Source organism: Schistocerca gregaria, chromosome 1 (assembly GCF_023897955.1).
Source record: "Schistocerca gregaria isolate iqSchGreg1 chromosome 1, iqSchGreg1.2, whole genome shotgun sequence".
In the NCBI taxonomy this organism is placed as follows: Eukaryota; Metazoa; Arthropoda; class Insecta; order Orthoptera; family Acrididae; genus Schistocerca; species Schistocerca gregaria.
The window spans coordinates 911,991,731-912,063,819 of NC_064920.1; positions in this window are offsets into that span (position 1 = coordinate 911,991,731).

Below are 72,089 nucleotides of genomic sequence, written 5' to 3' on the forward strand. Positions count from 1 at the left end.
AATAATGATCAGTATCATCAAAGTATCCCCTGAATACACGTGTGTCCCTCACAAGCTCCCTGAATTCCTGATCTGTTATTATATAGTCGATGACAGATCTGGTTCCCCTGCCTTCCCAATATACTGGTGAATATTCTTATGTTTAAAAAAGGAGTTTGTGATTACTAAACCCATACTGGCACAGAAATCAAAGAGTTGTTTCCCTTCATGTTGGCCTCCATATCCTCTCCCAATTTACCCATAACCTTTTCATACCTTCTCATCGATTTCAAATCCTGGCGTTAAAATCACCCATAAGCAGAACACTGTCATTGTTCTTTACTCAAACAACTACATCACTGAGTACCTAATAAAAACTATACATCTTATTATGATCTGTCCGTTCACAATGCGAATATACTGACACAATTCTAATTTTCTTGCTAGACACTGTCAAATCTATCCACATCAGTCGTTCGTTTACATACCTTATTCCAACTACGCTGGGTTCCATTTCTTTCCTGATGTAAAGCCCGACACCCCATTGTGCTATTCCTGCTTTGACTCCTGACAGGTAGATCTTGTATTCTCACACTTCCTCTTCTTTCTCACCCCTCAGCCGAATGTCACTAACAGCTAAAACGTTCAGCCCCATCTTACTTGCAGCCTCTGGCAGCTCTACCTTCTTCCCAGAATAGCCCCTCATTGATATTAATAGCTCCCCGTCTCATTACCATTTGTTTGCCAAGTCGCATCTTAGGAGTCACTGGTTTGTCAGTTAGAGGTGGGACTCCGTCACCTCCAAATGTCCGAGACATTTTGCTCTTATTGTTGCCAGCATCATATTTAAGGTACCAGGTAAGCAGGTTGCTAGCCTTACTTGCCCCGAGTCCCATTGGGTTTTACCCCTAACGGTTGAGGGACTAACCGGTGGATTTGGTAGTCTTTGCCGTATGAGCACAAAGGTGACCATGACTCAGAATATGTCTGAGATGCCCAGCCTTATTCCAAAGTAACTGGTATCCTGACTGTTGGGACCACTTACTTGGCCACTCATACGTTGCCCGTGGTTCATGAACTAGGACATGACTACAGGAACCCACACCATGAACCAATAACATCCAAAATAAAAAAATCCTTTTCATAAATTTTAGCTTGAAATATAACGTACTATGTATAAAAGAATATAAAGTTTTCAGGATAGCAGCTGAGATAATGCTGACCTCTTCAAAATTCGAAAAATAATACTATTATCGACAACTACTGCTGAAGAAAAGTCATATCATAGTAGGATGTCCATTACAAGTTCGTGGTGGTCAAGTGGTTAGCGTTTGAGCTACCTAAAACAAACTTTATAAGGCGACTGTTGGACTCTGGCTCACACCTTTATTTTTATATTGTACAAGTGGAAATGCTGTGATATTCAAAAAAATTTCACCTGCTGTGATGTGCGTACTGTAAGACCTTCGGTACACACACCATCAGATTATTTGACTTGTCACTCTAACGAAGTAGGTGCGTCAGCAATATGTCTCGTGGTCTTGCCGTGGCGTTTTTATCTTCTGCCATTAGGTCAGACGATAGAAATGCCACTTGAACGCTTAGAGTACCAGATTGACGGTGACCAACTTTAAATAGAACCTGATTAATTTTCAAACACATTTATTAAAATAATAACAAGCTTAAAAATAACTTAACTTGGTTCTGGATGCTATTTACAATTGACAATCTGAAGTTCCTCTGGTCTTGGTACGTCAATTTTATTCTCACATATCTCTGATACTTGACAAAGTGTCTATTCATTTATCTTCATGGCTATCTACAGGAATATGGTAATCTTATTAGGCGCAGACTGAAACTTGACTGTAGACTTGCAAAGACTAATGTAGACTGGTGCACACAGGTACAGATAAATGCAGACTCTTACAAACTAATGCAGTCTGACTAATCGGAGATCTGTACACTCGTTATAATACCTCGCACGTTCAGGCATCACTGCGCGAGTGTGAACCATGAAGAGAAAATGCTTAGCGCGGCGCGCTCTAGTGGGTAAGTTGTGTATGCACTGACTACTCGAACTATGTACACAACACCTGCACTACTATTTCTACCTACATTAGCAACGTCGCACGGCCATGCAGGTCATGTGCCAAATGAGGCCTGCCTTTGTGTCAAAAGCTCGAAGCTTTGGTGTACAAAGTAACTCCCAGTACTTTACCAAACTGCATGTGTAAGAGATTTTGCAAATCACGACAGGCATACATTTTCAGGGAAACTTTTTGCCTATCTTCATTTACTTGTCAGTAGTTCTGAATATGGTTGTTCTAATAATAAAACTTAACTAAAAATAGTAAGTGGCCAAATAAAATGAAATTCACTAAAACGTAATGCAAATACACGTGGTTTTTAAAATTATATTACGTTTAAAATGTCATATAAGTTAAATAATAGTATGAGTAATGAAAAAATAGAAATCAATAATTAAGACTCAGAGTGAGTCGAATCTTCGCTTCATGCCTTTTTTTACAAATAATAGGAGAATTGTAGCATAATTTTAAATGTAATTAATCCTTGCCATATGTGAAAGGATTCTTGTTACCACAAAGTCAAATTTTCGTTGTATATATAACATTAACGTTGGCGTTTTCATTAACTGTTAGGTCGCTGAGAAAAATGCTTAAAATTATTCTTCATATACCTATTGGATGTTATTATTTGGTAAAAAACAATTAATACAGTAATTCATACTGCACTAATCACGTGCCACAGTCTATTTGTAACTCATAAGTATTTTCACAAGTCCAACGTCGATTGTTCTGTGAACTCAGAAAAAAGAGCATCACAGGATCAACCTCTACATCATTTTCAGACTGCAATAGGCAGTTACGATGGTGTCGTCGCCCAGCAGTGTCTGTATAGGTAACTACCACTACTCTGTAAGATTTTAGTTTCAGTCTGTACACAAACCTGTGACCAGATGCTAATGAAACGTCAGTTTGAAATGCTAAACGGCGCAATGATATTTTCGAGCATCTTTACAAGGCCGTTCCTTACTCGCCTAGTTTACAATCGTTCAGCAGAACAATCGACGTTTTGTCAGTGGAGAGATCATCATGACACTTTTTCAATTACAGGCCGCATGTCCTGTGGATAAACGTTATTCGTCTTCAATGCAGCGTTTGCCATTGCTTTCTGCATGATGAGGCCATTGATCATTGCTGATTCTTCCACGGTTTTTATTGCCTTGTGCATCTTCAGGCCATTGATCATTGTTGATTATTCCATCTTTAGGGGCAGTTTCCCACCTTAAGGACAAAAGAGTGCCCTGAACCTCTGTCCACTCCTAAGCCCTCTTCGACAAGGCCGTTGGGAGAATGGGTTTGGCTTCTTATACCGGGAGTCTTCAGCGGCCAATTCTGCATATTAATCAAAGTTTAAGCAATGTTGGATTTCGAACCCAGTACAGAAGGCTTGTTGATTACTTATCAGAGGTGCTACCCTCTTTTCTTTTTAACTTCAAAAATGGTTCAAATGGCTCTAAGCACTATGGGACTTAAGATCTGAGGTCATCAGACTCCTATAAAATGGTTAAGTTGGCTCTGAGCACTGTGGGACTTAATATCTGAGGTCATCAGTCCCTTAGAACTTAGAACTACTTAAACCTAACTAACCTAAGGACATCACACACAACCATGCCCGAGGCATTATTCGAACCTGCGAGCGTAGCGGTCAAGCGGTTCCAGACTGAAGCGCCTAGAAGCGCTCGACCATAGCGGCCGATTTTTTGTAAGTAGCCCGAGAAAAGGGTCAGGGGCAAAGAGGGCAGAGATCGTCTTCCAAGGCCTGGCCTCAATATGCTATTCCCGGTCTCCCAGAGCCAAGGAAGGAAAGGGGTCTTACAGGATCAATGGAGCTTTATTTGAACAAACTTATATATAGTTCTTTTACTTATTTATATATTGTTTATTCTTTTATTATTTTTAACCGAGTCCCACTACCGCCAGTCACCACAAGCTTCCGAGTCGACTTTGCGTAAATTAATGCGGGGGTGGGGTGGCGGGGGGGACTCCCTCTCAACCGTTTCCTCGGAGCATCAGTCATATGTCTTGAATAATCTTCAAGTGTGCCTTCTAGTACTCGGAACACTCCAATGGGCAGGGGGATCCTCGAATAATGCGGTAAACAATTCAGTTGTCGTGTTCGGTAGAATGCACGGTGGCGGAACGACCCATTAGTCATCGTCGGACGGAATAACAAGTTGAGGGCGCTATCTGGCGCGGCTTGCAAAAGGTAATACAGCACCATGCAATCCAGCCATTTGACGGAGTTCGTTGTGGTAGTGCGAAAGTAAACAGTATCTGGGCGTAGGATTTAGTTCGGCGTAACAGACTCTGGCTGCCGTCGGAACAGGAGCGCCAGCATACGTTCTGTAAGATCGCTACTACACCACCATGAACTCAAATACTCAGCAGCTACGCACAAATACATCCGTTAAATAACAGACGAGTAAAACTTCTAATACGATTTTCTCGTAATTGCAGAGTAGTGCACCTCACTACTTGCACATTCTGTTTTAATCGCATTGTTGAGTTGTAGAAAGTCTGATGTAAATCTGTGATCATAACGTCGTGGCCTCCCCTTGTAAGACGAAATGGCTTCAAGAAAAATGTGAAGAAATCGAGAAAGAAATGATTCCGGAAGGGCTGTCTCGGCATATGGCAAATTCTGTCTAAACTGCGGCGAAATTAAAAGCAAGAGTAGCAAAATTAGGAGTGTAACGGGATTCCGCTGTTACATTCAGAGGAGAGAGAGCGGATAGGCGAAAAAAGTACATTGAAGGCCTCTATGAAGAAGAGCATTTGTCTGAGGCGATTGAAGAAGAAATAGGAGTCGAGTTAGAAGAGATAGGGGATGCAGAGTTAGAATAAAAATGTAACATAGATTTCGAGAACTTAAGATCAAATAAGTCAGTAGAGATAGATAACATTCCATCAGAATTTCTTATATCATTGGCGGGTGGAGGGGGGAGTGGCCACAAAACGACTGACTGTCGGAAAAATTCCATCCACACAATCCCGAAGGCTGCAAGAGCTGACAAGTGCGAACATTATCGCACAAACTGCCTAACAGCTCATGTATCAAAATTGCTTACAGGAATAATATACAGAACATTTGAAAAGAAAACTCAGGATGTGTTAAATGACGATTAGTTTAGATTTAGGAAGGGTAAAGGCATCAGAGACGCAATTCTGAAATTGCCGTAAATTGAAAATGGAAGAAGGCCTAAAGAAAAATCAAGATGCGTTCATATGATTTGTCGACCAAGAAAAAGCGTTAGGTGATGTTAAATGGTACAAGATGTTCGAAATTCTGTGAAACACAGGGGTAAGCTACAGGGAGAGTCGGGTAATATACAACATGTACACGAGACAAGAGAGAATAATAATATAGGACGACCAAGAACGAAGAGCGAAGGGCTCGGATTATAAAGGGTGGAAGACTCGGATGTAGTCTTTCGGGCCTACTGTACAATCTGTACATCGAAGAAGCAATGGCGGAAATAAAACAAAGATTCAGGAGCGGAATTAAAATTAAAGGTGAAAGGATGTCAATGATAAGATTCGCTGATTACTATCCTGAGTGAAAGTGAACAAGAATTACATGATAGGCTGAATGGAATGCACAATATAATGAGTTCAGAATATCGGTTGAGAGTAAATCGAAGAAAGACGAAAGTAATGAGAAGTAGTGAAACGAGAACAGCGAGATACTTAATATCAGGATTGATGGTCATGAAGTAGATGAAGTTAAGGTATTCTGTTATCTAGGCAGAAAAGTAACCAATGACAGATAGAGTAAGGAGGAAATCAAAAGCAGACCAGCACTGGTAAAAAAAAAGCATTTCTGCCCAAGAGAAGTCTAATATTATCAAACATTGGCTTTGATTTGAGGAACAAAGGTTTGAGCGTGTACTTTTGGAGCGCAGCGTTGCATGATACTGAGACAAGGACTATGGGAAAACCTGAAAAGGAGAGAATCGAAGCACTTGAGATATGGTGCTACAGACGAATGTTGCAAATTACGTGGACTGATAAGGTAAGGAATGAGGAAGTTCTGCACAGGATCGGAGAGGAAAGGTATATGTGGAAAACTCTGACAAGAATAAGGGACAGGAAGAGAGAATATCTATTAAGACATCAGGAAATGACTTCCACCGTAGTAGAAGGAACTGTAGAGATCAAAAACTATAGAGGAACACAGAGATTGGAATACATGCAGCAAATAACTGAAGACGTAGATCCTAAGTGCTACTGTGAGATGAAGAGGTAGTCACAGAAGAGGAATTCGTAACAGGCCTCATCATACCGTTGAGAAGTCTCTTGATTAAAAGAAGTCTATTGAGTCATCGTTGCTCACATTACTTTCCTGTATTTTGATTTAAAGGACTCTCTTTGTTTTTCTTCAGTTTTCTCAGGCTTCCAAAAGACTTCAAATCAGTTCCGTGCTTTCTAACATCCCCAGTGACGAAATTTGTTGTTGTAGATGTAAATTCGTCTCTGAATTACAAAAATAAAATCAAGCATTTTCCTAATTCTTCCCTCTGAGTCAAGTTTGTTAGCTTAATGAAATATGTTTATCATCTGTCTTCTATAGCATCCCCTTGTGTAAACTTAGTTTATTATTTCCACCAATCGCAACATGTATCTCTGAGTACTACACCGAGCGCTAGACGCCTCTTGAGAGTCGCAATACCTTAGGGGAGGGCGCTGGTTGATGGGGCGCCCAGTAAAATATGCAGGCCGCCGGCGGTTTGTGGCGGGAACATGCTAAAACCCGAACACCACGGCTTCAGCGGCCGGAAGGAGCGCCGCTAAGGACTAGAAAGCGCTGTGCGCTGAAACGCCAGAAGGGCCGTACCCACTTCATTTCAGACAGAGCTTCAGAAACCTGGATTTTTGTTTCTTTTTTACTTTGTATTGTAAGTATTAACATGCCATTACAATAATATTTCAGATTAGCGAAATTCAATAAACAGAGAAGAGGCATGAAAACAGCACGGTTCATGACATGAAACGATACCACTAAAATACCGTGGAAGATGTCGACACTGATTTCAGCGGGGTTCAGACTAGATTCACCTTTCGCTAGCAGTAGTTTTAAGAAATTGCATCCTTCTAGCTCCAATAGTTCAGAGTTCGAATCAGGTCCTTGGATCACCGTTCATTTGTCACAAGCATATTCGTTACGCTGTATTTTTAATGTGTGAAAGTTGATTTCGTTGACGTTTTATGTCATTTAACATAAATCAGCTTACAGGATTACTGGACAAAACAGTGGTCTCTGTACCTTAGAACAACACACTGGTTGGTTTGGAACGCTACCATTGGTGTCAGGTAGTCTAGTGATCATTTACCACAGAAGTAAGCCATGAAAGTGAAGAGTAAGATGGGTCAACATGGAGACGTGACAGAATGGCAGAAAGGAGTCATCGTGTTTGACCACACAATCAATGAAGTTCTCATATTATTTGGTATAGCAATGAGGATTACCCAAAGTGATTACAAGGAATAGTACACCACTCACAGCATGAAACGTAGCATGAGAAGAATGCTAGTAAACGATCCTAACCGACGAGAGATGAGTGTCAAGCATCTTAAATAACAATTGTCGAGGTCATCGGGTTGCATTCCCGAAACATCATGGAATAATCTTAAATGACAGTTTGTTTCAAATCCGACACGATATGCATTCTTGCTAAAGGTTATTTCTCACTGGGACACATTTGAATGAGCATATATATATAAAGGTACGGCCAAACTTTCAGGAAACATTCCTCACACACAAATAAAGAAAATATGTTATGTGGACTTGTTTCTGGAAACGCTTAATTTCCATTCGTCAGTATTTACTGTACTTCCTCGATTCACCGCAAGTTGGCCCAATTGAAGGAAGGTAATGTTGACTTTGGTGCTTGTGTTGACATGCGACTCATTGCTCTACAGTACTAGCATCAAGCACATCAGTACGTAGCATCAACAGGTTAGCGTTCATCACGAACGTGGTTTTGCAGTCAGTACAATGTTTACAAATGCGGAGTTGGCAGATGCCCATTTGATGTATGGATTAGCTCGGGGCAATAGCCGTGGCGCGGTACGTTTGTATCTAGACAGATTTCCAGAACGAAGGTGTCCCGACAGGAAGACGTTCGAAGCAATTGATCGGCGTCTTAGGGAACACGGAACATTCCAGCCGACTCGCGACTGGGAAAGACCTACAGTAGAGCGACGAGGACACCTGCAATGGACGAGGCAATTCTTCGTGCAGTTGACGATAACCCTAATGTCAGCGTCAGAAAAGTTGCTGCTGTACAAGGTAACGTTGACTACGTCACTGTATGGAGAGTGCTTCGGGAGAACCAGTTGCTTCCGTACCATGTACAGCGTGTGCAGGCACTATCAGCAGCTGATTGGCCTCCACGGGTACACTTCTGCGAATGGTTCATCCAACAATGTGTCAATCCAAATTTCAGTGCAAATGAGGCTTCATTCCAACTTGATCAAATTGTAAATTTTCACAATCAAGATGTGTGGGCTGAAGAGAATCCGCACGCAGTTGTGCAATCACGTCATCAACACAGATTTTCTGTGAACGTTTGGGCAGGCATTGTTGGTGATGTCTTGATTGGGCCCGTGTTCTTCCACCTACGCTCAATGGAACACGTTATCATGATTTCATACGGGATACTCTACCTGTGCTTTACAAGTACGACACAACATGTGGTTCATGCACGATGGAGCTCCTGCACATTTCAGTCGAAGTGTTCGTACGCTTCTCAACAACAGATCCGGTGACCGATAGATTGGTAGAGGCGGACCAATTCCATGGCCACCAAGCTCTCCTGACTTCAACCCTCTTGACTTTCATTTATGGGGGCATTTGAAAGGTCTTGTCTACGCAACCCCAGTACCAAATGTAGAGACTCTTCGTGCCCGTATTGTGGACGGCTGTGATACAATACGCCATTCTCCAGGGCTGCATCAGCGCATCAGGGATTCCATGCGACGGAGGGTGGATGCATGTATCCTCACTAACGGAGGACATTTTGAACATTTTCTGTAACAAAGTGTTTGAAGTCACGCTGGTACGTCCTGTTGCTGTGTCTTCCCATTCCATGATTAATGTGATTTGAAGAGAAGTAATAAAATGAGCTCTAACATGGAAAGTAAGCGTTTCCGGACACATGTCCACATAACATATGTCCTTAGGTTAGTTAGGTTTAAGTAATTCTAATTTCTAGGGGACTGATGACCTCAGATGTTGAGGCCCACAGTGCTCAGAGCCAAACTTTCAGGAAACATTCCTCACACACAAATAAAGAGATGTTATGTGGACATGTGTCCGGAAACGCATAATTTCCATGTTTGAGGAATGTTTCCTGAAAGTTTGGCCATACCTTTTTGTAACACCATATATATATATGGTGTTACAAAAAGGTACGGCCAAACTTTCAGGAAACATTCCTCTAACATGGAAATTATGCGTTTCCGGACACATGTCCATATATATATATATATATATATATATATATATATATATATATATATATATATATATATATATATATATATCGCTGGAGAGTAGTTGACAAGTGACAAGTAGAGTGTGCACAAGATGGGGGTGCAGTGTGTGGAGGATGTAGTCCAGGGAGGAGGTGCTCCTGTGTTGTATTGAGTATATTTCTTATATTAGGATCCGGTTACCCTTGATTAGAACCAGAAACTTTTTCCACTTCATTCTAGGGTTGGTACGGCATCCAGTGTGTGTGATATGAGCGAACAAACGCTTTTGGTTGCAATGTTAAAATGCTTTGTTACTTCCCAATAACGCATTTCGCCTTTATTTGAGCACTTCTTATTACTTTCCAATGACGGGTTTCACCTTTACTTAGGCATCTTCGGATTGGCTGATATTTGATAACGATGGATACATGAAATAACAAATAAAAGTCCAGTGAAAACCAAATGGGATCAGGATACAGAAGGTCTTTACATGTATAACATGACGGAGGTGCAGTGCATCGCTTAACTATCGCTACCAAATACCAGCCATTCCGAAAACGCCTAAATAAAGGTGAAACCCGTCACTGGAAAGTAATAACGTATTTTAACACTGCAAGAAACACTGTTTGTTTGTTCATAATGTACCAGAAAGTTTAATTCAACATTCTCGGTTTCTAGGTAATCAAGTATAGCCCTTTCCTCTTCAAGGTAATTAGTAAATCTTCCCCGCTTCGATTACAACAGCCGTGTTCGCAACACTGCGCAGATACACTGTTTTACTCACTAACACTCAGGCACCCTATAGCAGTTCTACTGATCCAGTCTTAATCCAATACCAGGTATAGGACTATCTGGAACAGCGGATAAAAAGTAGAAATGAAATCGCTGCAGTTTTTAAGTTGGATTGGATTGAACAATCACTGACTGTTTCAGCAGTATATGCAATACCGAACAATGTTGTGGACTCTAAGCTGCCGAATTGAGGCCGTTATCAAGGTAAGAGCCCATGTCACCCAATACTACCTTCTAGGCTCGCAGTCCGGAGCCGCGCGACTGCTACGGTCGCAGGTTCGAATCCTGCCTCGGGCATGGATGTGTGTGATGTCCTTACGTTAGTTAGGTTTAAATAGTTCTAAGTTCTAGGAGTCTGATGACCACAGCTGTTAAGTCCCATAGTGCTCAGAGCGAGCCCAATACTACCCTTGCCGTTATGTTATCAATAGTGACTAATTTTGTGTCCCGCTCTAACACAAATACTAATTTCTCACAAAAATATTCATTACATTTCTTTTATCAATAAGCTGACGTGACAAGCGTCGTGGGATACCTCCCAATATCGTGTCGGATCTTCTTTCTCTCGGCGTAGTGCAGCAGCTTGACTTGGCATGGGCTCAAAATGTCGGAAGTTTCCAGCACAAATATTGAGCCAATTTGCTTCTAAGCCGTCCCTAATTGGGAAAGGTTTCCGGTGCAGTAATTTATTCATGAACTGACCCATAAATGTTCGATGGAATTCCTATCGGACATTCACTCGTCTGGTTCACAATGTTCTTCAAACAAATAGCGAACAGTTGTGGCCCAATGATATAACGAATTGCCATTAAGTCCATGAATGGCTGCAAATGGTGTCCAAGTTGTCGAACATAATCATTTCCAGTCAATAATCGGTTCAGTTGGACCTGAGAACCCAGTCCATTCCATGAAAACGTGGCCCTCACCAGCTTGCGCAGTGCCTTGTCGACAACCTGTGTCCATGGCTTCGTGGGGGCATGCGCCACACTCGAACTGTGTGACTGTAAAACTGTTGCGTACATTTGTTAACTTAACTGACAAACTATTACGTTTTCATCATTTCCTTGGGAATGATCACATTCACATTCATACGAAAACCTATACCGCGCAAGGCGTCTTATTTCACTCACTGGCCAATCGTCAAATTAGCTACGTCGATAAGAGGTTCGTAACGTGTCACTAATGCCGTGTATGACATATAAGACGTGTTTACCGGTGGAGGATTCCCTGACCTGTTATCAAACGTTTGCGGTTCCAAACCGAAAGCCACTTCCTTTCGACTTTTAAAAGAGCATTTGTTTGCAGAACAAACTGTCATTACAGGCCCCTACCTTACGTTTCGCTGTTGCAAACGGACGTTTCACCGCGACAGAAGCAATTTTGAATAAAGAGAACAGCACTAGGGAAGTTTTGAACAGGACTTGCCTGCCTGGTATTCCAACACAATAACCACTTAACCATGACGCCATTTCTTATAAATGTTGCTCTATGTTGCACTTCTTTGTCTTGGACCGTTGATTGTATTTATTTTTCTTTTCTCACAGTCCAGTACACCTTCTTTCTGTTTTCATGTTTAATCTGTGTTCCATTTCTGACGGGCTGTGCACTGGGTCCTCTTACCAAAATATTTGAAGAGGCTGCGATGCGGAGTTTCCCTTGTCAATAGATTCCATCATAAAAGCACAGTTCTGGAAGTTGTGCAAAACGTCAACCTACGACCTACATGTAAGAAGAATTGTAAGATGCTCTGTCTTCAAATTTATGTGCATGCCAAGATGTTCACACGATTTAGGCTACAAGATATTTACAGCAATCTCAGTTGCTACTGAAATTCTTGTTTAAATCAGCAGTTAGCTGTGACCTTGTATTAGATGGACCAAGTGCGTATTAGAAAGTTGCAGACGATCTACTATGATAGCGTACTCCGAAGTTCAACTTGGTTTTATCGTCATGCTTTTAAGAACAACAGCGAGACTCTGGTAAGCGAGAAGGCAAACCCCTCTACATCCTCGTTCACCATGTCTGCTTATTTACACATTTCACACAAGTCACTGTAAGGCTGCTTACTGTTTACTGCGAGGTGGCTGATAATCCGAGATATCTTCGGCGGTCAGAGCACAACAAGCAGAGTTGTGGACTAATGCCAGCATGGCACTTTATTTTTCCTGCTCATCAAAAATTAGGAGATTCTCCTAAAAAGTCACATAACGATATGATGTAATTGAAAGAAATGTACCGGCAGACAGTGAAACACGATCGCAAGTCGTACAAAAAGAAAATTTCAACGTCAGTTTTAGTGATTATGACAGTGTTCGTATCATATGAAAAAGCTGTGTGATGTGAACAGCTAAAATTTGTTGCAGTAAGTTTTCAGATCTTCCAGTATCCCCCATTGCTGATGCATCTTTGTTGGCAGATGCGTTACTCTAATGGTTCGTTGTTGGACGAAAGAAAGACAGCAGTTTTCGCGGTTATGCAAGAACCAGGTGACCATATAAATGGCTGACATTTTTGCTTTCTCCCTACTTAAAGCACCTGAAAAAAAGAAATAAAACGTAATAACTCTCCTTATCCGAATTCTTTTGTAATACGGCCCATCCCCGACTCCGAGGAACTTCTTTCCTATTTTTAATTGGTTTTGGATGAAGGGAATGTACATAGTGATGAAAACGGCCTAGTAAACTGTTTGAGGACAATTCTAAAACTCTTTATTACAACTCATTTACATAGTTGTCACTAATTGAGGCAACCGCAGCTGAACGAATTAGGACCAGATTTTAGGCTTTTAAAGAAGCATAGTTTATAGTCTTGTCGCTGCAATAAAGATATTTAATTAATATTTTTAGAATAACACTTTATTTCTGTTGTGATATTCAAAGTACTCTCACTAAAATACTTATAGACTCTTACAATGCAAACGAACGTTTCTTGATAACTCCAAGAGCAGTCTCGAGCGTAGTTAACAGAAATTCTCGAAGACTCGTTCCCACTGATCAATCGTGAAACTCTGCAACTTCCTGCTTAGAAAAAAATGAAGCTTCTTTTAGAATACATGATATCTGTGCATGTGCAGAGCTCGAAGACCGCGATGGATACGCGACAACTGACCGTGGATGCAGGAACGTCAGACGTTATTAACGAAACAATCGTTAGCTGAGAGAGGATTTTTTCCTCTCTTAATAGGAGCATTAAGTCAGCTGGCAAGTATTTTTAACACACTGTTTGTCTATTTTGCTGTTCGAGTAGATTATGAAGCAAGGGCTGAGTGCACCCTCACATTCGTGTCCTTGATCGTGACAGAGAGGTCTTCAGGAAGATTAATAACAAGAGAAGGCAAACAGCTCTCCTTTAGGACAGTTACGGAAAACATCCGGCGTAACATAAAGATGGACATGTACGAAGACATGATTAGTTTTCACTATCATGGGCTCAAAATAGGTTTGTAAGAAACACGCATCAAATAATGTTTTGCATCACCCAGGTTCCCAGAATTCCTGGTGATAGACGCTTACTGTGGATATTGTATCACATACACAGTCCTTTTAACTGTTCAGAGCTCTCTGTAAACCCATCCAAAGATGTAAACAACCATGCATCTGCAAGGCCTGTTAGACGGAGGGAGGCCGACAGCCGATCAGTTCCAGTCATTCTATCAGGAAGGAGGTACGCTGCTAGTGTTCAACCATGCCATACCGCAGTTCGATCGCGTCCGCATTGTTACTTTGTGCCAGGAAGGGCTCTCAACAAGGGAAGTGTCCAGGCCTCTTGGAGTGAACCAAAGTGATGTTATTCGGACACGGAGGAGATACGGAGAGACAGGAACTGTCGATAACATGCCTCGCTAGGCCGCCCAAGAGCTACTACTGCGGTGGATGACCGCTGCCTACAGATTATGGCTCGGAGGAACCGTGACAGTAACGCCACCATATTGAATAATACCTTTCGTGCAGCCACAGGGCGTCGTGTTACGACGCAAAATGTGCGCAACTTCACTCTCGACGTCCATGGCGACGTCCATCTTTTCAACTACGACAACAATGCAGCGCGGTACAGATGGGTCCACCAACATGCCGAATGAACCGCTCAGTTTGGCATCACGTTCTCTTCACCAATTAGTGTCGCATTTGCCTTCAACCAGACAATCGTCGGAGACGTGTTTGGAGGCAACCCGGTCAGGTTGAACGCCTTAGACACGCTGTCCGGCGAGTGCAGCTAGGTGGAGATTCCCTGCTGTTTTGGGGTGGCATTATGTGGGGCCGACGTATGCCGCTGGAGGTCATGGAAGGCGGCGTAACGATTGCACTATACGTGAATGCCTTCCTCCGACCGATAAAGCTACCACACAGGCAGCATATTGGCGAGGCATTCGTCTTCATGGACGATAATGCGAGGCCCCAACGTGAACATATTGTAAATGATTTCCTTCAGAATAACGACATCGCTCGACTAGAGCGGCCAGCATTTTCTCGAGACATGAATCCTATCGAATATGCTCTGGATAGAGTGTAAAGGACTGCTTATGAACGACATGATCCACCAACCACCCTGAGGGATCTGCGCCGAATCGTCGTTGAAGAGTGGGGCCATCTGTACCAACAGTGCCTAGATGAACTTGTGGATAGTATGCCACGACGAATACAAACATGCATCAATGTTAGAGGACGTGCTACTGGATATTGGAGGTTCTGGTGTATATAGCAATCTGGACCACCACTTGTGAAGGTCTCAATATGCAATATGCAATGTGTGGTTTTCATAAGCAATAAAAAGGGCGGAAACGATGTTTACATTGACCTCTCTTCCAGTTTTTTGCACAGGTCCCGGAACTCTCGGAACCGAGGTGATGCAAAAACTTTCTTGATGTGTGCACATTTTATCTATCTACTCTTAGATTAGTTTTTTGAGTATCTAGGAATCGTTATTGGTGATCACAGAGAGAATTTCTGTCAAGACTTTTGTAATACGAGACAGCTTTGGAGCAGCATTTGACTCTGTCCAAGGTATGCTCACAGGTCTACAACCGACGAACAAACAATTTAACCTAAGTAGCGTATGTATGAACATATTTATTTCCCCAGACAAACATTATGTTTATATCAGTATTTGACACTAATGAATATATATGTGATATTTCGAATATGTGTCCTTGTGTGTCAGAGTGAACACTGACGCCGACAGGAGGACTGTTGATAAATCATATTTCTCAACGAATATCCTTTCAGTTCATAGTAATGTAATAGCAGCAAGCGTGTCAGACATCTGCGGTATGAACAAGTCATTTCAACAGTAATATTGGTAGAACGGCCGGTGTGACGGTCGGCCTCGACGTTGGGAACTATAGACAAACTTCAGCAACTGTCTTTTAGAGATATGTAACTGTAATACAACAAAATATTTTTTGAAGCCTGGCTTCACTTACAATTAGTATCCTTGAGATGAGGAAAGACATAATCTTATGTAAAATCCGAGTCGTTTATCGACTTAATTACGACAGTGCCCCCTCAGAGGCATTTACAAAATAGCTTTCTCTAAATGTGTGACAGGGATTCGTTTTCCATTGAAAATCTATTTATGGACAGTCCCCACAGCAGTATTTCATATCGACAAATGCAATTGTATGTTTTGTCTACATGTCACAGATTACATCTTACGCACATTCAACTACTATGAGCAAATGTGGTCGTCCGGAGACGTGAAATGCGTCACAAACGTAGCATAAAAACAAAAGGCTGTTCCTGTTGCTGAAGATCTTTGTATAAATTTAAAAAAATAAATTAACGTATGTGTGAAATGCAGGTGTACACGTAACTTACAACTTACCTGACACGCGGAGAAGCGAATATGGACACATAGACCAAGAAGGGTGTCCTCACACAAAACAAAGAGCAAAGGCATATGACAGCACTGTAGCAAAGAAGATGGTCTCTTTCATGGAGACGAATACAATAAGTCAGATGCCTACCTCTCTGGCTAATACATACAAGAAGATCTGCTTGGATGGCATCGTTGACTACAGAGCGAATGTCGTTCAGTCGAAAGACGTACGGAAGCCTACACTGCGTTTACGGAAGTTGGAGGGCAGACGCACCAACAGGCCCGGACGGCAACTTCGTTTGTTTGCGTTTAGCATTTCATGCCCCATGGACACAGATCCGGGAGGATAGAAGGAGGAAGCCTTAATAAAGCTGCAATACAGGGGCGCAGGTCAGTTTCTGGAGATCATCTGAAGAAGGCTTCTCAGCATATCGTCATAATATCGTGTACCCGAGAACAGATAGTAGCCTGCACTTCCAAGACGTATAAAAACAGTAATGCAGCAGTCTTCAGGACTAGCTTGATACATCTGGCCACCCTAGTCTGTTTTGTGCAAGACTTTTCATCTCTGCAGAGCTGCTGCTACTTATGTACTCTTAAATCATTTCACTGTAATCAAGCCTGGGACGCCCTGTACAGATTTTATTCCTCAAACTTTCCTATTTCACGATTTTGTAGGAAGTGTCTCATCCGTTTTTTGTCAACTTTTGCCGCAAATTTCTTATTCCAGATTCAATTCAGTACCTCTCCATTAGTTTTCCGATGTGTGCATTTAATTTTCAGTATTCTTCTGTATTTTTTCTCCTTTACTATTTACAGTCTGCATCTCATTTCAGTATAAGGTTACATTCCTGACAATACGTTCAGACAAATGATCTTACCTCTTAAATTTGTTTTCGATGTTAATTTTTTTTCTCTTATTCAGAAAAGCTTTCATTGGTATTACCTATCTGTATTTTATACGCTCCTTTCTTCTGCCATCATCAGATACTTTATTGCCAAAATAGGAGTACTAGAGTATTATTTTTACCAACATCGCCTTATTTAATTATGCTGCGTTCCATTATATTTAAATTACTCCTGTTAAAGTAAAATCTATTTGAAGACGTTATTCACTCCACTGAACTTTGAAAGTTCATTGAGTCTCTGACAAAATAACTATTTAACCCGGGGATTTTAAAATTTATATCTTCTCCGTGGACCTTAAATGCTCTTCCAAATTTTTCCTTAGATTTCCCCATGAGAAGTACACCTTAGATTACTGATGTCTCAGAATCACCCAGTTACCCTAAGTGATAGGACAAAATGAATATGTGACGGAAATACAAAGGTGTATTGGGGCTAAATTTCCTGGTAGCTAACTACACTCAGTTCAGTGTAGCAGAAAGAGAAATCCGATTGCATCATAACAATGATGGAATTAATCGAAACTCTAGAGCTCACACTCAGACTCAAAGGGTGATCAGTGGCATTGTGGCAACGAAGCAAAGGGAGTAGCGCGGCAGTTATGCTGTAGCGAGTTGATGTACATTTGACTGAGTGTGATTGAATACCCTAGGGAAGAAGAGAAGCTATTAATATTGACGTGAAGCTGTCGCAGATCAAGGCAAGTAATTTTTTGTTAACAAAACCGTCAACAGACTTACTTGCCAGGCTTCAGGCACTGCTATCTAATAAAAACTGTTAGTGTCATTAAAGAATAGGGGAATTCCTGGTTTCAGTAAGCATTGCTGATATTCGTAACACGGAAGCACCAAGAGGAAATGTTGTGGCAACAGTGTCGAACATAGATCCGTAAGATCTGATTGAAGTGCGTACCAAGGAGGAAGAAGGGCTGGTAGTAAAGAACTGTGCACCTAATAAAAGTGAGAATAAATCAACTGATGAAGCTGTCAAACAAATCAGAGAACCAGAAAACGATTTCCACTTCGCTATTTAGCTTCTTCGGTATTCTCCAAGTACAGGGTAATCTTCCGGCAACTTCCTTATTTCAGAAGAAGAAGCAGGATCCGGATGCGTCACTCACTTATCGTACGAAATTTCTCATAGTTAATGAGTCTTGGTTGAAGGGATGATCAATGGACAGCTGGAAGTGAAGTTCAGTGTACCTAGAGAACCATGGTCTGCCGTGGCCATCACACATAGCAACTTTCAGTAAAAAACATCACTTACAGTAAAACAGAAGAACAGACTTTGTGTTGACTACAGGAAGGTGAATGCTGCAAATTTACCAGATATTTATCCATTGCCATATCTCGCACACTCCTTCAATTTTCTCGACTCGTACAAAATCATCGATTAGCGGTTTAACCTGTGAATGCCAGATGACGCGACTCAAACATCAATTTCCTTTGATGTGGTGCTGTACAGATAAGGAAGAAAGTTGGTGGCAACCAAGCTGTACAATTAAAACGTCAAATGGCAGCCGGCTGCATGCACCAGCAGAGTTTAGGTGATAAATGGATACTACACTCAGAGGATTAAAACTTACGAAACGCCTGATTTCCTTTAATGATGTCATCATTTTCAGCCAAGACATGCAACAACATGCTACAAGAACACGAGCTATATTTGAGAGGTTGTGCAGTGCAAATATTTCCCTTCACTTATGAAAATTCCATTTTGCTGTAACTGAAACGGAATATTTTGGAAATAGGCTAGCTGCGGATGGAGTGCACTCTAATTTAAAACTGGTAGAAGTTGTGACGAACTGCACAGTAGCCACGAACATGAAAGGACTGCTGGCGTATATGAGCCGAGCAACTTTTTACCCAAGATTCTATCACAAGTGTACTAACAGCACATCCCATAACTCAACTATTCGAAAGAGGACCAGTTTTTTCCTTTGCAGTTCCGAATGTTCGCAGTCAAAGGAAATACTCAAAACAGCTTTGACAAAGGCTTCCTTATTGGCTTACCCAGTATTAGCAAAATGTTCTTCTTTACTGCCGACAACAGTGATTTTGTAGTGGAGGGAGTCTTATCATAGTAATTCCCTGGAGAACAATACCAAATTTTATTTCTTTCTCACATTCTGAGAAGTTTCCGATACAGCTACTCAACAACAGAAAATAAATTACGTCCACTTGTCAACAGCACAAACTGCAACTGATGTTTCTTGTGCAGCTGTGAATTAGCAGTTGTATCAGATCGTGTAATACTGAAATGGTTGCTAAACTTGAAGAAGCCCAGAAGCTAATTAGCTAAATGGGCGTTAACGTTTAAGTAAGTACCGATTAAAGGCAGTTCATCGAACTAGAAAAGTACTCAGTAATTCAGATATATTTGGTAGGAAAGTCAGAAAATGACTCACACTTGGTAGAAAGAGGAATTAGTGAAAATACAAAGAAATGATATAGAATGTCACTTAGGAAAACGAGATTCGAAATTCGATTTTGTTGATAGAATACTTCACAAGCGCACTGTTAAAGGGAAATATGTTCTCATACCTGGAAGAATATGAGAACTAGTGTTAAAAGAGTGTCACGACAACACATTGGTGGGACGCAGTAGCAAAACTGCAACTAACCTATCACTAGCACAAATCTTTTGCTGGCCAAACTGGAAAGCAGGTGTTTACAGTTATGTTTCATCTTGTTATTCATGCAGTAAATGGAATTGTGAGCGCAAAACTAAAGTACCTCTGTAAAAAGTCTCAGAGATGACTGAACATTTTGAACGAGTGGTCTCGATATTGTTGGTGTCTTAACAAATACAAAACACGGAAATCGTTATAATTTGACTGTTCTATATCATTTCAAGATATTTATTAATAGCACCAAAGAACGACTAAAATAAGATTGTGGTCTGTGTGTTAGTTAACGAGTGGTTTTGAAACCTGGCTCACTTATTCCATAATCAGCGAACAAGATGCCAATTTAAGCTCTCAGTTACTAAGGAAAGTATGTCGACTGCTGAAAATTGGTAAACTAATGTAAGCGCCAGATAATTCGGGGGAAGGAGGGATGGACTAGTGAAAAGAGTTTATTTTACCATTATGAAGTTGATAAGTCACTACATTGGCAGTAAGCACCAATTAAGGGAGAAATACCTATAACACACGTTCAAAATTTGCAACACGATGGCTCACAGCAGCACATGGCTCAGCTTTTTAAGAAATCGTCTACAACAGGTAAACGACTTCGCTGTTTGATATCACAACATTAGCAAGACGCAACAGCAATGAACACATCAGAGGCTTAGCCAGCAAATTACCTAAAGTATGTTTTGCGATAGCGATACCAAGGAAGTTCAGGACACAGTGATCACTCCCGAAAAACGAGCCTGACGACAAAGCAATCAGAAAACTGTCCCACACTTAAAGTAAACTTGTGGTTAGAATTCAATAACGATGCGTCATCGCAGCATTGTGCCAATCGGCGGTGAGTGTCATAGCCACCACACAGGCAAACAGATTGTCATCGCGGCATTATTCGTCCGTCCCCAATCAAACCACGAATCACACTTACTGGTGGACATCAACAATAGCCACCGTGCAGAATGACCTATGGATGACACTGTGAAGGTATGGACACATAAAATTCGCTCACGCGTTTCCTCATACACATTGTAATTGGAAGTGAACGCTACAACGACTGACCACATGACTATAATAATCCCAATAGAGAATGTGTATCTTTATTTCATGGGCTGGCAAGAATTTAAAAAATTCGTTAAATTGGACTTCAAGTGAGCAGGAGGAAATTGCCCAGGCAAGGGAATTACCCAGACATGGAAAGCTGCGTATTATTCGGTAGGTAAACAAATTCAGTCACTCTCTAGCAAGATAGAAAGGCGTTCACCACTCTCAATTTTAATTCCACGCAATGAGGAAGAAGTCATGGTATCAAAATTCAGCACATACACTCCTGGAAATTGAAATAAGAACACTGTGAATTCATTGTCCCAGGAAGGGGAAACTTTATTGACACATTCCTGGGGTCAGATACATCACATGATCACACTGACAGAACCACAGGCACATAGACACAGGCAACAGAGCATGCACAATGTCGGCACTAGTACAGTGTATATCCACCTTTCGCAGCAATGCAGGCTGCTATTCTCCCATGGAGACGATCGTAGAGATGCTGGATGTAGTCCTGTGGAACGGCTTGCCATGCCATTTCCACCTGGCGCCTCAGTTGGACCAGCGTTCGTGCTGGACGTGCAGACCGCGCGAGACGAAGCTTCATCCAGTCCCAAACATGCTCAATGGGGGACAGATCCGGAGATCTTGCTGGCCAGGGTAGTTGACCTACACCTTCTAGAGCACGTTGGGTGGAACGGGATACATGCGGACGTGCATTGTCCTGTTGGAACATCAAGTTCCCTTGCCGGTCTAGGAATGGTAGAACGATGGGTTCGATGACGGTTTGGATGTACCGTGCACTATTCAGTGTCCCCTCGACGATCACCAGAGGTGTACGGCCAGTGTAGGAGATCGCTCCCCACCCGATGATGCCGGGTGCTGGCCCTGTGTGCCTCGGTCGTATGCAGTCCTGATTGTGGCGCTCACCTGCACGGCGCCAAACACGCATACGACCATCATTGGCACCAAGGCAGAAGCGACTCTCATCGCTGAAGACGACACGTCTCCATTCGTCCCTCCATTCACGCCTGTCGCGACACCACTGGAGGCGGGCTGCACGATGTTGGGGCGTGAGCGGAAGACGGCCTAACGGTGTGCGGGACCGTAGCCCAGCTTCATGGAGACGGTTGCGAGTGGTCCTCGCCGGTACCCCAGGAGCAACAGTGTCCCTAATTTGCTGGGAAGTTGCGGTGCGGTCCCCTACAGCACTGCGTAGGATCCTGCGGTCTTGGCGTGCATCCGTGCGTCGCTGCGGTCCGGTCCCAGGTCGACGGGCACGTGCACCTTCCGCCAACCACTGGCGACAACATCGATGTACTGTGGAGACCTCACGCCCCACGTGTTGAGCAATTCGGCGGTACGTCCACCCGGCCTCCCGCATGCCCACTATACGCCCGCGCTCAAAGTCCGTCAATTGCACATACGGTTCACGTCCACGCTGTCGCGGCATGCTACCAGTGTTAAAGACTGCGATGGAGTTCCGTATGCCACGGCAAACTGGCTGACACTGACGACGGCGGTGCACAAATGCTGCGCAGCTAGCGCCATTCGACGGCCAACACCGCGGTTCCTGGTGTGTCCGCTGTGCCGTGCGTGTGATCATTGCTTGTACAGTCCTCTCGCAGTGTCCGGAGCAAGTATGGTGGGTCTGACACACCGGTGTCAATGTGTTCTTTTTTCCATTTCCAGGAGTGTATATACATTAATATAGAATGAATTTTTCTCTGTGCGCAGATTGTGCGCTGACAACGTAACTTTCTGGCAGATTAAACTATGTGCGCGCAGGGCTAGTACTCAGCGGTTATCAAGATATTGGCTGCAGCATGTCATTTCCTGGTCTCTCACATGGACTTCGCCCCAGAAAGCTTGAGTGACGTATCGGGCCAGCACAGAGAAAGATTCCATAAACACACATCTGCCATGGAAAGCCAGTCGAAGGGAAATGGATGCCTACAATGTTGGACGACTGTTGCTGAAGTATCGTTCGTTACAAAAAAAGACACTCCACAAAAGAGAAAAAAAAGAAGAAACACTCTTTCTTTAAAATACATGCCAAAAAGTAAATGATTTTGTAAATACAGTCCCAGAAATCCCATTTTAGGCTTCTCTACTGTGGTAGAGTTAGATTACCTTCACTTAAATAGCCGATCTTGTTATTCCTTGAATTCCGAAGAATAAGATTACATTTGTACGGTAACATACAAGATAAAAACGGAAATTCCGGTTGAAATATCTCTGACGGAGAAAAACTGGAAGCATGTTTCAGTTGACTTTTGAAATTAATAAAACAAAGTCACAACTTCACTCTCCAGAAACAGAAAAATAGTTTTCTTGCAGTAGAGTGTTATTTAATTTCTAACACTCGCAAAATTGTTCTAAAATAAATTACTTCCGGCCGTTGATATTCGCATAGTCTACATGGTTATCTTCTCATTTTAAGTGAACGATAACTCTGTGTTTTGTAACACGAAGCTACCCCGGCGAGAGCGGCGTGTGCTAATGGCGGCAGCCCAGCGTTGTAGCTGACCAGTGTAAACGCCCGGCTCCTGCTGCAGCCGATTGCGATGCCGGGAGGGGCGTTGCTAATCACACATGCTGTTGGCTGCGCAGTGGTCTGCATAACACACTCATATATTAATAACGAGCGGCCGTGCGCGATAGCGTGGAACGCCAATTTATTTAGCAACGCTTGCATACCCGCTCTGTCGCGATACGCTTGTCACGCACGCGCTTACAAAGCAATTCTCTGTACATGTAAGCCAAATGTCACTCCCTTACAGCCTTAAATTCATGTATGTTATGGGACTCAACAAACACGAATTTGAGTGAAGTTCTCTCCTGATCCAAAAATTCCTATGATATCTGCTCTTCCGATCACCTATAATCTGTTTCTCTGTATACAATAGATAATCAACGACTCGATCTCTTTAGCTCATATGTTGGACCCATTTATTACTTTTTAGCAGTTATTTTACAACCATATCGTTATCATATGTTCGTTGAATAAAACTGTTTTTTTTTTGTTTCGCACTCTTTCCAGACGCATTCATGTCTACAAAATCACGCGTTGAATGACTCAACCTACACTATGGTTTTCACATTATCGTTAGAAAAGGTCACTGAATTCTTACCGATCTGAAATACTTTGCTATTCAAGCCTCAGGATCAAATTTAAGCCTAAAGTATATTCGTTCTAGTGTTTGAGGACCATTAACAGCAATCAAGAAACTCTGAAATAACTTAAATACCTAATGTAAGCTGACGTTAGCAGTTTGATACTTTAGAGAGTTTTTCATGTCCGTAATACAGTTGGTGCTACAGGATGTAATTTTCTTTCTTCCATAGAATGTATGTGACCAAGACATTGTCCGTTCTGGTATACAGTGTGTATCATAATTAATATCATAATTAATAGGGAAAACTGAGAAGAGAGAAAATACACAATAACAGAAGAGAATACGTTCCAACGCATACCGGTCCGAAAATAAACCTTTTGCGAAAGAACTGTGAATTTGTAGTTTCAAGCCGTCCTTTAGAAAGAGTTACGAAACTTTTTAAACCTCCGCGAATGTTTTGTATAAATCCCTATAATGTAAAATTCGCTAATCTAGTTCATATACAGAAGTGCTGTCGCTATTAATTTAGGATGACCCCAGACAGGTCATCATTAAGGCCAAGGTACAGGCCCTTCTCGACCCATCCGTCTGGAATCGTTTTGGCGACTTAGATGAAGCCAATTCTGCAGCAAAATGTGCCGTTATCCGATCATGCGTCTGCCACATTCTTAACCACGGGTGAAATATAAGGTGAAATAGATGGCGACTTAATTTAAAGATTTACATTTCAATTATTAAGTCAGCACTTCACAATCAAGTCATTGGCGGCACGTAAGTATATATTGGAAACTATCTCGCAAACTTCTAGTCGTAGACCAATAATTATTGGAGTGTTTTAGCGTCTACTGTCGTATATTTTCACCCATTTCAATTTTCGCTGTTAATAATGATAAACCCTGTATGATTAAAAAGGCAAAGAAAGACAGCAATAGTTGAAGTTAACTCTGCAGTATGTTACAACAAGTGTACCTACGGTAGGTGATATGCTGTTTCCTACAATCTTCAAGGTGTGTTTGTGGGGGCAGGGGTTGGTTGTGTAACAAGTTCCATAGATCTTTCGAACTTTTTTATAAAAACGATATGGAATTAGTCAGTCAGAATGCAGGATATGTAGACGTGTCTAGTTCCAGTGCATAACTACACGTTGGTCTTCTATAAGTTCAATAACGGCACACTAGGCTAAATATAACATGAATTAAAATATTTTTCAGTCTACCGATGCAACTCCTCTTACAGCTAGTTTTCTTACATGCTACCAGTTTTTAAGTAAAAACTCGTCTATGGAACAAAAGGAGTCGTCCGGATGAGGTGACAAAACTTGTGGGAGCCTTCCTAACATCAGGCCGGATCTCCTTCTGCCTGGCGTAGTGCAGAAACTCGATGTCACATGGACTCAACAAGTCTCCCGAAGTCCCCTGCTGAAATATTGAGTCATGAAGCCTCTATAGCCGTCCATAACCGACAAAAGTGTTGCAAGTGCAGGATTTTAAGCACAACCTAACCTCGATTAGGTCCGATGTTGGGCGACCAGCGAGGCCACGTCATTCGCTCGAATTGTCTAGAACGATCTGCAAAACAGTCGCGAACAGTTGTGGCCAAGTGACATGCCGCACTGCCATACATAAAAATTCTACCTTTGTTTGGGAACGTTAAGTCCACGAAGGGCTGCAAGTGGTTTCCAAGTAGCCGAACATAACCATTGCCAGTCAGTGATCGGCTCAGTTGGATCAGAGGACCCAGTTCGCTCCATTTAAACACAGTCCACACCATCACAGAGCCACCACCAGGTTGCATAGTGCCTTGTCGACATCTTGGGTCCATAGCGTCGTGGGATCTGTGCCACACTCGAACACTACCATGAGCTCTTAGCAGCTTAAATCGCAACTCATGTGACCAGTCCGCGATTTTCCGGTAGTCTAGGGTCCCTGCGATGTGGTCAGTAGCCCAGGTGACGCAATGAAGCCATTGTCGTGCTGTTAACAACGACACTCGCGTCGGTCGTCTGCTGCCACAGCGCATTAACGCCACTGTCCTAACGGATACGTTCATCGTATATCCCACACTTATTTATGCGGTTGTTTCAGGTAGTGCTGCATGTCTGTTAACACTGACAACTCTTCGCAAACGCAGTTGCTCTCGGTCGTTAAGTTAAGGCCGTAGGCCACTGCATTGAGTTTGGTGAGAGGTACTGCTAGTACTTCTGCCAGTGTTCTCGGCACACTCACGACACTATGAATTCTCTAATGATTTTCGAAATGAAATGTCCCCTGCCTCTAACTCCACCTACCATTCCGCGGTCAATATCTGTTAACTCACGTCGTGAGGCCATAATCTTTTTACACGAGTCACCTGAGTACAAATGACAGCTCCACCAATGTACTGCCCATTTATATGTACTGTACGCGACAATACCGCCATCTGTATATGTGCATACCGGAATCCCACAACTTCTGCGAATTCAATGTAAAACGTGCTTAATTGGCTGCAGCATGAACTCTGCATTATCTTACAATACGGAGACGCACAGGAGGTTATAAGCTGTTGCTTCCCTACAATTTTTCAACTGTTGCAAAGCGATTTAGAAAAGATTGCTGTATGGTGTGACAGGTGGCAGTTGACGCTAAATAACGAAAAGTGTGAGATGATCCACATGAGTTCCAAAAGAAATCCGTTGGAATTCGATTACTCGATAAATAGTACAATTCTCAAGGCTGTCAATTCAACTAAGTACCTGGGTGTTAAAATTACGAACTACTTCAGTTGGAAGGACCACATAGATAATATTGTCGGGAAGGCGAGCCAAAGGTTGCGTTTCATTGGCAGGACACTTAGAAGATGCAACAAGTCCACTAAAGAGACAGCTTACACTACACTCGTTCGTCCTCTGTTAGAATATTGCTGCGCGGTGTGGGATCCTTACCAGGTGGGATTGACGGAGGACATCGAAAGGGTGCAAAAAAGGGCAGCTCGTTTTGTATTATCATGCAATAGAGGAGAGAGTGTGGCAGATATGATACGTGAATTGGGATGGAAGTCATTACAGCAAAGACGTTTTTCGTCGCGGCGAGATCTTTTTACGAAATTTCAGTCACCAACTTTCTCTTCCGAATGCGAAAATATTTTGTTGAGCCCAACCTACATAGGTAGGAATGATCATCAAAATAAAATAAGAGAAATCAGAGCTCGAACAGAAAGGTTTAGGTGTTCGTTTTTCCCTCTCGCTGTTCGCGAGTGGAATAGTAGAGAGATAGTATGATTGTGGTTCGATGAACCCTCTGCCAAGCACTTAAATGTGAATTGCAGAGTAGTCATGTAGATGACTTATAGGCGGCAATACAGAGTTGCACGGACTTCGCACCATAAAGTACCTCAGCTTATGAGTCTTTGCTCAGAGGAGAAAAACGCCAAAACTCAGAGAAAAATCTAACTACTCTCCAAGGACTAAAGCCCGAAACTTTGTAAAAACTGAAGAATCAACATTTATAAAACCAAACGTAAAATTTTTTAAGTCACTTCCTCAAGATCACTCGAGAGACAACGTACGTTCCACGGTTTAACGAAATGTGAGAGATTTAGGTCTACATTTCTCACTAGGAAGTGCTAGGCATTGTTTGAGCAAATAATTTATTGTATTATGTGGAATGCCATAAGCAGGTGTGCTGGCCGACCAGAAGACACCGACTTTGCTTAATAGATTTGTACTTCGTGACGTGTTAATCGGATTCTGAATTGATGTCATTTCTTTTTACAACAGTTCGACTTTGAAATCAAGTATAAAGGAACAAAATGATGTTTCATATGAATGCGAATGCCCTTAAGTAGAACCAACGTTTAGGTGAAGGTGGTTGGTTGGTTGGGGAGTGGACTAAACAGCGAAGTTATCGGTCCCATAGGATTAGGGAAGGATAGGGAAGGAAACCGGCCAAGCTCTTTCAAAGGAACCATCCCGGCATTTGCCTGAAGCGAATTAGGGAAATCACAGGAAACCTAAATCAGGATGGCCGACGGGCATTTGAACCAAGTCCAGACGTCAAGAAGATGAACCTGAAGGTTGAAAAACATAAAAATTAAATGAAACAAATATGTAGACAAAATGTGGAATATACTAATGACGTTAAATGATGGAGACTGTTCTAATTGCGGCTTCTAGAGGCTTCATTGAACAATTAAAAAGCGAGTGTTATTATCACTCGAAAATTTCAGGACTTGAAACGTGCCTGGGCAAATTTACGGAATACTTCCACTTAACCTAAGGACCCTTTGGGTAGTCACTTTCAAGGACGTGGTAAAAGGATATGCAGTGGGTCAGTAGTTATGTTACGATGAGTGTCATACACGCGATGCAAAACACTTTAACACGAGACCAGCTGAAAAAATGTTAAGTCTGTAATGAACGTATTTTATGAAGTTATCGAGATGAATAGTCCAAACAAGTTACAGCAGACTTAACTCTGGAGAAAAAATTATCCAGTCCGAATTTTGGAAAAAAGTATATCAGATCAGGGGAATATTAATAGATACTTCATATTTCATAATCCTGTCAGCAGTCCTTTGGAAACAAGTATGAAAGTAAGTCAGTGGAACGCAGGTGATGACTTATTATCATTACAAACGAGTTACGCCAGAAAAAGCTCTCAGTTGTCTCGGTTGTATCAAGACGTTAATTGTCCTGTGCACGCAAGTACTACGCTCATTCTCTGTGAGATGATGACAAGGGAAACAGTTCTTCACACGATCAGAATGAGGAGGAATTACCAAGAGAGCTTAATACAGCTTGTCGAAATCGGTGATTGCGACGCAACTCCGAAACACAAAATACCACAAGGAAACAATTTTGTCAACAAAACAAAACAATTAATATCGAAGACGTGGTCTCGGGTAAAGTACGTAGAACACCTAAAGAAGAAAGTCTGAATAGTCAATTTTTTGAGGGCTGTAAAGATTCTTTTGCAGTATCATACATCGCTGAACAAAACGTATATGAGCTAACGCTCCCGGTACTGAAGCCAGAAATATGGAACACGAAATCCTACCGAGCTAAGAAAATACCGCTTTAAAGAAGATGCGAGTTAGAGCTCTAGAACCTATAACATAGCAAAACATGCGAAATGTTAAAAAACAAACAATTTTAATTTAAGCGAGACAGGGTAAATAATGAAACTGGTAGAAGTTCACCACCTTGAGACAAGAGGGTATACAGTGGAAAAACAATCTTACACGCTGCTGACTTCAATAATTTTATTATCAAACAGAAACTAGAGTGCATAAAAGCTGTGTAAATGTTTATAATCAAATAGAGTAGAGCCGTACAACGCTTTCTGAGAGGGGTAACCAATTTAATCTGTTTATTTGATGGCACTGTATCGTGCAATATAAAACACGTACTACAGTGCAGAACAGGAAGGAATGTGTGTATGTATGTGAATGTGTGTGTGTGTGTGTGTGTGTGTGTGTGTGTGTGTGTCTGACAGAATAAGAGAGAGAGAGGGAGAGAGAGAGAGAGAGAGAGAGAGAGAGAGAGAGAGAGAGGAGACGACCAGCGGAAAACGATTCAAAATATAGCGGTCATTTGTGTGTAAAGAGATGCGAAATGCGAATGGTTGAGTAGAGCTCATACTAGTACAGTATTTATACAGTACCCGCTAAAAGTATCCGCACAGCTCCATGTAATGAGAATTTAACCACTTTACGACAGACGGACCAGCCAATATAAAAGGAGTCGGGGTGGAGAGTTCAGCGGCTTCAAACGTGGGCTAATCCTTGGATGTCACCGGAGTTACAAATCCATCAAAGACATTTCAACGCTTTTAAAGTTGCCGAAGTCGTCTTTTGTAGAAGCTATTGGGAAGTGGAAACGCAAAGCAACAATTGTAGGTGGATCTCCTGTACTGTCGGACAGATAGCATCGAGGTTTGCGGAGGATGTTTATAAAAATTGTAGTAAGTTATCACATGTGAGTTCCAAAGTACTGCCAGCATTCCAGCTATCAGAATGACTGTGAGTAGATAATTAGTAGGTAATTACCGAAACTGTGATATAATGGTCTTACAGCTTGTCATAAGTCACATTTCTGTAGTCAATGCTACGCGACGGTTGAGTAAAAAGTGACGCCACTACACAATGGATGATTGGAAACGAGTGAGTTCGAGTGTCGAATTACGCTACGTCTTGTACCAATGTTATGGAAGATTTTGGGTTTGGAGAATTCCTGGAAAACATTACCTGCCATCGTGTGCAGTGTTAACAGTGAAGTACGGAAAAATATGCTATTACTGTATGGGTGTGTTTTTCGTGGTAAATGTGTGATCCTATTACTGCAGTTAAGGAGCTGCTGGACGTGGAAGAATTACATTTTACAGCACTGTGCACTGTGTCCATTAGAGGAAAATATCGGAAACGATGCTTACTTTTTATCAAGAGGACAATGCACTGTAATAAAGCATCATCTATGATGCAATGGTATGTGGACAATAACATTCCCGCTCCCGCAAAATTCCTGAAATGGAGTGGCCTAAACAGAGTCCTCTCCTGAGTCCAATGGAACAACTTTGGGATAAGTGGGAACGTAGACATCGCTACAAACCCCAACGTCCAACGTCGAACGTCACTACATTCTCTTGTTTCGGCTCTTGAGAAAAAATAGGCTGCCATTCCTTTACAGGCTTTCTGACACTTCTTGTAAATTGCCCTCAACAGAGTTCATGGTACTAAAAGGCGAACTGTGGACACAGCCTGTAAACTACTGACATCCACTAATAATTGTCCGGATAAATTTGATCAGATAGTGTATACCTGAATGCATAACAAATTCAGTTCTACGAAGGTGGAAATTTGACGCATTTCATTCTGATTTCAACGTTTATGTAATTAGTGTGGAAAGAATGAAAGTGTTCGTATTATCTTACGACAACTCTATACGATTATCGTTGTAATGAGAAGAACGTGCAGCTCACTAAACAGAAGTAAATATTGTAGATACTTTGAAAACAGATTGTAGTGCTTTGTTAACTTTAATACCAAATGTACATATACAAGAATATAAATGACCTATTTACCACTTGATCTGCATAGATTATTGTGATTTAATCGACATTTAATACCAATGTTTACTATCCGTCGCAATTGGGAGTTTGTTGGACATTTAAATAAATTTCACCATTATGGACTGCACTTTCAGGAGCTACAGCACATTCTCCATTTATATTTTGTCACTGACTGTGCAATAAGCGACAGACAAAATGATATAACATATTCTGTAAGTGTATGTGCTAGAAACATTCACTATGCAGTCACAACAGTATGAATCTATCTAAAATGTCGTGCTCTTGTGACAACGTCAAGGGACATTACAGGCAAATAGTGTCACAGCCATCCAGTACGCTGACTTAGGATCTGATGAGTCAAGTACATTAAGGTCAAGGTACACTATGTGATCAGAAGTATCCGTTACCCTCTAAAACGTACGTTTTTCATATTAGGTGCACTGTGCTGCTACCTACGGTCAGGTACTCCATATCAGCGACCTCATTAGACATTAAATATCGTGAGAGAGCAGAATGGGGCGCTCCGGGCAACTCACGGACTTCGAACGTGGTCAGGTGATTGAGTGTCACTTGTGTCATATGTCTGTACGAGAGATTTGCACACTCCTAAACATCCCTAGGTCCACTGTTTCCAATGTGATAGTTAAGTGGAAACGTGAAGGGACACAAACAGCACAAAAACGTGCAGGCCGACCTCGTCTGTTGACTGACAGAGGCAGCCGACAGCTTAGAGAGGGTCGTAATGTGTAATAGGCAGACGTCTATCCAGACTGTCACACAGGAATTCCAAACTGCAACAGGATCCACTACACGTACTACGACAGTTAGGCAGGAGATAGGAGAACTTAGATTTCATGGTCGAGCGTCTGCTCATAAGCCACACATCGCGCCGGTAAACGTCAAACTACGCCTCGCTTGGTGAAAGGATCGTAAACACTGGACGATTGAACAGTGGAAAAATGTTGTGCGGAGTGACGAATCACGGTAAATGATGCTTTAGAACCCCGATTTCCTGCCAGGCCTCACCGACCGACCTCGATGCCTCTCCTCAGTGCAGCACACTGTGAAGAATGGGCTACCATTCCCCAGGAGACCTTGCAGCACCTGACTGTATGTATGCCTGCAAGAATGGAAGCTGTCTTCAAGGCTAAGGGGGGCCCAACACCATACTGAATTCCAGTATTACTGATGGACGGCGCCACGAATTTGTAAGTCATTTACAGCCAGGTGTCCGGATACTTTTGATCACATAGTGTATATAGGATGTGTCATTGTTACTGAGGAAAATTTATATGATGTAAATGTACGACAATAACAGCCAAAACGTTCAAGTATACTGGCTTCTTCATACTAGCTCGTTTCAAGATAATGCGAATGTGTGGTTACGAGGAGCCACTCATTTCAGTATAAAATCCTGGTTAGTACAAATGTAACTGAAATGTAAACATTTAGATTACGTATCTCGCCCAATAGGATCAAAGTTCACCTATTCCTCCTATATTATATTTCACCCGTTACAGTCTAAAAGTGCTGAAATTTTTTTTTTCGTCTTACATTAGTATCCTCGTTGACCTATGTCGAAGCAGGAATTGGAGCTGCAATCTCACTGAAAAAAGTAATCAGTTTCCTCACGACAGCATTCTCGAACCGTTCTTTACGTAGTATGTAGATCAGAAAGCTATTAATTTAACTTCAGTCAGTTGCTCCTCTGTCTTCCTCTTGTTTTCTACATACGAAACAAAAAAGAGCTGTGATTGTTCCCTGCATACTCTCAAATTTAAGTATCGTTTCTCTGAAAGGCCTTTGTAATTTCGCATCCGTTGCTTATTAACGTGTATTATGTCAGTTGTCAACGAATAACGAAGTGCTGTGCATTGACGTTACGTTTAAATGGGCATAAAGCTATTTCTGTCAAGGTGCACAGTCACAAAAGCTATAGCTGGAAATCGGTATGGACTCTGTTTATTGTTTTCTTGCGAAATCTGAATTGACCGCTTCTCAGAAAAATCTCGACGCTGCGTTGGTCTCAGTCGATAGGTCACAGGATGCTATCCTGACCTGTAGTAACGATGGCGTTCCTGTAGGTAAGCTATGACTCCTGTTGTGGTTCAGGAATTCTCTAGCAATCGAGATGTCTCCGCGGTCTTGGATGCGTATGATCTGGCGAAATGGTCCTCACCAGTTAGACAATGAGGGACAGTAGTGGGTTCACGTATCTCATGGCAGATGGCGAATTTAAGACTCAGCTCACAGTTGTACCATTACGTTTAGACGTAGGTATGAGGTCCTGACTAGTGTTCATACCACGCAGAACAAGCACATAATGTAATGATACTCATGTAACACTTGGATCAAAAATCTCACTGAAGCCAAAAATGAGCAGCAACCGAAGCCGAGATGCTGACGCGTATTTACTGGCGTAAATAATCGGTAGCATCTACTGACGGTGTAACAAATTCCGAATGTGGAATAATCTGGCTGACGGTAATGATAAAAATAGGGTGAGGAGTGGTAATCGGATATTTTACAGACGACTTCCATCAGCAAATGAAGTGGCTGAAAGCTTCAGAGAAAACTTGGAGACTATCGCGGATAACTTTCCTGACCATGCTGTTGCAATAGGTAGTGACTTCAATTTGACAGAAAGTCACGCGATTAAAGCTAGTGCCACTGACAAGGATACGTGTAGTGTAATTGTGCACAGTCTTCTGATAATTACTTCGAGAGATCTGAACGTTAGCTACGATGGCAATGTCTTAGACCTGCAAGAAACTGACAAATCTTAACTTGTTGGATCAATTAATGTAGAGGATGGAATCAGTGAAACTCAGGCTGTTTTATTGCTCCAATAACTATAGGCAGAAAGTTGCTCTGAAAGATACTTGTGAGAAGCAACTTCAATTTTTACTGTTTCCCGCATTTCCTAACTTACGAGAACTTTTGCTAAAATATATAGAGCCCAGTAGTCGATGACTGACATGAAAATAGTTTTTGCTCAAACGATATGAGTAGTTTGACCAACGTTCTCTGTCCGCAGCTCGTAATCTAGTAATAGCGTTGCTGCCTCTGGATCCCGGGATCGCGAGTTCGATTACTGGCCGGTTCAGGACTTGCTTTGCCCGGGGACTGGGTGTTTTGTGTTGTCCTAATCATATCATGATCATTCGGCAAGTGCCGAGACTGTAAATGGAAAGATTTGGAACTTTTACGGGCGCTGATGACCACGATTTTGAGCGCCTCATAAACCAACATCATCATCAGCAGCAATGTTCTTCGGTGAGCAGTGTATCCGCCAAATAGATCAGCGTGTCCTGTATTGGTACTGCATGTTTAGCGTTCGAATGGCGACAAACACAGTCTAAAATATATTGTCGCGACACTTATTGCCGTGAAAGTTATCATCGTTCGACAGTTGTGGTGGCACTAAATACCCGAGCAACGAGAAAACTAGCCCTAAGGTTATTTGTTTTTAATTATTTCTTACTTAATTTAGAAAAATCGATATTATACTTTTGCATCCCAAGCACTAACAAATTACCAAGAGAAATGACTTATCGTGAAATACCTGTAAAATGAGCTGAATATCTCTGATTGAATGATAACGTATTCGTGAAGGAATACTTTCGAATTTGCATACAACTGTAGTTAACTCTGCTGAAAACAAAAGGATAGAGATACAATATTTCTGTTGCAATCTGTTCTTATTATGAGAGCCACTTTCTTCACACGTAACGATCTCGCATAGAATCTAATGTTCACACATTCTTAGCCAGCACTCGACTTTCCAATATCTGTAGACTTTGTATTTTCATAAATCAAATCTTTCTTCAAAAGGTGACTGTGTCGATTTAGAATGAGATGTTTGTGGCTGATATGTAGCAAATCCTAAAATTAGTGGGTTCGCTCTTGGGAACAGTTGTAATGCTTTTGACGTTTAATGACCACACCTACGTGACTTTCGTTTCAACTACAGTTATAGGTTATTTGGTGGGTTAAATAATTATTCTTTACAAGTTTTATGTTTCACATCCGTCAAGCTGGATTGACTGGAAGTATTCTTTACAGAAGGAGATTTTCACTCTGCAGCGGAGAGTGCGCTGATATGAAACTTCCTGGCAGATTTAAACTGTGTGCCGGACCGAGACTCGAACTCGGGACCTTTGCCTTTCGCGGGTAGAGCACTTGCCCACGAATGGCAAAGGTCCCGATTTCGAGTCTCGGTCCGGCACACAGTTTTAATCTGCCAGGAAGTTTCAGTGTTTTTTACGTTATCATATAGGTATACAAGGTCTTTCTGCAAAAGCTGTTTACTGGGCATTTTTTGTTCTTGAAAGAAAACGAAATTCTTCTCTAAAGGTCTACAGATTATAAGGAAATCATGTATGAACTGCATTGTAATGTTATGTATTATACTTCATAGGGGTCATAGGAAAGTAGAGAAAGAGAATTTTGTGTCGTCTTTCTCTTATTGTGTTACTTATCGCCATCCATACACTCTCGGTTGTGAAAACTGCTACAGGTCAATACGAGCGATACTAATTCCACTTATCCGCTATTGTATTCATAAGTGTTACTTGCCTTTCTCTTGAAACACTGCTGTCGCATGTATAACAAAAATGAGCAGATTTTTCGCGACTGTATGTGTTAGACTGTGTGGCGGGACCAAGGAGCCTTTATCTAGTCTGATCGGAAGCAAGGTCGCCGTAGGGTTGAAATTTCAAGAGAGAGGCGGTCCGGTGATTGTAGTTTAGATCTGTATGTGCAGTCTTCGTGCGGAGAATATTGGGGCGCAGATTTGCAATCTGTGTTTACCAACCACTAGCTGGAGAGGGTAAAGCATTGCACAGCGCACCTTAGCGTATCATTTCAGTGCAAATAATTAACGTCTGAACAGATCTATTGCAAGTGATGATTGCAACATGCTCTGTTCCGTGTGGTACCCAGTTTCGATTCATGTGGGTCAGTATTCAGTTTTTCTATAAAGTGCGCTCGGGTCACGGGGGAACTCACTAAATAACTTCCTCACTCATTTGACAATTCTTGCCTTTTTTTATAGGTACTGATATCTTGAATAATTTGTATATAAGTTCTTTGTTCTGTGGTGGCATAAAATACTGCGTGTTTCATACGGAAATGACGGTGTTCTTCCACGTGTTACGAAGTGTTTTTTGAGTTGAAGGAATCAGTTACCTTAACTGCATCTCTTTGTATTCATTTACGTTCCCTGTCACTATTAAATTGATAGCTGAAATTTAACTATTTCTTTTAGCATGCCACGTGCTAATTGACTTTGCAAATGAAAATTTGATGGAGGTACTGCTACGATCGTTTTCGTTCAGCAATTGTGTTTGTTCGCTACGAGCTGCCGGCACGGTCACCACTCATTTGTTCAACAACAAGATCATTATTAGCGTCTTTGTATAAATATTTCAGAGTTTTTTTGAAGATAAGTTTCCATCAAGATTTTCGTGAGAGCTAATGGCTTCTCAGGATTCATTCATTGTTTATTCCATTGTTCAATACTTCAAATCATTGTGTGGAAAGATATTTAGGTCTCAACTGCGCATCAAGTACGCTCGTTGCGTATGACTCGTCGCTAAGACATATTTAGTCAGAGAGGTGATGCACTCGCTGATAGAAAACTTGATCATTAAGGTAAATTTAAACGTTCATTCATGCACTCAGATCAGACGTTCACTAAAATAAGTGTTGGAGTCTAAAATCCTTCTTAAAGCCATGTTAAATGAAATGATGTTGCGTCACTATTTCCATATTATGAGAGGACATTTTAAATTTCGATAATTTAATAACACAGGGCACTTACAGGGCATCACAAGAAATGTTAAGAAACATGTGAAAACGTTCTTTTTTCTCAACAAATGTGAAAGAAAAGTGGCTGAAGGTTTTATGAGCATTCAACATTGTTGCTGATTACGTCATGTTGGCGTGGGGACACGATAATGCTTGTAGTAAAGCCGATCACCGAAACAAAAAAATTGAGCCAGCCATTCTGCAACACTCTAAGAGCTCCAGCCTATGACCTGAAACTGAAACCCAGATACTTCACAAAACTTTAAAGCCTTTACTACACTCGTTTCGTCATCGGCTAAAATATAGTGCAGAGTCCCAACGCAATTCGCTTGTGACCTACCGTCACACTACAAACTGCACTGAGTAAAAGTGTGGCGAACAGTGATTTGCACGTCCAAAAGCATCGCAGACTGGGCTAGCTCTCCTCGGCGTAGTAAAGAATATCTTAGGGGGCCTCGCCCAAATCAGAGATGGTTCAGAGTCTCATCAGCCCGCGTGGGTGACCGTTATGAGGTTCGCCTTTGTTGGGTAGTTGGCTTCATCAGACGCAGCTGCCAGCCACTCCTCTCACATATAGCATAGATCTCCTCATGGAACAGTGAAACGACAGAGTCTAGGAGAGAGGCGCATTGTCTCAAGTCACACCCCTGTAGGTCTATTTGGCGACTGGCTGCTTGTTTGTTTCCCCAAGCAAATTCCCACATGCGTCAGTATCTTGCAGAATGATACCTGTTTCCCCCACTGTTGAAGGAAGTACAGCTGGTGATGCACTATAGGGACAAATTTCTCTGCTGGGGGCACATGCTGCAGTGATTTGTAGGGTAGTAAGGTAATAGGAGCATATGAGAAACTGTTTACACTGAAGACGGTTTAACCGCTCAAGTCGCTTCAGAATCGCATGGGGTTCTGCAAAATACAGTGCACTCTTGAGTATGCAAAATACGAAGACTTTTGGGTATCACTACTGAACAGCCAAGGAAGTGCTGTTAATTGGACCTTTCAGTGTACACTACTTAGCAACTACGATGCCTGTCTAAAACTACATTAACGTAAAATCTGGAGTACAATCTTTCTTGTAATTCGTCAAGTCTAAAACAATTCTGAGCTTTGTAGGAGCCAAGGTGAAAAGTATCTCCTCCTTTAGTGGAAAACTTAAAAATCAGTCTCCTCTGCCTCTAAGACGCATTCTTTCATGCGAATCCTATAGAGTATTGTCTGCTGGGTACCGAGGCATGTGAGAATTTTTTTGGGGTAATAAACAAGCAGACAATTGCCAAGGAGGTCTGTAAGGAACTTGATGTGATACAATGTGCCATTCCCCTACACGCTGTCATTTCGCTGTTCTGTCAACGATCAATGCTACTTTTGGGTGGAGTGGCTGGCAGTGAGGGACAATAAGCTGTGGTTGGAGATGCTGGCTATCCAGCCATGTCGGTCACTCAAGCGGGATGAACTAACCTTGACCCGCCTTGGAAATCGGTACAGTCCCCTAAGACATATCTTCCTAATGCGACGAGAGGATCTCTCAGTCTCCAATGCTTATGGTTAGCGATTCACTATACTGTACTCCACACATTTTTACATGATACAGAAGTGAATTTCGGAGAGGGTCTGTTTTTTTCTTATAACAAAACGAGTGTGATGAAAGTTTTAAAATTTTGTGAAGTGTCTGGAATCCTGGCTAAGCTTTTAGATTGGGAGTATTAATGTGTGGCAACGTGGCTGGTTCATCTTTTTGGTTTCCAGGTTCCGTTTTAGGATAAACGCTACAGACTTTGTTGTCGTGCACCCACACCAACATAACATTATCAACTGCAATGCTGAATTCTCAGATTATCAGCATTCAGAGTTCTTTCACGTTATCCTATGTTCCTTAACATTGCTTTTAACACCTAGAATCTGCCCTTACGTTGTTTTCTACGCAACAATGCCTACAGAATACTGCCCTCTATTAATGTGCAAATACTGAACCAAGGACGTTTTATCTGACTGTACTTTAAGAGCAAATTAAGACAGGAACACATACTTTGCACAACGTTTAGTACGTGATGATAAAAAATACTTAAATATGCCTTACTGATCAAGTTGACTGTTGCGAGTTCATCACATGACTGACTAAATGTGTAAATGCCCGTGCTATAGACAAAACATAATAGCTAACGAAAACCCGTTTTTCTTGGTGACTAGGCAATGGTATTGTATGTATGTGTGTATGGCGTTGACACTGTTTTACAGACGTTTCGCACGATGGGGAGTCGTCGCCAGATGTGAAGCAGCGGCTCGCTAGGCTCGGTATGGGGCTGGTTCTAAAGGCCTCAGCGTCCAGTCAAATTACTTCCTAGTGCACCACGTCCAACATTCTTCAATAAAAGGGCCATGCGGGGCTCCACGCCTTACATCCATAATCGGGCTGAGATTGCACGTGGGCCCTGTAAAACTTTCTCTTCCGAATGCGAAAATATTTTGTTGTGCCCAACCTACATAGGTAGGAATGATCATCAAAATAAAATAAGAGAAATCAGAGCTTGAACAGAAAGGTTTAGGTGTTCGTTTTTCCCGATCGCTGTTCGGGAGTGGAATAGTAGAGAGATAGTATGATTGTGGTTCGATGAACCCTCTGCCAAGCACTTAAATGTGAATTGCAGAGTAGTCATGTAGATGTAGATGTAGATGTAGATGTAGATATGTTCGGTCTCCTACGCATGAGCTGTGGCTAAGGCATTTCAAAATACTGAGTAAGTGGAGGACTTCTTTTCAGGTGCCTAACTTGTGGCAACCATGTAAGTTTAGTATCAAATGTGAGACCCCAATACATCACAGTGTTTTCAAAAATAAGAGCAATGTCCCTCATCCGCAAAACAGGAAAGTTTAAAATACGACGTGAAGGCTTAAAGAGAACGCACACTGATATATCGGTGGAAACACTCTTCCAACAATCTAGTAGTCAATTGCAACTGAGGAGATGTTGTTGTTGCTAGGCTTGGGAAGGAATAAAAGACAGATAAGTCGTCAATAACGAACAATAGAAAGGGTATTTAAATACTGATGTGATCTATTAATAGCTCTGGAAAACACAGTCATGCTTGAAATGCTACCTTCAGGGACACCATTCTCTTTCGCAAAGCAATCTGAGAGAGCGTCACTGACTCGATTTCTAAAATAGAGTAGTAAGAGGAAGGGTCATATAAAGATGGGAAGACATTTTCAAAAACATTCATTGAGTTGCCTCAGGACAATATTCCTCCAATTAGTATCACAGGCGCTCTCAATTTAAAAAAAATATAGTTATGGTTGAGAATAAGGAGCTATTTAGGAATATAGAGGGCAGAAGCCTTGCTTCGCTAGCTTTCGGTATGGAATTCCTTTCCCAAACACACACACACACACACACACACACACACACGCACTCACACACACTCACACACACACAAACACACTCACTCACATGCACATGCTTGTCTCCCTACATTGTGCTCATTCGACTGCCAGCTCTTTCGTGGCCAATGGTGAGGGTACTGGGGTGAGGTGGGGTACCGTGTGGGGTGGGATGAAGGATGGAGAGAGGTCGGAGGCAGGGATGGGCTTGGGGGAAACCGTCTAGTGGCTTGTGGGGGGAGGGGGGAGCGGTCTGCGGGCTATCTAGGGGTGCAGGTATAGGGGACTGGTGGCAGATGGTTGAGCATGCAATTTCGCAGACTCGAGTGTGAGATGGCAGCACATAACTAGCGGGGAGGGGGGGGGATGGGAAACACACATACTAAGATAGCATTGGGTGGGGTGTGGGAGGCAGCGAGTTACCTTAGGTTTAGCCAGGGAGATTACAGAAGTGAATGATGTGCTCTAAGGGTAGCTCCGATCTGCACAGATCAGGAAAACGGGTGTTAGTGTGGAGGGTCCAGATGGCCTGGGTTTTGAAGCAGTCGATGAAATCTTGAATGCTACTTCAGCTGCATGTTGTGCCATTGGATAGCTCAGCTTGCTTTTGGCAACAGGTTGATGGTAGCTATTCATTCTAGTTGACAGCTAGTTGGTTGTCATACTAATGTGAAACACTATGGAGTGGTTGCAGCAGAGCTGGTATGTAATGTGGCTGCTTTTACAGGCGTCTTGGCCTGTGATGGGACAGGCTAAGCCTGTGATGCAAATGGAGTAGGAGGTGCTGAGTGGGTGCACAGGGCAGGTCTTACACCTGTATGATCCCTGCAGCAGGGGATTGGGAATGGGAGTGGCATAGCGACAGACTAGGATGTTGTGGAGGGTGGGTGGGTAGTAGAACACCACTTTGAGATGGGATGGAGTTATCTGGGGTGGGATGTCCCTCATTTCAAGGGCAGTCGTTCCAGTCCCATGTGTATTTGGTGATAAGCGGGGGGGTGGGGGGGGCGCTTCTTTATGGTAAGGTTTTGGGATGGATGTGAGGATTAGGTATGTGTGGGGATTTGGCATGGGAGATCTATTTGTGTATTAGGTCTGGTGAGAAATGCCTGTCTGTAAAGGCCTTTGTGAAGCCTTCAGTACACTGGGCAAGGTTGTTGAGGGAGTTCTCATCACTGCAGGTGTGTGTGCCATGGGTGGCCAGCCTGTATTGGAAGGAATTTTTGGTGTGGAAGCGTGACAGCTATGAAAGCGCGCAGTTACTTCGTGATTGGAGGGTTTGATGTGTACTGATGTTTGAATGGAATCATCTGGAAGGAGAAGATCGACATAGAGGAAGGTGGCATGATGGGTGGAGGAAGACTAGGTGAAGTGTGTGGGAAAGAAGAAGATTGTGGAGGAATGAGGATATAAGGTGCCCTGCCCTTGGGTCCAGATTATAAAGATGTCATAAATATACCTTAACTAGACCAGGAGTTTGGGGTTTTGGGAAGCTAGGAATGTTTCCTCTAGGTGGCCCATGAAGAGATCGAATACTCACAGACAAAGGGCGACTCTTGCCAAGAGTTTCGAGAGAAGTTCCTTTCGACATATTGGTCGCAGGAGGCTCAGGCACTTGCTGCAAACAAAATAATGTTAGACCAAAATTTTGCCAGACTCGAGGATACGCAGCCCCGTCAGTATTTTCTGGGAAACTTGTCGAAAGAACTAGTTTCTTGACATGCCCTTTTGTAGCAACTGATTTAATACGGTTCTTCTACGGAAAGGTGCCACACTCATATCAGATGGTATTAGTAGGACATTACGGAGACAACGAGGAATCATTCAAGACCCTATTACAAGGTCTTGAACACAATAACAGTAAGAATGGGAATGACAGCCCAACACGCAGCAAGACCACACCTATCTGTAACAAGCGTAGGGACGTCACGTTTCTCTGGTGGGAGAGAGAGCCATACCAAGGTAATCACCTCGAATGGCGGGTTTAGTGGAACGGTCATGGCAACAGTAATGGTTACAATCGAGGGAATGAAATCATACAGGATCATAGCCACGACAGTCAAGGTGACCAGATTGAGGAAGTAAGAGCACGCGCCCCGCGATGCTATCACCCCGAAAACAGTATAAACCAACAATTATTGGAAGCGAACACGGGTACGTAGCCGACAAACACGCAGCCGACAAACACGGAGTCGACAAACGAACCCGTAGTAGAAACAAAGCGAGGAAGTGGAGCAGTTAGTTTAGAGCGCGTAGTTTCAAATTTTAGTATGTAGGAAGCTGGTACGTTGTACCTGCATAGGAAATAATGAAGGGATATATTTCGCGGAATTCGTGTGTAATTCGTTTCTTTATGTGTCATTGTTTCAGTTCTTTTGGCATTGTGTATTTTGTTCGTCACAGCAGGTAATATCTGTGTGTTCTTAACGTGGTTTTCTTGTAGCTTGTTTGTGTAACATCTTAAAAAAATGGCAGTTCTGGGGAGAATAAATGATGATGTTTTCGGCAGAATCCTGCATGCTATGCTGTCTAACGAATGAATATGGTAAAGTTTTTAGTAAAAGAGGCAGGAGGAATTTGGGACGGAACACAGGTGCGCGTGTATTTGTCTATTGCACAGTTAGAGAGGAATTATTTTTGGGTCAGTATGGTCACGACATACACTCATGTTACCAATACTGCAGCACGAGACGTATTTTGTCCTGAATAATAATGTGACAGAGGAAAGAAAACGTAACATCGTTTCTGTCAAGTTGGATTAGCAAGAGTGGATGATATCAATTGCAGTATTTAGTTGGGGGAGAAGGTAGTAGATTGATCATCTTCATGGCTGATGTGTAAGAAAGTTCACTTTTGTGTCCAAACTGAAGGTGAAGCCGATCACCACGAGATATTAGAGTTGATTTTTGTCCGCGTGGAGTACGCCTGCACTACTGAAAAAAATGTATGTGAATTCCTAAGGGAACAAACTGCTGAGGTCATCGGTCCCTAGAATTACACTACTTAAACTAATTTAAACTAAGTTATGCTAAAAACAACACACACACACACACACACACGCTCGAGGGAGGACTGGAGCCTCCGGCGGGTGGAGCCGTCCAGTCCGTGACATGGTGCCTCAAACTGCACAGCTGGGATGAGATATTAGTAAAGAAGAATTTATTTTCCGTCCACGCCGCATCTCGTTGGGACCACGCGCTGTCTTTAAGAAGGTTATATTACAGAATTTAGTATTCATTCTGCGGCTGTCTGATCCTACTCCACGGGAGAAACGATGAGAGTCCATTACTACTATCTGCAAAAATTACAGAATTTAGTATTCATTCTGTGGCTGTCTGATCCTATTCCACGGGAGTGCAACAGACATCAGGCACGACTGCCAGTCCTAAGATGTGCAGCTTGTACTATCACGGGCTGCTGTAGATGCATCGCAAACAAAATACGCGAAACGCTTATGGCAAAAAGTAGACTGCTTTTGATTTAGTTGTGCAGATAGGACACACCTTCATGAATTTTCCAGTAGCTAAGGAACGAGGGAAAACTAAAAAAATTACTAGTAGTCAGTTGATAACGTCACTGACAGCGAAACAAACAGTTTTTGTCAAAGTGTTTCCTTCCAAGTTATGTTTCAGAAGTTCGCTGCAGGACGATATACAGCCCCACATTATTGGAGATAATCTTAGGTGATGGTAAGAAAGAACCCTACAAAGCAATGACGTCAGCCCAGGTGGCGTCCGAGGATGTATTATTCACGAGACAAGGAAGCGAGGAGCATCTTTGCAACAACAGAGATGTGTATCAAAAATACACAAGTTTCTTTGTTTCGAGAAGTTATTTAATCTCTTCGATGATTTTGAATGCAAATACTTTGTCGTATTGATGTTTGTGCTAATCTTTTCTTGGAGGTTTTTATTGGTGTCACACATACGCCACCTCAGTGTTGTTATTTTCGTAGATATTATGCAGATGCCCATTCGCGCTTGTTTAAGTTTTTGTTCCAGATCCAGATCATGAATACATGTTATTGATGATCAATGTTGCTCACGACGACAATAGCAGGAGAAGGGAATTGTAAATAATCGAGGGTGACCAGCAACTTTAGCGCAATAGTCGAGGAGGAATCCATAAGGCGACGAGTTTGAGGTACATCAAAAGAGTAATTTTTAAACTTTTTTGTGCTTGGTTAGTAGTGACGCTCGCAAACACTGTTGTAAATAACTTGTTTACCTTTTTTAGAATATATTTTTATGCATGCTTCATTCAGGATTGGGCAGCTGACCTACATTTAAGGACATTGATAATGGAATACTATTATTAGATTCGACTAATTACACAAATCCTAGACCATACAACTAACCATGTAGATGATGTACGAATGAGTCGATGAGAATGATCTCTTTTTCAGAGGCTGTTCTTTTGTTCATCCCGCTTGTCTGAAAATGTTTCACTGAAATTATGCAAATTATTTTGCTCGAAGTTTTATTTTTCTAAATGGTCTCAAGTTGATTTTAACTCACTCTACCCTGTAGCAAATTTTTATAGGCTTCACTAACGATAGCACCCAATGGTGAGTTGGGACTCCACCGTGCTGGAACCACATTCGTCTGCGGACAGCCAGAGTAACATCGCCCAGAAGTTCAGGTAAGGCCTCCTATAGGAAGATGTTGTATGTGTGGCCAGTTAAACTACTAGGTAGAATGTACGGTTCTACTGAGTTATTGTGTACAATGCCTGCTCGAACATTAATGGAAAACCTTTCTTGATAGGCGTGAGCTATTGTGCCTTGTAGGTTACTATGAGCCAGGAGGTGAGAATTATGTATGTTCAACACGCCCGACCGGGTAAAAGCGGCCTCATCAGTAAGTAAAGCATCTGCATGGAAGGCTTTGTTGGTTGCAGTCTGCAGCAAAGTTGAGACATGGAAGATAATTGTCAAGGGACATTACTTGCACTCTCTGTAAATGATAGCGATGCATTCCGTCTTCATGTAAAGTCCTCAAAACGCTTTGATGACTCTCACCCAACGCATGTCCTACAGCTCTCGAGCTTGTCGAAGGATTATCCTCTACTGTGTTTAATATTATTTCTTTAACTGCAGGAGTTCTGCGATATCTTCCAAAGCCAGTTCCACGCCTGAAAGCATAAGACGATCCACTTATGCGTAACTGCCAATGAAGACGCTCGAATGTTCGGCGATCCGAATGATTCCTATCTGGGAATCATTCACTGTACACCCTTTGAGCAGCTAATCTATTTCCTTGTGTAGCCCCACACATGAAATGCATGTCAGCCAGCATTGGTGAAACGAAATATGCTGCTCGAGATCCGTGCGGGAAATGACGAATCCTCCTAGCGAAGGGCTTTCATACGCCACAGTCATCAGCGCTCTCTACTTGCTCAAGGCGACGTTACGCACATACATTCCCTTACGACATCTGCTTATTTCGGTCTCCTCTACCTGCTGTTACCTTTTTGCCGTATAGTTTAGAACTACCCTGTGTGTTTAATTTTTGTTGTGTGTTGTCTACGCTCATTTCCATTTTTACTTGAAAATTTTTCGATGTAAATTCTCACATCTCAGAGTTCGTCAATAGTTTTTGGGATGAATGTTTGGTAATATGAAGCAAATTTTATGTTTTCTTTCGATCATACTCATATAAGGATTCAAAATTATGGTAAATGGCAATCTTTTAATTTGAGAGCATGGGAAATTTCTAGGAGACAAAATAGACGTTTTTTTACTGTATTTTTAACTTTTTCTCATTTATTTTTTTTCTCCTCATTGATGGCTGTGTTGCGATAATCGTTTTAAGAAAGGTCTCACCATGTTTCTCAGTAAGACCACTCCGGGCAACAAATCTGAATCAGAGTATGGGATGATGTGAGATGATAGCTCTGACATTGTGTCCTATTTGCTTACTGAATTTGCATACGAGACTCACTTGCTTCATTTACTTTCCGATTCAGTTTTATTTACCGGCTTTCCGCCTGTATTGGACGCTGATTAAATGAGTGGCTAGGGGTAGTAGCAATATAGGTACCCCACCTCTCTGTACCAAGCTATGATTACATTCTTGTAGCAGTTTTTTCCATTAAATGTACCCGGTTTTGACCAGGGGATCGCCTTTCCGCTGGAACGAAAACAGGAAGAACTTTCGTTTACTCTGAAGAAGTTTCCAGTCACTTGAAGTGCACGGTCTCACGCCAGAAGGCCACATGGTCAGTAGGGCGAGAGTTTTCAGGGGTTATCATCGTGGATCAACGTTAGCGGACAACGAGCGGCAGAATGGAAGACTGGTGTCCTAAATAACAGAACGAACAACCACTAGTGGAAGAGGTGGGAAAATCACTTAATTAGTAAAATTAGAGTGGAGTCCTCAGCTATCCAGTTTCTCTTATGTTGCTCCGTGTGGTCACCAGACAGGTTCCTCAAGCAAAATATACAGCCCCTCATGTGTCTGCAAATCTCCAAACTCCGCCTGACGAAAATGTATAGAATTTCTGATAAACACGTCTGAAAGTGGGAAGGGGGCGACACTTGTCTGTCGTTTCTATGTGCACGTTTCTCAATGGAGGATGTATTTTAGCTTAATGGTGGGAGCTAGTTAGCGGACTTCCAAATCCCTGATTTGAAGGAGATTTAGGCTCTTCCTGGGACTGGCTGGAAAACATTCTGCCATATTTCTTTGCGAGGTCTGACCGAAGGCTACCAAAAGTCGGATTCGGATGAGTATACTGTGATGCTACTCTGGACTCTGCCCTCATACCTGTTTTCTTGACTTCGGCCTCCTGAAGAGTGCACCAAGTTTCACTTGAATTTAAGCGCCCGCAACGAGCAATCAGGACGACGAGATCCACGATTCGCGGTCACATCACACAGGCTCAATTGGGCAACAATTAGCAGCAGCAGGCATTTCGGCACTGTGCGACTTGTCTGCACACCTCTGGATGGCAGTCACTGTGAGACCACATCCGCAATGCACACTCCCGACTTCGTTAATCGCGATATATTGAGAAAAGAGGAGTTCATTCCTGGTTTTAATTTGCCAGTGTTCCTAACTTATTCCATGCATTTCCCGTACTGGTATGCAAGTTTTACTTCGAAGGTGATTTTTTTTTCTCGTATCGTTATCGAGTTAACTCATTGTGTCTCACCCGCCTAGGGATGATTCTTTCTGATTATTCCTTTATTCATTGATCTGTTGTGTGTTCTATACTAACTTATACAATTTTGGGTGTAATTTTATACTTTTGCAATTACGGTTGAGAACTTAATTTGTCTCCTTTATGTGTCTGAGTACCATCTCAGTCGTAATGGCCCATCGACATACTGGTGGCGGCGTAAACAACCAATTATTATTTTTGGGTGTAATTTTATACTTTTGCAATTACGGTTGAGAACTTAATTTGTCGCCGGCATCTCGTGGTCGTGCGGTAACGTTCTCGCTTCCCACGCCCGGGTTCGATTCCCGGCGGGGTCAGGGATTTTCTCTGCCTCGTGATGGCTGGGTGTTGTGTGATGTCCTTAGGTTAGTTAGGTTTAAGTAGTTCTAAGTTCTAGGGGACTGATGACCTAAGATATTAAGTCCCATAGTGCTCAGAGCTATTTTTGAACTTAATTTGTCTCCTTTATATGTCTGAGTATCATCTCAGTCGTAATTTCCCATCGACATGCTTGTGGCGGCGTAAACAACCAATTATTTTTTCATCATTGTTCTATTTAAATTATGTAAAATCTTATAACCTCCGTGTTTATGTATTCTCAGTAATTTTACACACTTTTTAAGTAGACATTATTTTATCAGACTGAAGTTTATCGTTCAGCAACCACTAAAGTCAGTGCCCTGGTTATTGAACCATAAGCAATAGGTGAGGCCCCTGACAAGTTCAGCAAACTATGTTGTAACGTTTTCCTATATGTGTGGCAGTAGAAGTTTCAAGTAGACTATTAGCTTCGCAGGGGTAATTTATCATTTTATTTGACCTGGGGTGATAGATTCAACATCGTTCTAATCTGCTTGCCTTCGGAACACCTGACGATCAAGAGGCAGAATTCAAACACAGCCGGTTTCTGGCTACATTGATCGAGTAAAGGAAAACCTCGAAAACAGCCCCGCGAGATCTTATTGTCAAATCTCTTCCAGTAGGAAATAATGTATCGTTTTTAGGAGCATTATAAGAAAGAAACTGCATCTGCATCCTTGCAGACTTACTGACGTCCTTGGGTTAAAGCATCCTGGCCAACTTTTACCTGTTGAGTTTGCCGGTAGTTTCTCAGTAAAGTGGAATCAGTGTTTTCGTATCTTCAGTTTTTCATTTCTTCAGATGAGGCGTGGTTCAGCCTGACTGCTTATGCGAAGTCAAAGAACATGTTCCATTATGCCTCCGAGAATCCCAGTCAGTACTTTGAAGACACGTTGTATAATCTCAAGTTGGTGTCTGGGGCGCAATGTCTTGTGTCCGCATCGTACCATTCTTTCAGCAAACTGTTAATGATAATCAGCAAATCTAGCTGTTGCTTTTTTTTGGGAGGGTGGGGTGGAGACCGAACAGCAAGGTCATCGGTATCATCGGACTAGGGAAGGAAGTCGGTCGTGCTCTTTCAAGGGAACCATCCCGACATTTGTCTGGAACGATTTAGGGAAATCACGGAAAACCTAAATCAGAATGGCCAGACGCGGGATTGAACCGCCGTCCTCCAGAATGCGAGTCTAGTGTGCTAGACACGTAGGAATTGATCATCTCTATGTGGTTCAGGTAACAGAGGAGGCATGACTTTAGGGATATTTTGAGCAACACGAAGCAACAGCACATACCACTTTGACAACAATTTCACTAGTACATGAAACGTTTGGTGAGGAGAGGACAATCATCAAAGGCATTGCAATCATCTGGAACATCGATAGCCTGCTCTCTCCCCTTGTGACTTTTACATGGGAGAACGTTGGAGGGGTAAGGTGCACTTAAATAATTCTCACACTCTGGAAAAGCAACAGGAGAACACTGAAAAGCTATTGCTGCTGTCCCTCGCGTGGAGCTGTTGCATGGGCCTCAGCGCCTGATAAATTCAGCACAGCAACCCATCGTCATCAGTGGTGGCCTTTGCCAGCATCTTCCGTAATGTTCATTAACAAGGTTTAGCATTTTAATGTTCGGATAGTAAGCTGCCGTCTCTTTATCTAAGAACAGATGATGAATGCAGCTAGCCGCTATCTCTGTGTAATGTCTTGACTGTATAGACGTGTATCTGTTGCCTTTAAGATCGCTTCACCTTCACACATAAATCTATACAGTAAAGTAAGGCCTTCCCAGTTCTCGGCTGATCCGTGATAAGACAGGCGAAAAATTAGACTAATGGAGGTTTATTAGTATTATCTCTATTTTCACTCGCTCTCTCTCTTTCTCTCCTTAATCTATGTATAGTTTTTCATCTAAGATTTCATTACGTGGTATTCGATAAAAGGAATCAGCCAAATAGAATCTTTGGTGGAGTCCTTCGTCTTGGTAATCAGCGGCTGGCTTCCTGTAAGAGATCTTTACATTAATTATTACTCTTAAACACTGCAGTCAGTCGGGAGAATCAATCGTCTGGACAATTTGTTCCTTTTACGAAAGATTGCGAATTCCAGATGTGTACGAAGCCTTTTTGGACGATTTAACACAGACTCAGTGATTGCAGGCTCTATTCGATACAGCTGAAACTTCCCCACTAATTACAGGGCTAACGTGATCAACAAATGATTCAGGAAAAAACTCATTCGTTCATTCACTCCAGAACAAAAAAGTTACAAACCTTATTTATGGAGGAAATCGTGTATTAAATCCATCTCCATTTCATGTCCAGATTTCCGGTGATTCCACGCCTTAATTATTTTCCTTTTACAATCTCTTTCTCTTCAAAACAAACCGCTGGCGGCACAAATGTTAATTGGTTGGCGTTAGCGAGAAGAAAAGCAGAATATGTATCTCTCAGAAACACGACAATCCCTCAACAGATACTCCAGAAGCTGTCCTAGTTACCCCTCTGACAACCATGAAGAATGCGTATATGCATCTGTGTTATTTCAAAGAATAAATGCACTAGAAAATACCTTGGCGTCGACGAGCTGTCGCCGCATATATTACGAGAAAATCAGATCAGATAACTTTTCCAAACTGAATGAATGTGGATGGTTTGATTGAAAACGATTAATTGGTGCGTGGTAGAGGATATTTGCTGTGGGGACATTACAATGCCCCCTGTGGTGTCACTGCCAGACACCACACTTGCTAGGCTGTCGCCTTTAAATCGGCCGCGGTCCGGTAGTATACGTCGGAACCGCGTGTCGCCACTATCAGTGACTGCAGACCGAGCGCCGCCACACGGCAGGTCTAGAGAGACTTCCTAGCACTCGCCTTAGTTGTACAGCCGACTTTGCTAGCGATAGTTCACTGACTTATACGCTCTCATTAGCCCAGACGATAGTTAGCAAAGCCTTCAGCTACGTTATTTGCTACGACCTAGCAAGGCGCCAGTATCCGTACTATTGATATTGTAAACCATGTATCGTCCAGAGCGACGTTCTCCATGAATGGATTAAAGTTAAGTATTCCACCAGCTATGTCCGTTTTTCTCAATTCTAATTCCCTTGTCATGTTCCAGACCTCACGCTAGCCTGCGTGAGCTGAGACGCGTGCATTTCGGCCTCCTTTAGGTATACGGGTTGGCTCTCCTGCCAACCACAACACCCTCCTCAGCGAGCGACGTTTGTGAGCTTAATTTTGATTTACCGAACACACTTTGCGAGCTATCTATAAGTGTGGGTAACCCGGAAGTGATGAGTGTCAGTCCTCCGACTGAAAAACAATAATTAGGTATAAGACATACGAAGAAGAGAGACATTGAAAACGGAAGAAATGAGGAGACAGGTACCGCGGCTGCACTGCTTTTACGTGCATCAATGTCTTATGTCTACTGTGCACAACCATGGAAGATGGTCTTTCATGAAACTATTATCAGGGTCTACCTATTCGGGAAGTTTCTTAAGCAGGGAAACCTTGGAAAACCTCTTAAGCCTACACCCCCAGCCTACGGTACACAGAAGATAGGAAAGCCTACACAAGAGAAAAAATAATTTTGAATTGATCTCTAAAGGAAAGATAGGGATTGATTTATACAACGATTTGGAGAAGAGTGATTTGAGCCTCTAACTAAAAAAAAAAATTACAATAAATAACTCATATGAATGTGATTCTTGAGTTTCTCCCGGCGTATTTGATAATCAAAATATCCACGGGTGTACTGCCGGTCTATAGTGTCCAACGGGCACAATATTTCGGAGATCAAACATGTCGCCATCATCAGGTGAACTGACGGACTGAGCTCCTATGAACGTGCCGGCACGGAGATCCGTACGCTATGGCTGCTCAGGGGGAACTGGGTTCGGTCACGGTGGCGGCCGATTTAAATACCCTCCGCCCGCGGCGCGCTCCCTCCGCCGTCCGCGGCCCGCGCCACGGTAGCGCGGTGGAACAGATTGCGACGGCGTCTGAGATGAAGTCGGTGTGATGGCTCTGTCCGCCGTGGTCGTCACAACTATGCGTTTGCTCGATTTACTCTTGATTAACCAAATCGCTGGTCCCCAAGCATTGCTAAGATTATAGCCACAGTCACGGTTTATGAGATCGTCATTGGTGCGAATTTCGATGGCCTCTCTAACAACGCTGTCCCAGTATCTCGACGTCTGTACCAGAATACTCGTGCGGTCATACTCCATAGCGTGATTTTTCGACAAACAATGTTCAGCGACCGCCGACTTGCTCGGATACATCAGTCGAGTGTGCCTCTGGTGTTCACGGCATCGATCCTCGACCTTACGCATCGTCTGACCAATATACGACTTGCCACATTGACACGGAATCTGGTACACGCCGGCCTTCCTCAAACCGAGGTCATCTTTGGCGCTCCCCACCAGTGCATGAGTTTTATTCGGAGGACAAAACACAGTTCCGACCCGGTGTTTCTTCAGAATGCGGGCGATTTTCCCCGAGAGTGCGCCTGTGTGTGGAATAAATGCAGCGCCTACCTCCTCCCTCGTGGCTTCATCCATCTCAACAGGTTGTGCTACAGTGGTTGGGCGGAGAGCACGTTGGATCTGCCACTCTGAGAACCCATTTTTTCGAAGCGCAGTTCTCAGATGTTCCAATTCCTGGGGTAGACTCTCTGTGTCAGAGATAGTGCGCGCCCTATGTACTAGAGTTTTAAGTACCCCACCCCTCTGTGAGGGGTGGTGGCAGCTGTCTGCGTGCAAATGCAGATCAGTGTGTATCATATCATACACCTTTACGGGGAGGAGATGTATCGCAGCATGAAGAAATTTGAAAAGTTGCGCCACCGTAGATGTCGTTTGCTAAGTACTCTTGCCTTTCTAAAGAGATGTCGTTCCGAGAATGTTGTTCCAAATTTTGCTAAGGTTATGCGTCACATCGCTTCTGCAGCAGCTAAGAAAATCAAGAAACGAGCCAGCCTCGCATTGGTACGTGAGAGGTGCAATTCACCCGCCGGAGCCTTGAGTTTATCTCACAGAAATTACTCAAATTACATTTGCAACTGGCTACTAAGTTCACTTCTTTTTCCTGGGATTGGATTGATGGTGTCACCTGGGTGTCAGCTGATTCCGCCCATAAGAAGGCTACTGGACGTCAAACAGCTAAGTTCTCACGTCTCCTTGACAAACCATCTCTGCAGGTTCCGTGCAAGACTGAGTGGCATGGTGTTGAGTGATGATGCGGTCTCGGTTTTGCAGAAAGGTCTCAACTTCGCTCCCACCCCCAAGTTCACTCTGGTCGCAGAAATTGTTAGTGCTGTTGAACAGGTTGCAGCTCGACTTCCGCCAGAATCAGCCGAGGAAATACGTCGTGAAACTTGTCGTGCGTTGACGACATCCAAGCCGATGAAGTCAAATATCAGCAGTAAAGAGAGGCCGGTCATTCGTGATCTGAGGGAACGCTCTGAAATTGTTGACTTACCGGCTGACAAAGGCAATGATACAGTTGTTGTCTCCCATAAGGACTACAGTGCTAAGATGCAGAGCCTGCTAAATGACGATTCCTACCGGAAGATCAGCGTTGACCCTACAAAGAAGGTGGAGAACAAGACGAGGGTTCTTCTCAAGGACGCAGATTTACCGGAGTGTGACGCTAAGAAACTGTTACCCCAAGGTCCGGTACCGCCTAGACTATATGGACTCCCGAAGGTTCACAAAGAGGGGGTACCATTACGCCCCATTGTCAGCAACGTCAGGGCACCTACATATTTGTTGGCCAAATACCTGACGGGAATATTAAGTCCTTATGTGGGTAAATGCCATCATCACATCCGAAATTCCGTGGATTTTGTTAAACGCCTTGATAGCTTCAGGTTGGATGAGTCAGATATCATGGTGAGTTTTGACGTCGTTTCCTTGTTTACGAGGGTACCCCTGCGAGAGTCGCTACAGTTGGTCAGAGGTTTGACGAGAATACCACTGAACTTTTTAGGCATGTCTTGACTTCCACGTATTTTCTTTTTAATGGAGAATACTACGAACAAACGAATGGAGTCGCCATGGGTAGCCCACTCTCACCGGTGGTAGCGAATTTGTACATGGAGAACTTCGAGAAGAAAGCCCTGTCGTCATCCGAATGGAAACCTACTTGCTTTTTCCGTTACGTGGACGACACGTTCGTCATCTGGCCACATGGTATGGATAAACTCCTTGACTTCCTTACACATTTAAACTCCATACACCCCAACAGCAAATTCACTATGGAGACTGAAACGGAGGGTACATTACCTTTCCTTGACGTCTTGGTCAGGAGAAGGGCTGACGGCACCCTAGGTCATGGCGTGTATCGAAGACAACACACACTGATCTATACTTACACGCAGACAGCTGCCACCACCCCTCACAGAGGAATGGGGTACTTAAAACTCTAGTACATAGGCGCGCACTATCTCTGACACAGAGAGTCTACCCCAGGAATTGGAACATCTGAGAACTGCGTTTCGAAAGAATGGGTACTCAGAGTGGCAGATCCAACGTGCTCTCCGCCCAACCACTGCAGCGCAACCTGTTGAGATGGATGAAGCCACGAGGGAGGAGGTAGGCACTGTATTTATTCCATATACAGGCGCAATCTCGGGGAAAATCGCCCGCATTCTGAAGAACCACCGGGTCGGAACTGTGTTTTGTCCACCGAATAAAACTCGTGCACTGGTGGGGAGCGCCAGAGATGACCTCGGTTTGAGGAAGGCCGGCGTATACCAGATTCCGTGTCAATGTGGCAAGTCGTATATTGGTCAGACGATGCGTACCGTCGAGGATCGATGCCGTGAACACCAGAGGCACACTCGACTGATGTATCCGAGCAAGTCGGCGGTCGCTGAACATTGTTTGTCGGAAAATCACGCTATGAAGTATGACAGCACGACGATTCTGGTACAGACGTCGAGATACTGGGACAGCGTTGTTAGAGAGGCCATCGAAATTCGCACCAATGACGATCTCATAAACCGTGACTGTGGCTATAATCTTAGCAATGCTTGGGAACCAACGATTGGGTTAATCAAGAGTAAATCGAGCAAACGCATAGTTGTGACGACCACGGCGGACAGAGCCATCACACCGACGTCATCTCAGACGCCGTCGCAATCTGTTCCACCGCGCTACCGTGGCGCAGGGCGCGGACGGCGGAAGGAGCGTGCCGCGGGCGGAGGGTATTTAAATCGGCCGCCACCGCGACTGAACCCAGTTCCGCCTGAGCAGCCATAGCGTACGGATCTCCGTGCCGGCACGTTCACAGGAGCTCAGTCCGTCAGTTCACCTGATGATGGCGACATGTTTGATCTCCGAAATATTGTGCCCGTTGGACACTATAGACCGGCAGTACACCCGTGGATATTTTGATTAACTCATATGAAACTTCCTGGCAGATTAAAACTGTGTGCCCGACCGAGAGTCAACTCGGGACCTTTGCCTTTCGCGGGCAAGTGCTCTACCATCTTCTTTTTTTACTTTTTTTTTAATTCACCAAAAACAGTAACAGAAATGGCTACAATGAAGTGACATAAATAAGGTGACAGAAAATTGCAGTAATAAATTACAGCATTCAAAAAATGAGTCTTTAGCAGTAGCACAATTTAGCACCTTCACTGTCACCTTCAGCTGGTGGCAGATCAGCAGCACATTTTCTTCTTCTGCAGCCGGTTCCTCACCATCATTTCCCAAACCCAAATGAATCATTCAGTAAGTCCTTGATGTGTGTTGCTTCCAGGGTAAATCACATGGACAGAAAAGAAGTCCCGAACAGCGACATCGCAAAATATTTCACTGCCTTGTTATTTTTTCAGTTCCAGCCTTCTAAACGCATCTATAGGGAGTTCAAGATCTTCGTTTATATCAGACACCAGATGTTTCTCGCCATATTTTTGTATCTGCTGTGATGCTGATTTATTTTTCACGTGTGACTTGCAGGTGAGGTTAGGGTCGGTAACGTGACCCAATCCATTTCCTCTCTACTAGGAATCCAGTTCCTAACCTATACCCATTCGGTTGAAGACAATTCGAAGCATGTTACCATATGTATTATGGTGATTCAGACATTTGAGCATCTTCTCAAATTCATTTTCCATATACATCTTGTATTCACTATGGTCATCGCTCCCAATATTGTTAAAAACATAACTTGTTTATTTGGATGTTATTTTTTGCCTGAGGGTAGTAACTTTCCTCTGGTCTGTAGAAAATGTTAGTCGGTACATTGTTTGCTGAAGTTCTTGTTATTTGAGCAATTTTCTCCCTGGTCCACCTCCAGCTGATAATCCGATCTCCACAAGTGTAACGATGAGGCACACTATCAACGAGGTTGCAATTGCTGCAGAGGTTAGTGTCACTTAAACCGATGGCAAAGAGACGCTCATTAGTGCTGATGATATTATTGACTACCCTGTACCACGCTGTTCTCACGTCAGACGAAAGAACACCGCTACTGATGTTTTTACAGACCACATTCCATGCTATTCAAGCGTATTTGGTTTCTATGTAATTTTTCCTTTAATGTTTCCGTCTTTCAGCTGAAATCGCCTTTGCTGTAAGGTTTTTGGAGCCTCGATCAGGCTAAACATGGCGGCCACTGAGTGACGCGCGTTTCTTCGGCTCGCGAGTTTTTCCGCTCATTGAAGGTGTTACAGAGAAGTGCGGCAGTCCACAACGTGTGCATCTGACTAAATAAGTGTTAGTTGCCGTGGTGTATTGTTCTCCGTTGATTACCACAAGTGATAAGTGATAAGTGAGTGAAAAATGGGAAGAGCACGGGTAAGCGGCAGCAGGCGAGGCTACAGGGGCGCAGGCAGCGCGGGCGCCCGGTCTCCGGCGGCAGGTGAGCCCCGCTTCCCGACATCGGGGAGCTCGTCCGGTCCCAGGTGAGTGCGGCGCTGCACAGCAAAGACACGCTAGACGTAATCGTCCAGTCCATCACGGACTCCGTGACGGCCGCGGTCATGGACAAACTACAAGAGTCTGTCGGGCGCAACAGCACCGAAATCCAGTCTCTTAGAAAGTCCCTGGCCGCACAAGAGAAAAAAGCCGCCGACCTAGAGGCTAAACTGTCTGCTGCCACCGACGAAACTGAGCAGTATCAGCGAAGGAACAGCTTGCGCTTGTTCGGGGTAGCTGAAAACGATCGCGAAAACACCGACGACCTGGCCATTAGCCTCGTGCGTGAGAAACTTGGCGTGCAGATCGACGTGGGCGATATTGACAGAAGCCACCGTGTTGGGCGCAGGATACCAGGTGCCATGAAACCCAGGCCCATAATAATTAAATTTGTGTCTTACCGGAAAAGAGCTGAAGTGTTTGCTCAGAAAAGAAAACTCGCCAAGAGTGGGGTTACCCTGAGGGAAGATCTGACGCGCGAAAGACTAAAAGTTTTGAACGCTGCGATCACACAGTTTGGCCTTCAAAATGTATGGACCCAGGATGGGAGGATCGTAATCAAGACGGAAGGAGGGAGGAAAACGGTGACAAACATGTTCGAACTGAAAGACTGAGCGAAATCTCGCGAGACACAAAGTCTCATATTGTAATCTGTCTAATATAAGTTAATTTTTTTTATTCTTTCTTTTCATTTTTTTAGCTTAAATACTGCTCCGTTATTTCTATAAGTACCATAAGTACTCTATTTAAAATCAGTCAATTGTTTCACAAAAATATTGTTTCTTTATTTGTCTATTATAAGTGCTCATGTATATTCATATTGTCAGTCAAATGGGAATTAACATTCTCCATTAACAGGAATCTCCTTACAACCGCCTTTCTATATCTGTTATTTTCATCTTCGCCACTACCACTACTACTACTATCTTTTTCGTAACTACTACTGCCACTTTCCATCTTTCTTTTCACTCCCTTCTTCGATACTTCCAGCGTGTTTTTCACCTTTAGTCCACAGACGCTTGAGTCAGTCACGACCTTGGACACACCTGTAAATATGTCTTGCCCCGCGAAATCCAGCTTTTGTCCCTCTTCCGGCCAGCAGGTAAACGGAGCGCGTTCGGTCCTACAGGCGGCCACAATGGGACGGACCGGTTCCGGCGGCGGCCTCTTTGTGGCCCACGCGAACGCGCAGTCGCTAACGGCTCACTTCGACGAGTTCTGTGACCTGTTCTGCCAATCGCTGTTCCACATTATCCTCGTCTCTGAAACTTGGTTGAAACCAAACATTTCTTCCGACGCTATCCGAATCGCTGGTTACTCTCTCCTAAGGGCAGATCGTGAAACACGACGCGGGGGTGGTGTGGGTGCCTATGTTCGCTCTGATCTGACACCTACTGTGCTATGCACATCGGATGCAAAGGGCGAAGGAGAAGCAGAGTTCTTGTTTTTCGAAATAAATACATCAAATCAGAAACTGCTAATTGGAGTAATCTATAAACCTCCAAACGTCGGTGCTATGTCCTCCTTTCAGTCTGCCCTGTCCTCACTCGTGTCACAGTATGAACACATAATCATTATGGGCTACACAAACATCGACTTACAGTTAAAATCTCCCTCTGCCGAAAAACTAAGGCGACTGTTCCACTCCAATGATATGACTTTAACACCGCTGGACCCAACTCATCACACGCCACACAGCCACACAATCATAGATATAATAGCAACAAAGCGAAAAGATAAAATAATCCGCGCCAATCAGACATCCGCTCCGGGACTCTCTGCTCATGACGTGATATTTTTAAATTACTCAGTGCATACTACCAAAAAAAATCTCACCTGGTAACCTACAGAAACTTAAAAAATGTTAACCATGACGCTCTTCAAAAGGATTTCTCAGACATCCCTTGGCATGATATAAGCGATGAACCGACTTTAGACGAAAAAATTCGGCAATTATGTCGCAAAATTATTGCACTGTATGATAAACATGCCCCTGAATGCACTGTTAATGTAAAGAGAGGTCCCGCTCCGTGGCTCACCACTGCATTACGTCAGTTAATGAATAAACGTGATGCTGCACATAGGGCCTTCAAGCGTAACCCAACTCCCGAGGCGTACGAAGCTTATAGGAAACTCCGAAACAGAACCAAGCAAAGCGTGAGGAATGCCAAAATCAGACATGCCCGCTCTGTCGTATGCGGCATATCAAAACCTGATGCACTGTGGAAAAAGCTGCGCAGTTTCGGTATAGGAAAGCGAAGATCTGACGCTGTTTATCAAGCGTCTGCAGAAGAATTAAACGATTTCTTCTCAACAGCTGCAAACTGCCACGCAGCGACAAATTACCAGCCCCAAGATATCAATCTCTCGAGAGACAAGATTTTCCTAAAACATGTCACTACCGGCACAGTACACAAGGCAATTATGAGAATCTCTTCCGAGGCAGTAGGAAATGATGGAGTGAGCATTGGCATGATTAAGAACGTCGTAGACACTATTATTCCAGTTATCACAGACATCTTCAACCTGTCTCTTGTCAGTAGTACATATCCTACGGAGTGGAAGCAAAGTTTTAATTAAGCCTATACCCAAGACTGACAACCCTAAGTCGCCAGGTGACTACAGGCCGATCAGCATACTACCTGCAATTTCTAAAGCCCTAGAGCACATCGTCCATGAACAACTGACGGATTACCTCAAAACTCATAACATCCATGACGAATATCAGTCAGGCTTTCGAAAGCACCATAGTACAGCAACCGCATTAATCAAAGTAACTGATGACATTAAACATGCTATGGACAGACGTGAAGCTACTATCCTAACACTGCTTGACTTTAGCAAGGCTTTTGACACAGTTGACTTCGATATATTACTAATTAAAATGAAACAGCTGAATTTCTCAAACAGCGCAATACAATGGTTCGACAGCTACCTCAGAAACAGAAGTCAACAAGTCATTTGTGGGTCGGAAAAGTCATCATGGAAAAGCGTTCGCTCTGGAGTTCCCCAAGGCTCCGTCCTTGGTCCACTACTCTTCTCACTGTACATTAATGATATTTCTTCAGTGATTCACTCCTGCAACTACCATCTTTATGCCGACGACATCCAACTGTACATAAGTGCAAGCCCCAAGAACATTGCTGGCGCAGTAGCGAGTATGAACGCAGATCTTTGCTCTGTTTCTCGATGGGCAAAGAACCTAGGTCTGAAACTAAACCCCAAGAAATCCCAGGTCATACTTATATCTCATCCAAAGTTAATCAGCCGGTACTTTCGCGAAACAGTCCCTAAAATACTCCTCAATGGTACCCAACTACCATACCAAAAAACAGTAAAAGACCTTGGAATAATCTTGGATGAACACCTAAACTGGGAAGAACAAACAGTCACAGCTTGCCGGAAATCGCTCTCCTCCCTACATGCAATTCAAAAATTTAGAAAAATATTTCCAACCCATGTTAAACAAAAATTAGTCCAAACACTAGTCTTGCCTAATCTTTACTACTGTGATGTAGTTCAACACGGCACAAATAGTGAAAATTCTAGATGCCTCGAGCTAGTGATGAATGCTTGCGTTAGATACGTGTGCAATATTCGGTTTTATGATCATATCAGTCCTTCATACTCCCAGCTAGGTTGGATACGCCCACATACGGCACGCGATCTCCACACGATGTGCTTACTTCATCGATTTCTTAGCCACTGGTGCCCCCGATACTTATCTTCTCACATTAAACACCTATCATCATTCCACAATCGCAACACCAGATCGGATACGTCTATCATCTTGGCTGTACCTTTACATAACACAAAATCTTTCTCCGTGTCATTCTCCATCTCAGCCATACGACTATGGAACGCGCTCCCCTGTGATCTGCGTCTTATCCAGAACTACTCAGCATTCAAGAGGGAACTCATAACATACATATTAGGGACGGTATAGCCACCATTCTTGTGCCCCTCCCATCTCTTTCTTTCTCCTCTCCATCACAGCTTCGAATTTTACCGTTCTATTTCTCTTCCTCTAACCTATCTACCTCTTATATATCTCTTTCACCCCATTCTATCGTCTTATGTCTGTGCTCGATGAGAATAACTCACAAGCTGCAAGAACATAACGAGAAAATTCCCAACTAACAATGTGACTGACATTCAGAAAAGAAAAGTATGTTTACTTTCATATACATAGACATTATTATTATTATTATTATTATTATTACTATTATTATTATCATTATTAGTATTATTATTATTATTGATTGTTATAATTATTTTTATTGTTATAATTATCATTGTACTACTGTTATAATATCTATTTTTTTCTTTAACATCAATACTGCATAATAGGCTATATGTCCTTAATGTTAAGTAGAAACTGTAACTCGTTCAATCTGAGTATGCCTGGTTAGGTGTAAGAGAGGGCCTGAAGGCCCTAATCTTGCCAGGTAAAATAAATGCATAAATAAATAATAAATAAATAAAATCTGTTTGCTGAGATAACTTAGTTCAAGATAATACTCCCTAATGTGTTTTAGCTTAAAGTTTATTTTTTGTACATTTATCGGCTGCTCTACACTTTCTGGCCTGACAATATCGTATAGTTTTGCTGTAATGCACCCTGGATCATGACAAATTATGCTCCTTATTCGTTTGACATACAATGCCATCGCTTTAGACTTGATGTCGGTTAGACCCATTCCTCCATTGCTAGGATCCAGAACTGCTGTCTTCACCGGCACTCGAAACAATTCCCCTTTCCACAAGAACTTTGCTAAGGTGTTCATGATCGTCTTCGCCACCATTGATGGAATGGGGAGAACCTGTGCTATGTAGTAGGCCTTGGATAAAATATACGTGTTGATAAACAGTATTCTCTGTAACTGGTCTGTGCTACCTTGACAATTTTCAATCAAAGCTCCCTTGATTTTTCTTGCCACCTCCCGCCAATTTATTGCTGTCATTTTTAAAAGGGACGTTGTCAATGCCATTTCAAGAGCTTTGTGTTTTTTAACATGGTTCGCCCACTCAATGCGTAAGTTAGCAAGTCGCTTTATATTTAGAAATTTACTTTTATTTTCATTTACCCTCGCACCTGATGCGGAACAGTATTTTGCAAGTATCATCTCTAGTTGTGTCACATCTGTTTGGTCCCTGATGATTACGCCTACATCGTCCGCGTAAGCACCTACCACGGTCTTTGTTCCTTGAATGGTAATGCCTGTCAGCCTGTGCTGTAGCTGTTCAAGAAATGTTCCAGTGATATAAGGAACAGGAGCATGGATAAGGGCTTCCTTGGGTAACACCCCTTTTTATTTCAATTTTATTTGTCACTTGACAGTTAACGGAGATTTGTGCAGTAACACTCATTGCCGTGTTCTTGATGATGTAGATGGTTTTTGGCAGGAAGTCCATTCGGCGCATTATCTCTATCAGGTATTTGTGATTAATTTGATCAAATGCCTTATGGAAATCTGTGAAAAGCAGTCCACATTTTATGTTACTTGCCTGCGCTAGCGCAATGACACCGCGATACAAAACCGCAGTTTGTAAAATCGTTCTTCTAATAGCACAAGTCTGCTGTTGGCCTATGATGTCAGCAGTGCATGGTGTAAAGCGCTTGGTAATTACTCCAACTACAACTTTATAATCTGAATTTAAAAGCGAAATCGGCCGTAGGTTGTTTATTTTTTTGCAACCTCTGTTCTTCGGGATCAACACGATTTTGCATTGTTTCAACTCTGTAGACACTGGCTTTCCTTGTAAGACTTCATTGACAATTTCGGAGAACTTTTCTCCTATTAGAGTCCAAAATCGTTTATAGAATTCAATGGGCAGTCCGTCAGGTCCTGGAGATTTTCTAGCAGGGGAGCTGCACACGATTTCTAATACATCTTCCTTGGTGATCTCCGAAGAAATGTTCTCATCATCATCTCGCGATATTCGTGGAAGATATGTACCAAGGAGCTCATCGTATTCTTCTTCATATGTTTCCCCTGACGCATACATACGTCCATAGTACCCTGAGATCTCTTTAATTATGGTACCATCATCTATTTGAAGTTCATCCATGAAATTTCTTCTTCTGTTCTTGGCGTCTCTGACAAGGTGGTACAATGCAGCAGTCTCATCTTCAGTGACTGACTTTACTTTGGATTTTAAGTCCCTCCAGTTCCTTACGTTTCAGACTTATTATCTTTGCTTTTATTTTATTGATGTCTTTTAATATTGTAGGAATTGCATGTCTGATCGTAGAGGTCCCTGAGCACGCTGAATTCTACAGTCTGTTTCCTTTCTCTGTGCCATATCTATACTAAAAGATATTAAAACTTTCCTTAGCTTCGGTTTCGCTCGTTGGGTCCACCATTCTATCACACTTGGAAAGTTGTTCAGTGAACGGAGACACATTTCCCAAGATCTGGTTAGGGCATCTTACAAGTCTTCTTCTGATAATAACGATATATTTAGATTCCACTGACTTCTTACTCTTCGGGTAGGTTGTGGTGTTAAATTTACGCAGGTCAACAACGCACTGTGATCGGAAAAACTAACGGGAACAGTTTCTGTTTTCAGTACTTCATCTGCTAAATTTTCCGATACGTAAATTCTGTCAATTCTACTACAGGAATTCGCAACAATATGAGTGAAGTTAACCATTGTTGGGTATTTTATTTCCCACGCATCTTTTAATTTTAAATCAACAACAGGACGTCTCAAGTCAGTTGAGTAATTGAAGTAGGGGATATGGTCCTTTCGACTCAACACACAATTAAAATCTCCCCCAATTATAAGTAGGAGGTGGTTTTTCCTCAGTAAATAAATTACGCTTTCATTAAAGAATGTGGCTCTTGCAGCTCTATTACTGCTGCCAGAAGGAGCATATAAATTGACTATAGTAACTTCTGCTACATTTATCCATCTGAGCTACCGAAGCACGACTCACGCCCGGTCCTCACAGCTTTACTTCTGCCAGTATCTCGACTCCTACCTTCTGCCAGAAAGTTTCATATCAGCGCATACTCCGCTGCAGAGTGAAAATCTCATTCTGGAATAAATAACTAATTTTTTTTTATTTTTATTTTATTTTTTTACAATGTTGTTCCCAGGACAATATCTTGCGGTGCTGAAACTCCCCCAGATCTTGCATGTCCCCGACGTCCAAATTTGTAGTCGGTCTTCTACACGGCCCACAATGGGAAGAGTAGAATGGGCAACGATACCAGATTTTACATGCAACATTCATTCCAAAAGAATTATCAATGATCGGAAGGGAAACTCTTCCTGTAAAAGAACTGGTTAGGTTGCACCATCCAAGTTTCCCCTTTTTGAAAACAAAATCCCTATGGCTTCTTGCATCCTTTTTCTTACGATGTACTGCAAGGAATTTAGCCATTGACGTAAGGTCCTATTTATCCATTGACTAATTCTGTTGCCGAAAACATCATAATATTTACTCTATTTTGAATTTCCTTTTGGACTTCGCACGTCACTTAATCACCACTTGTGCTTATAAGTCCAAAAATTCTGGCACATTTTCTGTCAATGGTTTACTCTTCGTATTTTAAAGGATTCATGCAACTTGCAGTACATTTTGGATTCAAATAATCGAATAATGGAAAGTTTGGTTCATTTTATACAAAGACATAATCCATCATGTTATTGAAAATTCGTATCATTTATCTATACTCATAAAAATTTTATCCTAAATACATATATTTCTCCGCTTGATTGCTGTAATGTAAAAGTTATTAGGAGTGAGGAATGTGGATTCACTTCTTTCATTCATTCTCTGATTCATCCGGCATTCATACATGCACATATATGGAAATGGATTTTCAAACAAAATTCCAAAGTGAAAAAGACCCATTAAATAACTACTAATTCTATGAATAATAATTTCTTTTGACATTCAACAATAAATCAAGAACTCTTAACCTCTAATTATGAAACTTTTTTGAAGTTCAACAATCAGTTTCCCCTCGCGTTTGATGCGAGTCTCTTACAAAACATATCTGCGTCGTCTATATCGATTCTAACTCTCACGCCGACGTCAATTGTTTTTTTGCGGGAAATTATCTTTGCGGCGTTAACCGTCACTCTTGATTCACTACTTACCCGCGAAACTTCAGTTCACACGTTTACACATCTAAGAGTGCACTTGAAATTATATATGAACATTCACTGGGTACCTCTTTTGATTATGCAGCGACATTTTCGGAAATATTTCTTTCTTCTTGAACGTCATTCAGATCCTTTATACTTATTGATGACATCAGCAATGCTATAGTTCTATGTTTACCCAAACACAGGTGAAGCCTATCTCTACTATCTTCTTTGCAGCACTCGATAGTTATAGTTAGTCACTATTTCTACAATCTGTGTCACTGATTAATTATTTCAGTTTAAAGTTTTCTAACACTAAACACACACAGTTTATTGTTATGTTTTTACGAGCGTTCATCTCTGTCACTCGCAACACCATTCATCCCTATCTTCTAATCTTCATTAAATTTTTTCAAGTCGTTATGGGAAAATAACCCCTTAATTTTGTTAGATCCCGGGTATGCTAACAGATAAGGCCCAGGGTTCGGAATTTGTAGAATGATGTATGGGCCAGTATATAACAATTCCCATTTCTTTGTATTCTTCTTTATTAAGGATGATTTGGTATGTCTTGACTAGTACCTTCTCTCCGACGTGGTACGCCTATACCCTCTTGATTAACTTGTCATATTGTTGTTTTCTCTGATCAGCCTTTTGCGTCATATTTATGATGGCTTGTCTTGTTTTTTCTTCCCAAGGCATCTCAGTTTCCTGAGTTTTCGGCATATGTTCAGTCCAGAAGTTTTCTTCTTTTGTCTCGAACATCAGTTGATGAGTTGTATAACCAGTGGAAGAGTGGGGCATGTTGTTGTATATCTGCTCAAATTCTTCCACATAATTTGCCCACGCAGTCTGCTTATTATGGCAATAGGTCCTCATAAAGCGTTTGAACTCTCTAAAAATTTGAACTTGTGCCTTTAACCTCCAGGGAACAGGATAGAAAGTTGTACAATACGTTTTGTGCGGCTTAACGTAGAGATGGCATATGTATCCCTTAATAACTCCTGGCCTTTCATCAATAACGTTTTCATACGTTAATAATAATTCATTGAGCTGCTTCTTCTGATCTTTGATAATGCAGTCGGATTCATTTAACTTTTCAAACACTAATTGACCGAAATCTTTTTTGACTTGGAACTCATTACTTACGTGCTGTTTAGAATTTTGGGCCGTCCTGATTACTTGCACACTGATCCCACAATTGTATTTTCTCGTAAGGCTTTTTTTTTTCAGCAACTCCAACTCAATTTCTTGTTTATTTACATTCATTTCCTGTTTCGAAATCTATTCTGCATCCGTATTTACGTAGGCTGTCGACTCCGATAAAGCAATCTACCACCAATTTTTTCACAACAAGGAATGTGCTTAATATTGTTACATTTCCGAATTCCACACCAAGTAGTGACTGCACCTTTACATTAGCCGATCGAGCCCCAACGGTGCCTATTATTCCGCAAATTTGAACTGGAAAGACTGGTACTCGTCTTATATTTCGGATCCTGTTGAATAGTGCCTCCGAAATAACATTTGTGGTTAAAGCTGTGTCTAAAACCGCCACTATAGGTACGGTCTCCATAATGACTTGCACTTCGGCTACTGCCACCTGTTCCTTTTTCTCATCTTGTGGTTCTAAGTCCTCGGTCAGTTAATCTGCCAGTAATCGTCCATCATTATACGTTAGCATGGGTACACATATCCTGTTGCCCCTCATACAATTGTTGACCGCTCCTCCGGGGCACGAGTGGGTCCTTACGAGTTTGTTGGATTTTGATTTGTCTGCTGGTTGACAACATCCGTCACTTCGGTAATTACCGGTTGATTCGGAGATCTCCGTCCCCACTGATGTTGGCTATTTGAATTCATTCCTCCCGGTTGATTCCAATTTCTATTATTGTTATAATTCCAGGCTTGGTGTGTGAAATTTCTTTCGTTCCCCACACGGGGTTGTATCTTATCCCGTTCCTGTTGTTCCTTGAACAGCCCCTCGCAAGACCATTGCAGTGATTACTATTGAGATTTTGAGGGGTTCCTCCATTATTTAACGATCTCTGTTCATTCCTTCTAAGTGTCGATTGATCGTCATTGGTATAACCCATACTTCCACCTTGCCTACCGTTTGGCCGAGGTTCTATCGCCCTCTATTAGAATCTATTAATACGGGCTTTCTGGTTGTTCTCTTCGATAATATCTATATGGTCTAACGTCGTGAGGAACGACTCCAAGTCTTTGTCGTTGCCGTAAATCAATTGATTCCGGATGCTAGTTGGTAGTCTTGCGTTAAGTATGTTTATTATGTCTGGCAAGGGCATGGGTCTGTCCCAGTATCTCGTTTTATTTATATATTTTTCGAAATACCTTCTAAGGCTTCCTTTCGAAAATGAGAAAGGTTCTGAGTAGAGCACCTCCTGCCTTAGACGTTCCTGTACCCCTTCTGACCAGAACTTTACTAAAAACGCCTTCTCAAAATCGACATATGTCGGGCAAACAGAAGTCATGTCCGAGGCCCAGATCGCCCCAGAACCTTGTATACATCCTGTAACAAAACTGATCTTCTGCCACTCCGACCAATTTCTGGGTAGCACTCCTCTGAAACTTCGAATAAAAACAATTGGATGGACCTCCTTTTGTCAGGGTTAAAAATCTGTAATTGACGATGCTTTATCATTTTTTCTTCGGCATGGCAAAGGCTTTCGTAATCTCCGATAAATAAGAATTCATGCGAACAACCAGCTTGTGGCAATTTAATGTTTGCATTACTTGCACAAGTCGGTATTGTGTGCGAATGGGCAGTAACTGGCTCTATAGACGTTGCCAAATTCTGCTGCTGCCCGGTATTCATTTGTTCTGAGCTTTGTTGTGAAGCGCGCATCGACTCCGCTACCGTTTGTTTCCAATGCTCCAAATCAGCACCTAACCACTGTCGCAACCTCCTCAAGTCCTTTCGCAAACAAATTCTCTTCCTGTTTGCTAGATAAATTCTGGAATGCTGCCTTAACATTTTGCTCAACGTTTTCACACATTAGCCTTTTGTTTTCTAATGTGACTCCAGATAATTTACCCATTAATACGTTAATTTGGTGGTCTATAACGTCTTGACACTGTCAAATGTTCAACGCTTTCCTTTAGGTTAGTCTGTGTACGTGCCAATGCAGGAAGTAGCGCAACTGCACATGGCATGGCGTCTTGCTTTTGTACTAATTGCGGAACCATTTTCACTTGTTCCCGTACGGTATCTATCTTAATAGCCACGTACTCCTTCATTTCGACACGTATGCGCTGAGTAGATTCCTCACATTGCGCTTTCACCAATTCTATTAGTGCAGTTAATTTTCGTTCCGTCTCTTCGGCCTGATCTTTGAGTTCCTTGGTCTTCGCCTCTATCTGCTGCTCTAATTCGGAAAAACTGTCTTGTAACTGCTGCTTAAACTGGACTAATTTCATCTCTTTTTGAGTTTGAGTGACTGTCACTAATTGTGCTTTAATATCGGTTTTCAGATTTTCCTGCCCTTCAGTGACCGAGGCTACTTTCGTATTCAAATCATTTTGCCCTTCAGTAACTGAGGCAAATTTCGCATTAATGTCGGTTTTCAAAATATTCATGCTCTCGGTTATCATCTGCATCTGTCTCAAGATAAGTACCAATGGCTCTAATCCCAGCTGCGGACTTGCTGTTACACCTGCAGCCGTGTCTACAGGGCGTTCTGTTGCGCTATCTGTAGCCATCGATCCTACAACACTTCTTACTGCTTCACTATTATCAGTGCTAACAGCTGAAGGCTGATTCGTACTGCTTTGCTCTGCTTGACTCATCCTAAATATTGCCCTGGTTAAAACCATGTAAATATTCTACTGTCACTAAATGTAACTTCCTTCACACTAGAGTGCTTCTAAGTCTGTTGTCTTAATGTACACATACAGATAAATACAACTGGGATAGGTCAATCAAAACACTTACTACGTCTACCATGACCGCAAATAATCAATGTTCAAATATCAATTAACACTAAACAGAAAAGCGTATACTTCAATTGTACTAGTAAGCTTTAAGAAAGAAAATATACATGTGGCCTTTTCTCTGCGCCCAGCGTACAGCCTTTCAATTTTATTTGTGGATCCAATTAAATCACCTGCGAGTCTTTCCTCTCTTTTCCAAGCGTCAGTTAAGTTAGTTCGTCGTTGTTGTTGTGGTCTTCAGTCCCGAGACTGGTTTGATGCAGCTCTCCACGCCACTCTATCCAGTGCAAGCTTATTCATCTCCCAGTACCTACTGCAACCTACATCCTTCTGAATCTGCTTAGTGTATTCATCTCTTGGTCTCCCCTACGATTTTTACCCTCCATGCTGTCCTCCAATACTAAATTTGTGATCCCTTGATGCCTCAAAACGTGTCCTACCAACCGGACCCTTCTTCTAGTCAAGTTGTGCCACAAACTCCTCTTCTCCCCAATCCTATTCAGTACCTCCTCATTCGTTATGTGATCTACCCACCTAATCTGCAGCATTCTTCTGTAGCACCACTTTCGAAAGCTTCTATTCTATTCTTGTCCAAACTATTTATCCTATTTATCGTCCATGTTTCACTTCCATACATGGCTACACTCCATACATATACTTCCAGAAACGACTTCCTAACACTTAAATCTATAACCGATGTTAACAAATTTCTCTTCTTCAGAAATGCTTTCCTTGCCATTGCCAGTCTACATTTTATATCCTCTGTAATTCGACCATCATCAGTTATTTTGCTCCCGAAATAGCAAAATTCCTTTACTGCTTCAAGTGTGCTTTTGTTGATGTTCATCTTATATCCTCCTTTCAAAACATTCTCCATTCCGTTCAACTGCTCTTTCAAGTCATTTGCTGTCTCTGACGGAATTACAATGTCATCGGCGAACCTCAGAGTTTTTATTTCTTCTCCATGAATTTTAATACCTACTCCGAATTTTTCTTTTGTTTCCTTTACTGCTTGCTCAATATACAGATTGAATAACATCGGGGAGAGGCTACAAGCCTGACTCACACCCTTCACAATCACTGCTTCCCTTTCATGTCCCTCGACTCTTATAACTGCCATCTGGTTTCTGTACAAATTGTAAATAGCCTTTCGCTCCCTGTATTTCACTCCTGCCACCTTCAGAATTTGAAAGAGAGTATTCCAGTCAATATTGTCAAAAGCTTTCTCTAAGTCTACAAATGCTAGAAACGTAGGTTTGCCCTTTCTTAATCTAGCTTCTAAGATAAGTCGTAGGGTCAGTATTGCCTCACGTGTTCCAACATTTCTACGGAATCCAAACTGATCTTCCCCGAGGTCGACTTCTACTAGTTTTTCCATTCGTCTGTAAAGAATTCGCGTTAGTATTTTGCAGCTGTGTGATTTATTAAACTGATAGTTCGGTAATTTTCACATCTGTCAACACCTGCTTTCTTTGGGATTGGAATTATTATATTCTTCTTGAAGTCTGAGGGTATTTCGCCTGTCTCATACATCTTGCTCACCAGCTGGTAGAGTTTTGTCAGGACTGGCTCTCCCAAGGCCGTCAGTAGTTCCAATGGAATGTTGTCTACTCCGGGGGCCTTGTTTCGACTCAGGTCTTTCAGTGCTCTGTCAAACTCTTCACGCAGTATCGTATCTCCCATTTCATCTTCATCTACATCTTCTTCCATTTCCATAATATTGTCAACTACATCGCCCTTGTATAGACCCTTTATATACTCATTCCACCTTTCTGCTTTCCCTTCTATGCTTAGAACTGGGTTTGCATCTGAGCTCTTGATATTCATACAAGTCGTTCTCTTTTCTCCAAAGGTCTCTTTTAATTTTCCTGTAGGCAGTATCTATCTTACCCCTAGTGAGATAAGCCTCTACATCCTTACATTTGTCCTCTAGCCATCCCTGCTTAGCCATTTTGCACTTCCTGTTGATCTCATTTTTGAGAAGTCTGTATTCCTTTTTGCCTGCTTCATTTACTGCATTTTTATATTTTCTCCTTTCGTCAATTAAATTCAATATTTCTTTTGTCACCCAAGAATTTCTATTAGCCCTCATCTTTTTACCTACTTTATCCTCTGCTTTCTTCACTACTTCATCCCTCAAAGTTACCCATTCTTCTTCTACTGTATTTCTCTCCCCATTATTGCCAATTGTTCCCTTATGCTCTCCCTGAAGCTCGGTACAACGTCTGGTACTTTCAGTTTATCCAGGTCCCATCTCCTTAAATTCCTACCTTTTTGCAGTTTCTTCAGTTTTAATCTACAGTTCATAACCAATAGATTGTGGTCAGTCCACATCTGCCACTGGAAATGTCTTAACGTTTAAAACCTGGTTCCTAAATCTCTCTTACCATAATATAATCTATCTGATACCTTTTACTATCGCCAGGGTTCTTCCATGTAAACAACCTTCTTTGATGATACCTGAACCAAGTGTTAGCTATGATTAAGTTATGCTCTGCGCAAAATTCAACCAGGCGGCTTCTTCTTTCATTTCCAACCACCAATCCATATTCAACTACTACGTTTCCTGCTCTCCCTTTTCTTACTACCGAATTCCAGTCACCCATGACTATGAAATTTTCGTCTCCTTTCACTTTCTGAATAATTTCTATTATTTTATCATACATTTCTTCAATTTCTTCATCTGCAGAGCTAGTTGGCATATAGACTTGTACTACTCTCGTAGGCGTGGGCTTCGTGTCGATCTTGACCACAACAATGCGTTCTCTGTTCTGTTTGTAGTAGCTTATCCGCATTCCTATTGTTTTATTCATTGTTAAACCTACTCCTGCATTACATCTATTTAATTTTCTATTTTTAACCCTGTATTCTCCTGCCCAAAAGTCTTGTTCCACCTGCCACCGAACTTCGCTAATTCCCACTATATCCAACTTTAACCTACCCATTTCCCTTTTTAAATTTTCTAACCTACCTGCCCGATTAAGGGATCTGACATTCCACGCTCGGATCCGTAGAATGCCAGTTTTCTTTCTCCTGCTAACGACGTCCTCCTGAGTAGTCCCCTCCCAGAGATCCGAATGGTGGACTATTTTACCTCCGGAATATTTTACCCAAGAGGACGCCATCATCATTTATTCATACCGTAAAACTGCATGCCCTCGGGAAAAATTACGGCCATAGTTTCCCCTTGCTTTCAGTCGTTCGCAGTACCAGCACAGCGAGGCCGTTTTGGTTAGTGTTACAAGGTCAGATCAGTCAATCATCCACACTGTCATGCCTGAGGCTCCTGCCCCTCTTCGGGAACCACACGTTTAAGAGGGCTCTCAACAGGCACCCCTCCGTTGTGGTTGCAACTACGGTACGGCTATCTGTATCGCTGAGGCACGCAAGCCTCCCCACCAACGCCAAGGTCTATGGTTCATAGAGCGGAGTAGTCTACATGAAACAGAGAACAATATTATTTTAGCAACGTCCAAAAACGTGTCCTGTCACGGATT